The 72,089-nt window shown below is 42.3% G+C and overlaps 1 protein-coding gene and 1 long non-coding RNA gene across 8 annotated transcripts; one reads left to right on the forward strand and one right to left on the reverse strand.

The window, feature by feature from the left end:
- Nucleotides 1–11,836: 11,836 nt before the first annotated feature.
- RHOH (ras homolog family member H) lies at nt 11,837–59,190 on the reverse strand. Of its 4 annotated transcripts, XM_059163064.1 has the most exons (4): nt 52,868–53,243; nt 49,420–49,505; nt 14,632–14,744; nt 11,837–14,057 (listed from the first exon to the last, which is right to left on the reverse strand). In XM_059163064.1, the coding sequence occupies exon 4, from the start codon at nt 13,832–13,834 to the stop codon at nt 13,259–13,261; it is 576 nt and encodes a 191-aa protein (XP_059019047.1). In that variant the 5' UTR covers nt 13,835–14,057; nt 14,632–14,744; nt 49,420–49,505; nt 52,868–53,243; the 3' UTR covers nt 11,837–13,258. The 4 variants fall into 4 exon arrangements, with proteins under 4 accessions (XP_059019047.1, XP_059019057.1, XP_059019038.1 ...); XM_059163074.1 differs by lacking the exons at nt 49,420–49,505; nt 52,868–53,243 and adding an exon at nt 58,904–59,190; XM_059163055.1 differs by lacking the exon at nt 49,420–49,505.
- On the forward strand, nt 24,207–32,948 carry LOC131824697 (uncharacterized). Of its 4 annotated transcripts, none has more exons than XR_009350937.1 (5): nt 24,207–24,373; nt 25,723–26,543; nt 28,561–28,749; nt 30,338–30,719; nt 30,899–32,948. It is a non-coding gene; the product is annotated as an uncharacterized LOC131824697 (long non-coding RNA). The 4 variants fall into 4 exon arrangements; XR_009350938.1 differs by having other exon boundaries at nt 28,683–28,749; XR_009350934.1 differs by having other exon boundaries at nt 25,723–28,749.
- Nucleotides 59,191–72,089: the final 12,899 nt, after the last annotated feature.

Consider the following 72,089-nt stretch of genomic DNA (forward strand, 5'->3'; position numbering starts at 1 on the left):
AGGCTCTGGGCTAAGTCTTTGGGCTGGAATAAGCCCCAAGTTCAATCTTACCAAATTCCCTCCCCCTCCACCTTAAGAGAAGCTTTGAAAGTGTGGGAAATGTGAGTGTTACCCCACAGGCAAGCCCAGCTGACTTCCCTCGCTTCAGGCAGCCCCCTCCGCCTCCAGGGGACTAGGTTCCAGCTGCCATATATGGCTCCCCCCCGACCCCCGCAAACCCCAGGCCCGCGTGGGACTGCTCCTGCTAGTCTCATTCCTGCAAGAGCTAGTTAAGGTCCAGAGCTCGATTCGGAACCAAGCAGTAACCTGGTGCTAGAGGCTTTTTCCACCAAGCTGTGACCAGGGGCCCACAGTCCGCATCAGAATAATGCGGTACCAAGGTACCAAGCCCTTTCTGTTTCACATCTCACCAAATTTAAGGCCACCTCCTGTGGAGCTATTTTCTCCATTTCAGAGAAGAGAAAAATTGAGACTCAGAAATATTAAGTTTGAGCAAGGTCACCAGCTCCCGCACATCCCATGAACCCAGTCAAAAGGATCTCCTCCTTCCTCTTTAGATACGGACATCTGTCAAACTGTATGCAGCCTTTCTTCAAGGAAAGCAACCTCTAGGAGTCCATTTCAAAGATCCATGCTTGATAAAAACGGCCAGATAGCCATTGTTAGACTAGACACAAAAGAGAGAGAATGTCTGAGTAAAAGTCAACTAGACGGGGCACCTTAGTGGCTCAGTGGTTAGGGGTCTACCTTTGGCTCAGGTCATGATCCCAGAGTCCTGGGATTGAACCCCACATGGGGCTCCCCGCTCATCAGGAAGCCTACTCTCCCTCTCCCACTACCCCATTCCCTCTCTCACTGTCTGTCTGTCTCTCTCTCTCTCTCTCTCTCAAATAAATAAGTGAAATATTTAAAAAAAAAGTCAACTAGACATTGTCTGACAGTCAACTGGGGATGGGGTGGGGGGGGCAGTGAGGGTGACTGGTTTCTCAGAACAAGTCAATTCCATTACAGTCCCATCAGAAAATTGCATGAGTGTTTTATCAGAAGTACGGATTTTCTTCCCAAGAGAAGGTTTTGAACTACATCATGCACAGAAAAGGTCTGTCCCAGACCATCTCTGGGACAATTTTTCTCTCAATGCTGTTACGGTGACCATCACATTATACTGATATAGTCCATGACGGGAGCAATCTAATTATGCAGTAAGAACACATAATCATGGTGTCACAGTTGTCCTCAGGCAGCACCAACCTGTATGTCTGGCTTATGCCAGGTGCTTCCTAAATGTTTAATCAAAGGATGAATAAGCGAATGAACAAACTTTACCAAACAGAAGAGAAATGAGAAGATTAGATCAACATTGCTCCAAGTGCCATCCAAAGACCAGGCCGGGTAGGTCTGAAGACTTCTACCAGGCCACCGCAACATAAGCACAGAAATCAAGAGGATATATTCAAAGTCGTTTAGCAATTGGATAATGTCCATTGAATCTAGTAATAAAACAATGGGGCTTACATTGTCTAAGTCCCTTTTTCTTTCATTTTTTGTATTAATTCTGTGTATTTTCTTCTAGGAATTCGATATGCTTTTATTTTTCAGTTTCGTTTTGTTTTTGTTTTTGTTTTTTGAGAGTGAGAGAGAGCACAAGCAGAGGGAGTTGCAGGCAGGAGAAGGAAGCCTGATGCGGGGCTTGATCCCAGGACCCTGAGCTCATGACCTGAGCCAAAGGCAGAAGCTTAACCGACTGAGCCACCCAGACACCCTTCCACATGCTTTTAAACAGGATTGGTCTGCAATGTTGGAAATTAAAAAAAAAAAAAGAAATTCTTTTACTACAACAGTTTAATCAGATGATCACAGACACATTGGAAAGGCCAGATGACTCTACCACACGAGAAGTTCCATTCTGAAAAAGAAAAAAAAAAAAAAAAACCCTGGCAGAGAAAGAGATCCTGGGTCTTCCCTACTCCAACCCCCAGCCAGTGAGCTCTAACAGCAGCCGCACCTGAGAGGACTAGTCATTTTTTGGAGAGGAGAGAAATAGAAGTGCCCGTCCCACCTCTTCATCTAGAGGTTCAGCTAGAGCCGGGCGGTAGCTTAGAGGCTCGGCGCTCTCACGGTCTCCTCCCTCGCCTCCCTGCAAACTTCAGAACGAACCAGGGAGAATCAGAGATGATAGCATCAAGGCAGAGCAAAATCCGAGGCTCTGTGTTGTGGCAGGATGGGGGTTTTCTTCTCCCCCTCCCCCCCCTTTAGCTTTCTCCCCAGGCCCCCTCCCAGCCCTTCCTGGGAGGAAGTCTGGTAAAATGGAGGAACGTGACCATGACAGCCTAACGATGGGTACAAGTTCTGTCGGACAGGTGTTGACAGGAACAAAAGGAATGTTTGTCTCACAGCTGTTTTTCTCTGAATAGCTTACCCTTCCTCCAGAGAGTTTCTACATGGAGACCAACCTTGCAGGAAGAGCAGAGGAAATGGAGAGGTGGGGGAGGGGCAGAGGGGGAAGTATAGGCAGGAAAGACCAGAGAGAGAAGAACTGGACGGATGGCTGTCAAAGCCTATGATGAACTTACAGGCGGCTCATTAGGAAAGTAAAGAAATCTCTGGACTTCACATCTATCATATGTTTCTTTTTGGGTCCGGATGTTCCCATAGGCCCTCCCAGTTAGATAACCAAGGAGCTAGAGTGGGGAACCTAATACGAGGAACCACTGTTGGAAATGTCATGGTCGGGAGCAAGGGCTTGAGCCAGACTGCGGACTGAGCCCTGGCTGGCACGTGTGTGGAAGTTTCCTTACCTGTAAAATAGAGATCATAATAGTCATCCCCTTTATCTTGGGTGCTTACAAATGAATGAATCAATGTATGTAAAGCACATCAGGCAGGATATATCTATGGTCATTACTACAGCACTGAGCAAGGCCACACACACAAACACACACACACAAGCGCGTGCGCACGTGCATGCGTGCATACTCACACCCTGAGATTTCCAGTACAAGTTTCAATAGCCAGCCATAGATGCAATGAACAAGCATGTGGTTATAGGTTCCTTGGAAAAATCTGGGGTAGTTACTGTCCTTCCTTTATACACGATGGTATAGGAGGTATATGTATTCACTAATGTGCTGACATTCAAAGCTGTTCACAGTACAGTAAGTGAAAAAAAAGGCAGATTGGAAATCAGATTATACCAGGCAATCCTATTTTTATAAAAATACACACACATGTGTATAAGAAAATTCTGGAAGGATAAATAGAAAACATGATCTAACCCTGATTATCAGAGTGATTTTCACTATTGTCTTTTTGCTTTGCTGTTTTTTTCTAATCTTTTCAACAGTATACATGCTTTGCAACAAAGCATACATTTGTATAATTCAGGGAAACAGATACATAGAGAGATCGATCTGTTTATCCAAAGAATTTATTTCCTTTATGATTCCTTTAACCTGTCCCAGCCAGGCTGGCTCACAGATTTCCCCTCTGAGCGTGTGGGTGGAAGGTGGGAGACCATCCTTGAGGATCCCCCCTGGACCCTTCAAGCCCCAGCTCCAAGCTGTTCTGGGCTTGCAGCTCTGGCTGTTGAGCTCGTTAGTAACAGGCAAGGCAGAGCTGCTATCTGGCCGTGTGTCCTGTGTCTTCGGGCTTCTCTGCTGTTGCCGGTTTCATGTGGGGGCCTTTGTTTCTGACATTTTAATTTTTTTTTTTTTAATCACCTGCCAATGACCCTGACATTTTAAGTAAAGGGCAAACCTTTAAACATCCCTCACTGCAACCTGAAACAGACAGAGAGCCCATAGCTCAAAGGTAGAGGCTAGAAGGCCGGGGGCCTGAGAGAGAGAGAAGGGCACCCAGGACTGAGCACTCAAGTCCCAGCTTTGCCTAAAACCAGCTGTGTGTCCGTGGGCAACCAGGAGATTAGTCCCCTTATCTGTAAAGTGAGGAAGCCGGGCTCAGTTCTTCCTGACGTCCCAAAGTGTGAGTCTGGTAACGGAAGAATAGTAATAACATATAACATAGTATGTTATAAATATCACATAAATAGTAATACTATTATAACGATAGTTATAATAAAAATTAAAAATAATAATAATAGAGAAGCAGAAGAAAATGTTCCAGCCCCGTTGATTTAAGTATCAGACCCTCAATGGAAACATACACTAACAGAAGGGAGACAGAAATTACTGTGTTTGCATGCGGTATCCAGAAAATTAATGCAAATAGGGTTTGGGGCCTGGATTAACCGATAGTTTCCTTCTTTCAGACTTTTCCATTTGTCGAACAAAGATATAATCTATGTCTGGCTCACATCACAAGTATTTGGCAGACAGCCTCACAGTGCTGGGTCCAATTTTTTTTTTTTTTTTTTTTTAAAGATGTGTTCTGCTAATAAGGAGGCTCACAACGACAGCCAGACCTTGGAGATGGAGACCTCACTTCCGGTCAGTACCTGGGTGCGCGGCCCAGTCAAGTCACATCGGTCTTCCTGGGCCCCAGCTCTCTCACTTCTGTGGTTTTTTTTTTTTTTTTTTCAAGGAGCCAGCATTCTCTTTAATATGCTTCTGAGAGAAAATACAAATAAACAAATAAGTAAACAAAATGCATCTGTAGCAACGAATATGATATACAAGATACTGAAAGAAAACCCAAAGCAAGTACCACTGCAAAGGCAGAGTTGTGTGTCCTGACTCTGAAAAACCACACCCCATGTAGATGGGCTTCAGAAAAGAAGTGTGCAGCTTGCAGAGGAGAACCTAGGGAACTCAGACACCTCAGGTAAAGTCCAGCCCAAATTGGATACAATTCTCTGACCCTACATACTGGAGAGGTTTTCATTAGTTTAAGAGGCATGTCCCTGCTTGAGCAATCACAAGCCCCAGTCCTGCGCATGTGCCTTCCAGAACTGAGCTGCGGGACTGGATCCTTGGTTTCTACCACTGTTACAGACTAGAAGAGAAGGTGCAGACACGTGGGCATGAAGGCAGCTCGGGACTCCATGACAACCTTGCCTTTCCCATTCTTCCATCCACACAGGGTTCTGAAGACTTCCGAGGCTCATCTTGGGCAGCTGAGAGCCAAGCAGATGTCCACACCCGCCCGCCAGGATCTTGCAAATTGACCTAGAGGCTGCACTGTTTTTGGTCCCAGTATGTTGTCCCGATAGTCTCGACTTCACGCTGCGCTCTCGAGGTGGCGTCCTTGAAAGATGTAGATGCGTGTAGATGAGGCATCAGCCTTCCCGAGCCTTGGCTTCCTTGGCTGTAAGGTGATCTCAATAATCACCCACAGCATTGTTGTGAGGCCACTGGAGATAAGGACCACAGAGTCCTTGATCACGCACCCAGCGCTAAGTACATACTGGCCATCACGCATGAGACACAGAGATGCACCTGGACGTTTCTGAAGAGCTACATGGATAAACACGTGAGAGGACGACAGTGAGGAAGGAACAGAGTTCAACATCTACCCAGATGCCGGAGGAATAGGGGGTGAGGGGAATCCCAGCTGCAGAGAGAAAATGATGATGAGGAAGAGGAAGAGAGAGGGAAATTGCTTTGAGAAGGACATCTGTGCAGTGATTACTGGGGCTTTCCGAAGCTTTTTTTTTTTTTTTCTTTTAATATGTTCAGTCAAAATCCTCAGGAAATCTCCTAGTTCCCTAAGACCACAGCCCTGCCTTGGGTTAACTCTGGTGACTCACTTGTCAATTGTACCCTTGCCTGTTTCCCTCAGTGTAAAAACTCCACAGACAGGTTGGGGCACCTTATTATGGTCGATCCAAAAAGGCCAGTACAGGGCCGCCTGGGTGACTCAGTTGGTTAAGCTTCTGCATTCCGCTCAGGTCATAAGCCCAGCGTCCTGAGATCCAGTCTCGCACTGGGCTCCTTGCTCAACGGGGAGTCTCCTTCTCCCTCTGCCTGCTGCTCCCCCTACTTGTGCTCTCTTTCTCTGTGTCAGATAAATTTTGTAAATCTTTAAAAAAAAGGCAGGGGGCCAGCACGTCCAACAGGGTCAGCAGATGGGCTCCCAGACGCTGTAAACTTGCTGCCTCTCAGGCCCACAAGGCCTGTTCCACGCAGATTCTTGGAACTGTTGGGCCCAGCAGGCAAGCTCCGGGCTCTGCTTTGACTCCTCTCTAGACCCTGCGTTCTAGTCATTTCCTTCCTTGTTTTCAGAATCTGGGGGAAACCATTTGCCTGTGTCAGCCCAGCACTGCCCTCCTTCCATAAATCATGTCACTTTCTGCGCGGGCCCGTTTGCCAGTTCAGCCCGTGGAACTGTCCGAACCCAACAGGCAGAGGGGCTGGAATCCCTGCGAAGTCAGCCGCTTCTGAAGGGAACTGGGTACTGAACTCAGATCATTGTGAAAACATGGGTATCCCTCTTTCAGGGACAGCAGTGAAAAGGCTAAGCCTGCTTTCTTTTTCAGGGGCGTGGTTTATTTTTAAATGATGCGGTATGTACACCATCTAGGGTTCTTCTCAATTGAAAAAAAAATCTACTGAATATTCTCTCCCTTTTCCTAATTTATTTGCTTTATAGCACTGATCAGCCACCCATATTCATCTGATTTGTTTACGTAGTAATTATCTACACATACACACCTATCCGTACCCAGCTAGATTCTAAACTCCCTAGAAGCAGAAACTTTGGCTGTTTGCAGTGTGATCTTAAGAAGGTCATAGTCCAATGGGGGAAAGAACACATAATTAGGAAACAACACGGTAAATGCAGTGATGGAGACATGCTCAGTCATTACCTGTTAGAGTGACTGAATCTCCCCTTCTCTGATCCCCCTCCCCGGGCCCATGGAGAAGCTAGCACGTTTAGTCCATGCTGAATGAATAAATAAACGAAGAGAGGTCTATTTCCACTTACGGAAATAAGCTTCTGTCGATCCCTTCTGTAAGACACAAGATGTGTCTGCTTTGTGTTAAGAAACAATACTACAAATTATAAAGAAAGGAAATCTGGGTTGAGAAGCAGATTTATGAGACGTGAGCAAGTGAAAGAAAATATCTCTACTGGTGAGGCTTAGAGAAAAGGGTACCCAACAGGGTGGCAGGAAGAGTGAGGTTGGCCTGCGTTTGCCACCAACTCATGGAGCTTTGGGCAAGTACAAAACAGTCCCAAGATCTTAGTGTCTTCATTCATAAAGTAGGAGCCTCCTCCCAGCTGAGGGAGATAATGTGAGAGGTCAATGATACAGCTGCCATTTACTGAGCATTTACTATGTGCCAGACATTGTGCAGTTTTTACCTGTATGAATTCCTTTAATCCTCCCTGCCCTCTGTTTTTGTTTCCATTTTACAGATGAGGAAACTGAAGCACAGACAGGTTAGATAGCTTGCACAAGGCTGCAAAGCTGGTGAGAGCAGGGCTGGAATTCAAATTCAGCTTTGGCATTCAAATCCAACTTTAGAATCCAGTTTTGGAATTCAAATCCAAATTTGACTGTAGACTCTGAACTTTCAGAGAACTTTTTAAATGATGAATGATATCAGGAACACAAAAGAGTATATAATGCACATAAGAAAGTTTTTGAAGACTAACAGAAAAAAATAAAATGATCGCCCATGTGCCCACTTCTCAAATTAAGAAATGAGACATTACTAATGCCTGTGACATCCCTGGGTGACCTGTTCAGGCGTATTCCCTTCCCCACCCAGAAAAATTAACCACTTATTTCAATGCTGTGTTCATCATTCCCATGCTTTAAAACTCTCTCTCTTTTTTTTTTACTTTAAATATTATATTTTTGGAGGCTCCTGGGTGGCTCAGTCAGTTAGCCATCTGCCTCCGGCTCTAGTCATGGTCCCCGGGTCTGGGATCGAGACCCGAATTGGGCTCCATGCTCAGCGGGAAACCTGCTTCTCTCTCTTCCACTCCCTCTCCGTGTGTTCTCCCTCTTGCTGTGTGTTAAATAAATAAATAACATCTTTTAAAATGTTATTTATTTATGCATTTATTTATAAATAAATATAAATAATAAATTAATAAATAAATAAAGCTTTGCTTGCATTTGAATTTCAGCCAATGGAATCATATTGGATATATTATTTCACAACTTGGGTTTTTTTCCCCCAACATTGTCTACATTCACCAATATCGATATACACAGCTACAGCTCATCATTTTTATTGTTGTGTAGTATTCTGTGTGTGATATACCAATATTTAGTCAGCCACTTTCTGTTGATGCCATTGGACTGTTTCTAGTTTTTGTTATTACCTACAATGATGCTGAGAACATTCTCATACATGCTTCCCAGGACATCTACGCAAGTGTATTTCTAGGGCGTGGATTTTCTGGGTCAAGGATATAGGCTAGGCAGCACTATTAAGTGTTGCCGAATATTATACCAGTGGACACCCCCATGAACATCATATAAGATTTCCAATTGTTTCAATTGTTTCATATCCAAGCCTTAAGAGTGATACTTCTTAATTATTTGCCAATATAGTGTGGAGATGGTATCTCGGTGTGGATTTTGTTTTCATTTCCTGACTACTCATGAAATTGAGTGCCTTTTCTATTGTTTATTGGTCAGGCCATGCATATTTCCTCTTCTGACACTTGTCCATTTTTAGATAGGCTTTTTTTTCTTATTGATTCATAGTAGTTTTTTATATATTGTGGATAAGCGCAGAGCTTCTTAAATGTAAACATGTCATTAGAAGACACATAACTCTTGAACATCGCTATCCCAAAACTGTTCTTTTGCTTATTCAGATTAATCAACATACTCTTCCTTCCCACATAGGAAGCCACCAAAAACAAAATGCCACCACTATTTGAACAATAGTTTACAAACATAAAGCACTTCCATAATTAGTACAACTTATTGTACTAATTATATTTAAAGTAACCCAGGAATGCTTATCTTTTTTAAGACAGGGGGTCTGAGACTGAAAGACATATGATCCAGACTTTCTGAACTCCAAAATAAACCATAACTGTCTGGCCTCCTACTTCTTCCTGGTGGCTCTTTATCTACCATTAGGTATTAAGTTCCATGTCAGGGTATATTTTAGAATCAACCAAAAAAAGTTAAAGTGAACTTTTAGGCTGAATCCAGTACACTTTATGAACTACATCACAAGTAAATTCTAGGGTTCATTTTATCTTTTCTGGTGAGAAACTGCCCAAGATCTTGGCCAGTGATTCGGCTTTGCTTTAGCAGAAGAAATACAACCTGAGCAAAAATAAAGCCCTATCCTTGAGCCGTTCTGATCCTACTCAATTCATAGGATTGCCTTCTCCGCACGTTGGGAATGAATACTCACAGATGCCCCGTCCCCTGCCTATCATAACCCTACAGATCTCATGCTGGGTCAGTACCCTTCCTTGCTACCAAATCCTTTAAGGAACAGAGCCAGGTTCTTCTCTCCCTTGTCACTCCCTCATTCAGAGGAAATACTTGAAACCTGTGAGATAGAAAAGTGAGGTAAGAAAAAGAGTATTTTCCAAGCTTTATAGCATCATATCATAATGTATTTATTTCATCTCTGCCATTTCACATACAATCACCTATGAAATGATACTTAAAAGCCAAGGATTACAGCAGAAACGTTTTTCAAATGATAGTGTTCTGTTAATAAGGAAGATCTTGGGGGCACCTGGGTGGCTCAGTGGGTTAAGCCTCTGCCTTTGGCTCAGGTCATGGTCTCAGGGTCCCGGAACCAAGCCCTGCACTGGGCTTTCTGCTCAGTGGGGAGCCTGCTTCCCCTCTCTCTCTCTGCCTGCCTCTCTGCCTACTTGTGATCTCTCTCTCTGTCAAATAAATAAATAAAATCTTTTAAAAAAATAAGGGAGATTTTGTTTTCATTCCCAGAACAAAAAATAAAAAGGGAGGACTAAGATCAGATTTGGACTATTTCTATTAAAAATGATGTTCGAATGCTAAGCCACGTGACTGGTGGGGATGGGCTCTACAAGGCGATCTGAGATCGGATGTGGCCAAGCCATACATATAGTCGGGCTGCTCAGGGAGGAAGTGGGGCACAGCGGCTTGGAGCAGAGCTTTGTAGTCATAAGGACCCGCTCAAGACTCTGGTGCTGTCACTCCTCTGCTCCCCAGCCTCAGCCTTGTCACATCAACATGCCGAGCATTAGTTTCCTTGTGTAAGATGGTATTTATTAGCATGGCCGCCTAGACACCATATGATAAGGGAATGCACACTCAAGGGCTTAGCATAGAGCCTGGCACATCCAAAGTGCTCAATGAACTTGATCCATCAGGATGCCTTTGGCTTTCTTATGGCTCAGCCCAATCTCATCACACTTGATTCTGCTGCTTTATTTATTTATGTATTGAGAGAGCACAAATTGGGGGGAGGGCAGAGAAAGAAGGAGAGAGAGAGAAAATCTTAACCAGGCTCAAGGCTTAGCAGGCAGAGCCCAACACAGGGCTTGATCTCACAAGCCCGAGATCATGACCTGAGCTGAAATCAAGAGTCAGATGCTCGACCAACCGGGCCACCCGGGTGTCCCTCTGCTGCCCCATTCAGATAGTCAGTATAAGAGAAACAAAATAGGATGCATTACTAGAGCACTCTAATCAATTCTTTAACGGAAACGAGCGTATTTAACATCGTTACTTGGAATCGTTAAGGATCCGCATAGAAGAGTCTACCACATGGTACAGTGAGTTTGAAGTTCAAGGGGCATACGTCCAAGTCTAGGCAGAGCATACCCTGCGTGGACCCCAACAAAACGACTTCTTTTCACTTTCTACCCCACTGGGCTGACGAGGGTCTCCCTCCTCGTAGCCACACTGCGGCATAACAGCCCTAATCCCCTCTCTCTTTCCGAGTCAGTTCAACACAACTTTAATTAAGGTTCCTTCCCTATGCCAGGCCCTGGGGACACTAAGACACATAGGGGGGGTGCCTCTGCCTTTGAGAACCCAGGGTCTAGCAAAGGGGACAGACACTAGTCTGTCAGGTCCCTGGGGAGGACTTACACATGGATTCCTGCTCTCACATGTGAGGGTACCCAGGGGGAGCCTGTAAGCTTGGTTCCTAGCAGAGCGCTTACCTGTGTGTCTGTCTGAGTGAGGGCAAATCCGTCTGATTTTGCCCTCTCTGGCTTGCGCTTCTTCTTCCCCTTCCACCATGGAATCACCTCATCTTCCCTCACTGAGAATCAGGTACCTGGGCCCTCCCATGCTCAGACAGTCCCTTTCTCCCTTCAGCAAGAAAGAATGAAAAGCCTGAGGACAGCCAGTTTTAGTAAGGAGAAATTCATTCCTGCTAACACGTTAAATAGCCTTCTACCCTAAAGACTGGGCTCCTGAAGGAAAACCTACCTGAATGATTTAAGACTGTTTCTATGTTGGAGGAGAGGATTGGGATCAACAGGGAAATCAGAGGCGATGAGCTGTCCTCGCCTCCCCTGCCCGATCAGCTTTCAAGCCCTCCGAGCATGAAGAAAGCTGAATCACGGCTGCTCTCAAGCCAGACACAAGGGTGACACAGAGGTGAGGACAAGCCACAGGACAGGAGGGCTGGAAATGTCTGGCTGAAGGCATAGAGGTCAATCCCAGGGAACTAAGGGAACCCTGGCCCCAGAGAGAGACTAAGACCCAGGTCCCATGCCTTTTCCAGTATGTACACGAGAGAAGAGGAGAAGGAGAAAGGAGTCTGAAGACAAGCACAGAGCTAATCTTAACACGGATTATAGCTGTAAAGGACTGGGCACATAAGGAAACTAAAAAATCGTGTTGGTTATGTCAACATACATTATTCATAGTCATTCATGCCCACTCTCTTACCATTTGTACGCAACGGCCATGTTGTGCTAGAACAATGAGGGACTTCAACAAATGTGGTTCAGAGTAGTTCTAAGTTTTATTCAATTTAGGTGAGCAAATGATACACCCGGATGCCTGCCTTCACAATGTCACCCTCCCATTACACAGTCCTCTATTCTCAACTTTAACAGCTGAACAATATCATTGCTTTTAAGCTATTAGACAGAAAGAGGTTGGAGGAGGTAGAGTTGAGTCCTTCTGTATTCAGTATTTCTCCTGATAACTTTTATTATCTGAACAATTGTTATACAGTGTGCCTGTTCCCTGTGCTTGGAATTCATGAATTCTTTTTTTCACTCAGGTGTTTCATAATCATGATAAGTAAAAATGAGAAGTTCCCACCTTTTTTTCCCCCCAACACATACACACATATATATATAGGTAGATGCCTTCCCAGTGATCTGGATTCAATCCTAACCTTAATAAATTATGTTTCCATGCCAGCTCAGTTTAGCGATCAATCAGTAAATTTTCTAAATTACCATCATACAGAGATTTGAGCCGGCTCATCGTCAGAAGACCTACAACCAGCGAGGAATCACGGTGTTGGAAGAAGCAGGCAAAGGGTACTGGCTACTGAAGTGAAAGTGAGACTTCTTCTCTTCTGTTGCATTGGTTGCTTTGGAGCAGTCTGATTCTCTACCTGGAAGGTTTCCCTTCCATCTATTTTGGTGAAAGAGGGAAGAAGGCTTAGTGCGCAATTGGACTTCTCTGGGTAAAAGGTAGGATCATAAATAAGAAATGCTTTTTTTAAAAAATATATAATCGTAGAGCAATCTAGTGATGGCTGTTTAAAATTTCAATTTTTAATCAGGTAGCATTGAAGAATCTTATGTTCTTGAACAGTATATTATATACAACTCTGAATAACAGGTAGATGAGAGAGTAAATGCAAGGATCCGACCATGGTCATTTTAAAATCTGATTACCTGGTAATACCTAGCGGACAAGTGGTGTCCAGAAAATCACTACTTCAGGGGAAAACACTACAAGCCTTTGGCAGAACCCCAGAGGGTTATATCCCTCATATAGCAGTCCATGTTTGGGACCATGTAGGGAAAGACTTCCCAAATGTAAAACTAATTGTATACAAGAGCTATACACTGTGTTATCATTTAAATAAAATACGTCTTTAAATATGGAATTCTTGGAAAAACTCACTTCATTGTCCAAAATGCTGGAGACTACTTTGTTTTTTTAATTGAAGGTGAAAACCTTCATTATAGAACCTTCCAATCGGACGGGGCAAGAGGTTTTCATTTGTAGAGTATATTTCATAAAAACAGCTAGTGGCCAAGTCCCATCAGTGACAGCATCCTAAGGGAAGTGCTGTGACAGACGTACCTAGAAAGAGCATCAGTCCTTGCTGGCTTGCCTGCTCTCCCTGTCCCTGTGAGTCTTTGCAGGGAACAAATGAGTGTGGGCCGAGTCTCTGGGAGGCTAGAAAATCTTGCACTCGTTAATGGAGAAGAACCTCCTTCTGTTGCGTCTCCTGGCTTGGTTGACAGCAGTCCGGACAGCGCACTCGAACACCTGCTGAACCCCCCGGTTGCTGAGGGCTGAGCACTCCAGATAGCCCTTTGCTCTCACTTCCTGGGCCAGTTTTTTTCCATCTATGGCATTGATGCAGGAGGCCCTGTGAGGCCCCATCTCCCTCTGGTCTGTCTGGGTGGCCACCACCAGCACAGGGGTGCAGGGCAAGTTGCTCCTGATTTCGGCAATCCACTTGTTCTTGAGGTTCAAGAAAGAGTTATGGTTGGCCACAGAGTAGCACATCAGCACCACGTCGGCCTGCTGGTAGGACAGGGGGCGGATGCTTCGGAAGGCATCATTACCCGCTGTGTCCCAGAGGCCCAGGCTGATCTGGATGCCATCCATGAAGACGTCCACACCTGTGTTCTCATACACTGTGGGTTTGTAGGCCTCAGGGAAGGTCTCTGAAGTGAAGCGCACCAGGAGAGAGGTTTTCCCCACAGCTGAATCTCCCACCAACACACACTTGATGGAGCTCAGCATCTTCCCAGCCTGGAGTCCTAGCTACAAGTTCAGAACCCCAAGGGAAAGGGCCCTCAGTGGGCTGCTGAAGCAAAGGCCATTCAACGCAGCGAATGAAATCCGGAGGGGGTAGGGAGGAGGGTCGTGTTCTCAGGACCTCGGACAGCAATTCTCCCCTTCCATCCGAGGGAGATGTGCGCTCTACATGAAAAACCTCTGAAGGCCAGTCTTCAACTGCAACCAGCTGCAACAGAAAGAAACAGGGGAGGGGAGGATTGAGTCTTTCTTCTTCTTCTTCTTCATTTTTTTTTTTTTTTTTTTTTTTTTTTTAGAGAGAGAGAGAGAAAGCTCCTGCAAGTGGAGGAGGAGCGCGGAGAAGCAGAGGAAGAGAGAGAATGCCAAGGAGGAACCATGATCAGCCCAGAGCCTGATGCAGGGTCTGATCCCAGGACTCTGAGATCATGACCTTAACCAAAGTCACGAGTCAGTCGCTCAGCTAACTGAGCCACTCAGGAGCCCCTTTCCCTTTTTAAAGACGGGGCGCTTCCTCATTGGCATTCTAATTAAACACGGGCTCCCCTCAGTGTAGCCCTCCAACCCACTGTCCAATCACTCTCTCCTTTGGTCAGGAAAGCTGTGCACATACCCCAGCCCAGACACCCACAACCCCACCCAGCCAAGAAGCAGAAGCTGGTTTTTATCTCTAAATCAGCCCAGTGATTAAAAAAAAAAAAAAAAAAAAAAAAAAAAAAAAAAAAAAAAAAAAAAAACACCAGCAACTGCTCTGATATCAACATGAAAAAGACCTCAGTAGCAACCTGATGTGTGAATGCTCGCTTTCAAACAGCTCTCTGTTGGCTTCTGGTCCACGAGGTGGGGGAAGGCGCCGACAGTAGCTTCAGTTTCTAATAGATCCCAGCCACTTTGGGAACTGTGACAATGAGAAGCATAATGAGTGACCATATAAGCATGTCCCGTAATGTATTGATTAATCAGCCAGTCCTCGGTTTATGTGGGAATTTGCACTAAGGTCAGAGAAAAGAAATCACCGGAACTCTAAAAATTGGCTGTGGTTTTTCTCTTGATGTTTCACCAAAAACTGGCTATAGATGTAATATAAACGGCACTGTCCTTGGCATTTTCTGCTTCTGAAATCAAGCTCTATAACCGAGACGATGACCTCGGTTTGAGCACTTGCTTAAAAGCAACCCTACTCAGTGTGTGTCCTTAAATAGGGCTGGATAAATGACAGCAGCTGAATTTCCTGAGAGGGTCAAATAAATTCTCATTCCCTGCTGGTGTGAGAGCTCCAGACGATGAGATCAGCCTTGAAGACAGTGTCCCGTCTGCCGAAGGACGTCATCGCAGGCCAACCCAGCCTCACACATAGGAAAGGTCTTTCAGACCAAAATTCAGAATAAAGGTTATTAGGACAATCTGGGCGTATAGCCTCCCTGACTGGTGATATTCCGACTTCTCGCGTGTAAAGCAATGTATAGTCTGCCTCGAAAAACAATTTTTTAAAAGATTTTAAAATTTATTTTAGAGGGGCGGTAGGTAGGGGCAGAGGGAGAAGGAGAGAATCCTCAAGCAGACCCCCTGCTGAGCAGGGAGCCACATGCAGGGCTCGATTCCAAGACCCTGAGATCATGACCTGAGCTGAAACCAGGAGCTGGCCGCTTAATTGACTGAGCCACCCAGGCATCCCGCAAAACATAATTTTTAAAATATTATTTTAAGTTTAAAAATAGTTTAATTTTTTTAATTTTTAAAAATTTTAAATATTTTTTAAAATTTTAAATATTAAAAAAATACTTCTAAAAATGACTCTTCTAAATCCTGCCATTCTCTTCCAAGAAATCTTTATTCTTATCAACTTATAGTTTCTGTTTGTTTAATTTGAAATAATAGGCTTTGCAAATGAGTTAATCAAATACATAATTCACAGGAATTTCACGGATTCATTTTTTAATGACCCATGAGCTGGGTGGCTTTGGCTAAGTTACTTAACCTTGGGGAGCCCTGGTTTCTTCATGCAGTTATTTTAAGTATTCAGCATGTGGAGAGTCTGTCTTAGTACAGAACTTGGCACATGGGACCAACAGGGAACCATCATGTTAGGTATTTCCACTACTGTTTATTTAAAATGCTAAATTTTAGGGACAGCTGTGTGGCTCAGTTGGTAAGCATCTGCCTTCGGCTCAGGTCCTGGTCCCAAAGTCCCGGGATCGAGCCCCGCATCGGGCTCCATGCTTGGTGGGAAGCCTGCTTCTCCCTCTCCCTCTCCCCTGCTTATGTTCCCTCTCTCGCTGTGTCTCTCTCTGTCAAATAAATAAATAAAATCTTTTAAAAAATAAATAAATGATATGCTAAATTTTAAATAAAAATTTAACTGGTGGCTCAGTCAGTTAAGCATCAGACTCGATTTCAGCTCAGGTCATGATCTCAGGGTCCTGGAATAGAGCCCTGCAGGACTCCGTGCTCAGCAGGGAGTAAGGTTCTCTCTCTTGCTCTCCCTCTGTCCCTCCCCCCAACACTCTTGCACTCATGTGTGCACTCTCTCTCTCTAAAAAAATATAAAATAAAATGCCAAATATTGAATGTTGATGGCACTGGGGCTAGGATGTCAAGTGTTTGACTAGACTCTGTCTTGAGACTCACAATGGGTCACTTTCATGCACCACGGTCCTAGATATCTATCTCTTCGTCACGAGACCTCTGAGTGAGGTCTCCTTGGGGGGTTCTGTCAGGTCTCTGATTTTAGCTCTTTAGATCTACACATGGCTTAAATATACGCGTTTGTGACCCCCTCATTATTTGGTCCAGAGCCAAGACATTTTAAGACATTTTTGAGTTTCAGTTTGATGCTAATGGAGCAGGACAGGAACTAGGGGGAAATGTGCATGTGTCAGACTTTTGGTTATTAAATAAAATCTTTCTAATAGATTGATTGAGCAAAAGCCAAATTTCCTGAGTAGGTACCTGCAACAAGAAGAATACCAACTTTAAAGTTGAGTGGATCTGGAACTGAATCCTGGCTCAAAACCAACCCCTATGCGACAACCTTAGCAGAGTTTCTTATCCTCCCTAAGTCTGTTTCCTCCTCTGTAAATCAGTGTAATAACATCAACATCACCGGGTTGCTGAGACAATTAACTATGTTTAGATGTATAAAGTCCCTAGCATAGTGCATAATGTAAACATACTATATGTACACAGTCAACACATAGCAAATATAGGTAAGTCCTACTTACATAAGTAAGTAGTCCTTATTATTAATGTCATTGTTAGATAATAGTCACTAAATGCAATGCTAAATGATTAATTATAAGTGGGGAATTAGAAGTAGCCCTATAGAGTTCTCTCTGCCAAAGACTGCCTTGTAAATCTTACACTCAGCCATGATGACCAGAAAAGGGGGGATTTCTTCTTGTAGCATGAAAACAAAAATATAATGTGAACAAAGAAATTCCTATTTTGAGACTTGCCACCTACCAAGCTTCCAAAAGTCAATGACATTCATTCCCAGCCAGCTCTAGCACTAAGAGTCACATCAGGTCAGCTCTCAGGGTCTCAGTTTCTCAAACTGAAAAGCAGTTAGATAATATTAACTTTCTCTGTGGTTCTATTAAAACTGAGACCAAAGGAGAAAACTTCATTACCTGCCTCAGTGAATACAAGAAGCTAAACCCCTGTATTGTTCTGTAGCAGCAAAGACAGATGATATACCTTGCCTTGACACACGTAGCCTTCAGCAGATGGCTAAATATGGAGCTGGGAGGTGGGGGAAGGGCCTCCGGTCCAGGTTAGAGCACTACCCTATATAGACATGACAGATATCTCCAGCTGGCGTGTCACATGTACCCACAAAAAAAGCCGTATGGGTCCCATCATACGGCTTCCAGCCTGATGGGCTTGCTTTCAGTGGAATTTCTCCTACAATGAGAAATTCTCCCTAAAAGGGACTGTCGGTGAAAAACAGATGCGGTTTTTCCATGGTACTGCACAAATGGCTAACCAGCAGGAGGGCCCCCATTATATGTCTCTCAATGCAGAAAAGAGTTACTGAGAGTGATTTCAAGTGGAATCATGAGGGAGGCCACTAAAATGACCCTGTGAGGGCTTCAGTCACTTTGGAATCAATGCATCTTCAAACTCAGAAGCTCTCAGTTCTCAGTAACTTAAGTTCTGTCTCCCTTTATTCCTTTTTTCACTGTTTTCATGGAAAGTACACCTTCAATGGGGCCAGATGTGTTACACATAAAGAGAAGATGGGAGCGAGTCTTCATCCCCCCAAAGGTAACAGGGTAAGGCAGGAGCCTCCGTCCATTGCAGCAAAAGGACAGAGGTGGGCAAGAGGGAGGGCATAGGGATGAGGCGCCCTCATCCATTTCATCTCCTGGAAAGCTGAGGGCTATCTAATAGGAAGTCTAGGATTCACTCTGGCCTCTGGTCCCATGCCAACTAACAGATCCCCGTTCTTCCCTAATGATCTTTCTTTGGACATACTCTGTGCTTCTTTCATTTAAAGTATTTTTTTTTAAGATTTTATTTATTTATTTGACAGAGAGAAATCACAAGTAGATGGAGAGGCAGGCAGAGAGAGAAAGAGAGGGAAGCAGGCTCCCTGCTGAGCAGAGAGCCTGATGTGGGACTTGATCCCAGGACCCTGAGATCATGACCTGAGCCGAAGGCAGCAGCTTAACCCACTGAGCCACCCAGGCGCCCTCTGTGCTTCTTTTATTTGCCTGCAAAGACCTTTCCCTTCACTCACTGCACCCCCCCAACTCCCACCCCTTCTTGAGAATGTTTTCTAATGACCTGAGCCACGGCTAGATCAGTCACCCAACTTGTGTTGTCATAATCTGTTCCCACAGACCCATCCTGTAGCCATCATCACGCCCTGATAGAATAGTTTGCCCTCTTGGGCTTATCTCTCCTTTATAAACCTGGAATAAGAATTGCCTCGCCTTCTTTGCAGGAAGTGCATAAGGATCAGGTAGCAATCATACCAACAAAGCAACAATTATGATCATTATTGACTAATTATTATTGCAAGTTCTAGGTTATCTGGCCTTTGATTGAGGTGGCTTATTTCCAAATGCTGATGGAATCCTAAGCTATCTTTCTCAAAAAATATGAACCAAGGATGGCCTCTCGATTACAGAGGATACATCTGAAAGGCATCCTCCTCAAATGGGCTTTGGGCAGAGGACCTGCACTAGCAGCAGCCAATTCATTCATTAATAAATGGATTCTACCACGAATATAACACACTTAGATGATGAAGAAAACATCATGTACTTCAGTGACCTCATCTCCCAGCAGAACCTTCCCTCAGTGACCCCCTCCACAGCCTAGCAGTGACACCACAGCGAGACCAGACCTTGCCCCACATGGATGAGCCCATGAAGACTTCCCCATCTGGCAACGGGGTTGGGGACTTCCTTTCCTTTCTTTTCTTTGGTTGGGAGGGGGCCAGTAAGGCCCAATTCAAAAACTCTTAAGCAACTTAATAGAGAAAAATGTCATTATCTCCAAATGTTATCACTCCAGATTCCAATTCAGGTTCATTCTCTAATAAATATACACGTCTACAGATCTCAACATTTTCTCAGATTTTTAAAAAAAAATGTTGATTTTCAATAGTCTACACACTTGCCAGGTTTTAGCTAAATAACTTTCCATTGCTTCAACAATCCATAAGAGCCCGGCCGTTCTCCATGGTTAGCCAAGTCTTTGAGTTTGTACGCCAGGATTTCTCCATCATTAGCAACTGTGCTATTTTACATATTAAAAATACCTATGCAAATATATATACATATACACATATGTATGTATATATATATGTAAGTTACTTTTATATGGGATGATGATTTCTTGGGGGATATATTCACAAATGTGGCATTACTGGGTCCATGGTTGTTTTGGGACCTTTATTTACATTTTTCGGCATCTTTCAGGGTCTGTACCAAGTACTTTGTATTATTCATTAGTTGTTTTATTCATTTAAAAAAAACATTTGTTTAGCCCTTACTGTGTGGCGGGCACCATAACGTGTTCTGAGAGCATACTAGAAACACGTAGAGAAATCACTATTTCACAGCGGTAGAGACTGTAGGCTGTGGCGAGTCTTGCCTGCAGCCATACAGCAAGCAAATGGCAGAGGCAAAGTGAGCCCTACCCTGTCTGACTCCAGAGCCCCAGCAGCCCCGCATGTCCCCCTCGGCGTGTAACTCTCGCTGGCACTGGCCCCACATCTCAAATGCAACCACGCTTCCTATGCAGACCCAGTTTCAAGACACTTTAATTGGGGTTACTGCCTAGGCAGTTGCCATCTTTTTTTTTTTATATAAGATTTTATTTATTTGACAGAGAGAGATCACAAGTAGGCAGAGAGGCAGACAGAGAGAGAGGAAGGGAAGCAGGCCCCCCGCTGAGCAGAGAGCCCGATGCAGGACTCGATCTCAGGACCCTGAGATTATGACCTGAGCCGAAGGCAGTGGCTTAACCCACTGAGCCACCCAGGCACCCTTGAGTTTCATCTTAAGAGAGTTCATTTCACTAATTTTCAACCCTGCTTTAGTAATTCCCCTTAACATGTTTCTCATTACTACAAATAATGATTAAATTCCCTCTTCAAAATCAAAGAAGGAAATTCATTCCTTTTTTTTTTTTTAAAGATTTTGTTTTTAAGTGTTTACTGCACCTAATGTGGGGCTCGAACATACAACCCTGAGATCAAGAATTGCATGCTCCACCAACGGAAACAACCAGAGACCCCTCAGTTTCTTTTCATTTTTTTAAAAATTTTTTATTCAAATTCAATTTAGTTAACATATACTGTATGATTAGTTCCAAGGGTAGAATTTAGTGGTTCATCAGTTGCATATAACACCCAGTGCTCATCACATCACACATCCTCCATAATACCCATCACCCAATTCCCCCCCAGTTTATTTTATACAAAGATAATTTCTGTTTCAAATGGCTTTTGTTCTGAAACTTTGCTTGCAAGATGCTGGTTTGCAACTTTTATTTTATTTTCTATAAAGATTTTATTTATTTATTTTAAATTTTTTCTTTTTTTTTTAAGATTTTATTTATTTATTTGACAGACAGAGATCACAAGGGCAGAGAGGCAGGTAGAGGGAGAGGGGGAAACAGGCTCTCCGCTGAGCAGTGCACCCAATGCAGGGCTCCATCCCAGGATCCTGAGATTATGACCTGAGATGAAGGCAGAGGCTTAACCCACTGAGCCACCCAGCTTGACCCTATTTTACGTTTTTTCTTATATTCATTTAGCCAGCATATAGTACATCATTAGTTTTTGATGTAGTGTTCAAGGATTCATTAGTTGCTATAACAACTTTTAATACGTGTTCTCCAGAGTCAAGGTTCTAAACAATATTTACATTCCTAATTATAAACCCTATTTCATCCTGTCATAACGGAGTTAAAATGGAGCACCACCAAGGATTGAGAACTCCCATTATCTCAGTGCCCTGAGCCTCGAAGCCTCTGAGCCAGGAGCCCTGCTCCTCTAACCCATAGGTCAAACAGGAAGCATGGCACCATTCCTCTCCTCTGTTCCAGCCACCCTGCCCAGACTGGTCCCTTCCATTCCCAGGAGAACAATAATCAGATCATCACGACGGGTCTAGAGTTCCCATCTTGCTACAAGTAAGGAACAAGGCCAGTCAGCCAGCCAGCTGCCCAGAGCGCCATGAAGGAACTCCAGAACCTCATCTCAGAACTATGGTGGCTGGCAAAATGTAGCTACCACAGTGTTTCCCAGAATAATAGAAGGCATATTCTGAAAAACTGCTTGGAGCTCGGCGTGCGGTCTATGCAAGCCATGCTCAAAGGTCATGTGCTCTCTGAACTCTTCTTAAGCAACGTAAATTTCATTTACCAAAAGACTATTTTCTCAGTTGGGCACCCATGTTCAGGGCCAAGCTGAATTGTTCCAGGAAAGAGAGAGCAAAGAGGCACGCGTATCTAACCATTCTATGATAGAGCGTTGCTGTAAAACAAAGATTGTCAAACCACGGCTCACCCGCAGGCCACACCCACCATCTGTTTTTGTATGGCCATGAATTAAGCATGGTTTTTACATTTCCTCCTGATTGAAAAAAAACAAAAACAAAAGTTTATTTCACGACATGGGAAAATTACATGAAATTCAAATTGCCGTGCCCATTAATAACACTTTATTGGAACAAATCCATGCTCTTTTTTTTAGTATTGGCTATGGCTGCTTTCTTGCTACAACGTGAAGTTGCAACAGAGGTCTTACCATTCACCAGACTAAAATATTTACTATTCTGTCCTTTACAGAAAAAGTTTGACAACCCCTGCTACAAAGAAAGCAGTTCAGAGTAAGAAAAGAGAGGGCAGACTCTGGGCTCGGGCAAGCTTGGGCTGGGTGGGCTCCAACATCTGACACTTACTGTGTGGCCTGGGGCAGAGTACCTAACCTCTCTGAACTTCAGTTCTGTTGTCAATAGAGGCAATATAGCCTAATGGTTAAGAATATGGATTCCGGAATTGTAGTGCCTTCTGACTCTACTAACGACTGGCTGTGTGACCTCATGAAAGGTCTTTAACCCCTCTAAGCCTTTGTTTCTTCAAATTAAATAAACAACAATGATCATGCTTTCTTTGCAAAGGTTATGGTACGGAATTTAATGGGATAGTGAATGTAAAGTACATAAAATGTATGGGGCACAGAGTGACGATTACAGAAGTATCTCCTTTTATTATTATTTACCTAGAGAGTGGATGTAAGATCATTATAAACTAGTTATAAGTTTGACAAAGAGCTACTGCTGTGAGGATGTTGATATGAAACCGTCCTCTAAACCGCAGGAAAGGGAGCAATTAATTCTCTGGTGACGAGGAAACTGCTACATTCAAAAGGTAACATTGGGTGTGCAGGATGAACAACATTTTGACAAACAAAGGAGGGAGGGAAACATGTGCAAAGGCCCAGCAGCATTAAAGTACAGGTTTGGGGGGGCGCCTGGGTGGCTCAGTCCTTAAGCGCGTCTGCCTTCCGCTGGGGTCATGATCTCAGGGTCCTGGGATCCAGCCCCACATTGGGCTCCATGCTCAGCGGGAAGACTGCTTCTCCCTCTCCCACTCCCCCTGCTTGTGTTCCCTCTCTTGCTGTCTCTCTCTCTCCCTCTGTCAAATAGATAGATAGATAGATAGATAGATAGATAGATAGATAGATGTATGTATGTACAGGTTTGGTTTGAGAAGTGCAAAGTGGTTCCGGGAGTCTGCAGCGGGGTTGCTGGGTGGCGAGAGAGAAGACAGCAGAGGGAATTATGGGAAATGCGCCTGTATGTGTTTTCTTATAATCCAAAATGGCTTCCCGCCTGTCAGCATCGACAGCGTATACTATGAGCACCGCGGCCAGCTCAAATCCCCCGGCCTTTTTGCACGTTGAGTCCTACAAGTCCGTTCTCTTTTTACTCAAATAGCTCCTATTCACTAGACGTTCTGAGCACCTACTACGTGCCGGGCATCGTGCCACAAAACGGAGCAGAGTCCAGGTTCAAGGAGACACAGCCCCCGCCCTCAGGACACTTAAAATCCAAAAGCAACACAAACCATCCATCTCAACCATGTCTGAAGAGGGAACAAGCAAAGCGCTAACGAAGGGAAAAAGTGCAGTGGGCAGGAACCAAGAAAGGTTTTATAGAGCGCGGGATATTGTTGAGAAGCACAGAGAGGAAAGGGAAAGAGAAACTTGGGGCCCGTGTAACCAGGCTGGCAAGCAGCTCCGCGGGGCTGGCGGGGAGAGTCCAGAGTGGGAGACCAGGCGGGGCTCCAGCAAGTTCATGCCTGTGGCATGTGCGGAGGGTTCACAAGGGGGAAAGCCCAGAGGGGTGCGTCTGGGGGCTCCTGCAGTAATACAGAGGTGGGAACAAGGAGGCCTTTATCTGGAGCGCGCGCGACAGGGCTACAAAGGGGGAGACGGACCCAGCAACATCCCTCAAGTAGAACTAACACCCAGCCCTTCCGTGAGACGGTTCTGAGGCCCCAGTGGCCTGGGAGGAAGCCATTGGCAAACAGGAAACGCTGATGGAGACCAGGCCGAGTTTGGTGTTTCAGATTGGGCTGCCTGCTTGATGAGCCGGAAAGGTTTCCAGAGAGCCGTGGAGGGGCTGTGGCCCCAGCACAAGGGATTAGAATGGGAGGGAAGGGAAGAAGTGGCGGCAGAAGGATAGTTCTTATATACTTCCACGAACTTTGACGTGAAATCTTTAGTTAGACACATGCTCTGTCTACATTGTTTATAACGGGGAGAGAATTATGTAAGAACTGGTGGTTCTTGGATAAATTCATTAGTTTATTCTTCTGATCAATATCCTTTTAAAGTTACAGTGTACAAGGATGTTAACTGACCAGGGGCAAGTCTCGCCAAGCTGCATGGGGGCAAAAGCAGGTTTCAAAGGGATAGGTACAGTATGATTCCACAGGATTGAAAAAGCCCAGAGCACTACATACCAACAGTAACCTGGATTGTCTACAGCCCTACGATTGTAGGTGATTCTCATTTTTTGCTCCTTGCTTACATGCTCTTTAAAATATTTCTCTGCATGCACTGAGCCGTTTTTAAGTGCTTTGTATGTGTTGTCGTTGTGTTAAAATGTATTTAGAGAGAGAGCTCAGGGGGCAAAGGGGCAGAGGAAGAGGGAGAGAGAATCTCAGGAAGGCTCCCCACTGAGCACAGAGCCCAACATGGCGCTCCATCTCATGACCCTGAGATCATGACCTGAGTCAAAATCAGATGTTCAACGGACTGAGCTACCCAGGTGTCATTTTGTTTTTTTAAGTTTGCATGGAAAGGAAAGAAAAGGTTGATCTGGGTTCCTTTGGGGCTATAGAGAATTTCTGTGAATTGCCAACAGTGTCCAAAGACAAAACTTTTCTTGATCTAGACAGCTAAAATTGTTTAAAATTCCTAGAAGCGCTCTCTCTAGCTTCTGGTTCCTTTGCGGAGTGAAGACAAGCAAAACTGAGTAATTCGCCCTCCTCCCATAAATGTCTCAAGCTCATCTCTCTTCTTGCTCATGAGAGTTTTTTAAGTCTTTTTTTCTGTTTTTTAGATATTCAAGAGAGTTTGCATATGGGCTGGATATTAGATGACATTAAGAAACTGTTGTCAATTTTGTTAGGCAATAATCATATTGGGTCATACATATTGTTTTAAGTCCTGATAGGAGAATTGAATATGTTGCCTGGGATTTTAGATTATTCCAGAGAAGACAGCAAAAACAAGAAGTAAGGATAATAACAAAAGAAAAGTGGGAAAATGTTGAGAACTGCTGCTGTCATGTTGAGTGACAGTTCCATGGGGGGTATATTAGTCTGTTCTCTCTGCTTTTTGCAGGTTAAAAATTCTTTTATGATGAAAGTTTTAAAAGGTATGGGTCTTTGGTTTTCTGTAGCATTTTGGGCAAGCTGTGGTTTTTATTCTCATCTTTAGTTATACAGAAAATGCAAAAAGGGATTACTAAAAGATAAGTATAGTTCATGCTACGATGACTTTTTCAAGTATTTGAAAAAATGCTGGTGTATGGAATAAGTGACATAGGGCAGACAGTTCAATGGCTTGGAGACTACCTCCTTTTGGGTTGGATCTGGGGAAAGAAAAGTCATGGTTCTGGGTTAGGATTCCCAGCCAAGTCATAAAAAGAGAAACATGAGCTTCAAGTACAATCTTTACCTGCATCTCAACAGGACATCATCATCTGTCCTGGGAAAGTAAGGGAAACTTCTAGAAAATACTCCAGTCAAAGGATACTCGAAGGTACTTTGAGATTATCTGAGCACTTTACCAGTATAATTACATTCACTGACTTCCCTTCTCCCTTTTTGCCCCAATTCTGCAGAATTAGCTTTTTGCAAAAGAGCAAAAAAAGTCATAATGAAAATAGAAAGAAAGAAAGAAGAAACTCAAGAGTGAAACTGTATTCAACAAAACCAGATCCCAAATCAAAGCAACTCTGAGAATAAGGGAGACGTTCCGCCCTAGGGGTCTTTTTTGTCTGCAAAGGTGAGGGGGCAATGGGAAGTTTGCTTTAGGATTTTATGTTTTCCCCTCTGACCTAAAGTAGCCCCCTACCTAATGATGTTTACTCACTGTGAAACTGTATCTGCCCGACATCTGCGTAGACCTCCACCAAGCCCAGCTCCCAGTTCTAAAGCACCATCACACCCCAGGGTTTCCCCAGCCCCCCATGCCCATACCACCACCACCAACACTCAACACACATACCCAAGCATGGGTGGTGAACAGCAGTCCCCCCCCTTTTTTTAAGGATTTATTTATTTATTTGAGAGAGAGAGAGTGCCTGCAAGTGGGGAGAGGAGCAGACAGAGAGGGGGAAGCTGACTCTCCACTGAGCAAGGAGCCTACACAGGGCAGGGCTCAATCTCACAACCCTGAGATCATGACCTGAGCCAAAATCAAGAGACGGACTCTCAGTGACTGAGCCACCCAGGCGCCCCAGCAGTTCCCTTTTTTTTTGCTGATCCAATCAGACTAGAGATGCCCCCCCACCACGTTGGCTGACTTCTCGTGTTCTCTGGATCGTTTTTTATATATCCTTTTTTTTTCAGATTATGAAAGTAATATATGCACATTCTACAACATTTCAAAATACCAAATGATCTAAAGGAGAAAGCTAACTGCCACCTTAAACAAAAAGCTGTAAGATATTAGTGTACCTTTTCCTGTTTCTTTTTTTCAGTACATCTTTTTTTTTCCTGAAACTAATACCATATTTTATATGTAGTTTGATTTCTTGCTTTTTTTTAACACCTACATCATTAATATTTCCTGTATCATTAAGATTCTTCAAACATAGTTTTAATAACTACATAATGTTTTATTATGTGAGTGTAACATTATTTATTTAATCAATTGCCTATTATTGGATATTTGAATTGTTTCTGATTTTTACTCTAATAACAGTGGGTGAACATTCTAAAAATAAATTTGTATAAACATACAATTATTTCTTTAGTATAAATAGATCTGAGCGCAATTACTGGAACAAAAGAGATATAAAATTAGACCAACTTCTACTTCATAAGCTGTGTATGAGAGTATTTACTTTATCACACTATCAGCAGTCACTGGGTTTAGTATTTGCCAATTTGATTTATTCTCATTTGCATTTCATTGATGACTGATGAAAATTAACATTCTCTCATCTGTTTCCTAACCAGCTATATTTTTCTTCTGTAAGTCATCTGTTTTATCAACTTCTCTAGCATTATTTCTTCATTTCTTAAAATCTCTTTAAAGATTAAAATGCTAATCCTTTTTGTTTAAATAAATGTGTCATAAAGTTTTAAAAATATATTTTTTGCCCATGTATTCTGGGAATTCCCCCAAATTCCAGGTACTCCCCCACCATTGAGCAACCACTAAACAAAATGTAAAATAGCTTGTTCCCTGATGGGTAAAGAAACTTAGCACTTAGATTTGATGCCCTGAAAGGTCATCTAGTTCAACCTATTCATTTCCCCCATGAGGAAGCCAAGGCTCAGAACAGTGGTTTAGCTACTGGGAGCTGACTTGAGGCCCAGAAACTGGATCAGCTGAGTCAGCACTCTTTCCATCTACCCAGGAGTTTTTCAAATATCTATGATATCTACATTCTACATCCCATATTTAATTTCCTTAATATTTTAAATGCAAAATGCATAGAGATAACTTATAGATAGATGTTCCGAACTGGTGACTTTTTACTCAACGTTTTGAGCTCCCAGTTTTAATATAAAAATAATTTTCAAACAGATGTTCCCTTTCTCATAACTTCCTTTGAGATAGATCCTGTCTCTTTAGGGGCAATCCTTAAGATTTTCAACATCCTCTAGAATTAGGATAAACTCTTACCACACAAATTGCTCAGATTATCAAAGAAGTCAAGGTAGTCTGTTCTGGATATATAACCAAGGACACAGAATGAAGTGAGAGGATGTAGTTTCAGGTTCAACAGAAGAAATGGCAAATTTTTGATTGTTTGCAGAGGGGTAAGACTGTGGAGTCAGGGTCTCAGATTCTCATGCCCATCACTGATTAGCAGTATAACCTTAGGCCAATCATATAACCAGGACAACAAAATGTGGGTAATGATGCATAGTTTGTAGGATTTTTAAGGCAATGAAAAAGAATCTATCTCCCATGCTTAATAGGGTGTCTGACCCTTTGTAGAAAAGCATACAAATAAATATTCACTGTGGTACTTACTAAGCCAGATGCTGTTTGATGTGTTTTATGAAAATTAGCCCATCAATCATTAAATGATAGTATATGGTCAATACCACTGCTGTCATATTTTACAGCTGGGGAAACTAAGGCACAGAGAAATAAAGGAACTTTCCCAAGATGACAAGCTAGTCAGGAGAGCTGCAGGGGTTTGAACCCAGCAGTCTGGCCTCTGAGCCCATTCATAGTGCTGTGTCGACCTCCCCTCCCACTGTCTCATGTAGGGGAAGCCTATCTAGCTTTGCAACTTTGATGAAACAAAGCAATCTGCTATGATCTGAATATTCTGTCCCCCTGAAATCCATACATTGAAATCTAACCCCCAAAGCAATGGTTTTAGGAAGTAGGGACTTTGAGGGTAATAGGTCATGAGGGTGGGGCCTTCACAATTGAGATTTGTGCCCTTACAAAAGAGACCCCGGAAAGCTCCCTCACCCCTTCCACCATGTAGGACACAATGAGGAGGCACCATCTGTGAGCCAGGAAGCCGGACCTCCCCAGACACCTGCTACCACCAGGATCTTAGACTTTCCAGAACTGAGAGAAATAAAATACGATGGTATATCATTACAGCCAATTAAACAGATGAAGATAAAGGTGGGCGAGGAGGAGGAATTGTTGGAAAGATATTTTTCAGCAGGTAGGTGACTTCTGTCTTAGGACATTCGTGATTTCTAACAACATTTGAAAGTTTTCTCCCTGAAGCAGGCACTCTCGCCCTTGGGACATGTGCCAAAGAGTGACATCTTTGTAGAGGGCAACATGCCAGAATCCAGTGCCTACTTCCTGTATGTGACACCTGGCGCTAGGCGCTTGGTAACCGCTCCAGTCTGCCTGACATCATTAGTTTCAGTAATCAGGGGTTAAGAGTTAGGAACCAGCATTTTCTCAACCCATTGTTTAGCTTTAAAACACATAACAATGCAAAGAAAAACATGTTGCAATTTTCAAATTATTCAAATGTCGCAAAAGGTCTCATGTAAGAACTAATACTTGGATTCATTGATCAAAAACATTATACTCTGCTGCACTGCTTGAAACTTCAACACAAAACTCTGAGAGGCCACATCAAATGACACAACTGAAGCAAATCAAGTGCTGTTTCATAGTCTCCATGATCATGGGCGATTGTTCTTTATTTCTAAGCTACTATTTAAACTCAGGAATACAGAGTTCTTACCTTTGGTATGCCCCCCTCCCCAACTAGCTTTCAAAACTGTAAATACATCTACCTTTCCACCTGGCAATTCCAATTCTTTAAATACATTATCCTGCTGTACTTACACCCATAGTCAAGATATATATGCAAGAACTTGCATTGCTGCATTATCCATAACAGCAAGAAAAGAACTGGGAATGACCGCACGGTCCATCAAAAGGCAGTGGTTAAAGTAATTCTGCCATATCCATGCAGCACAATCCAATACAACATTGAAAAGAATTCGGTCAGCCCCTATGTAAGATGGCCCAAGAAGGAGTGTACTTCCTAAGAAGGATGCCCATGATATATTAGCAACTGAAAAAAAATGAGCAGTTGAACAGTTTGGTCAAGGGTCCCACTGATGCTGGAGAATAAAGATACAAGCTTGTTCTGGGGCTCCTGAATACCCAGAAGGCTCAGAAGGGCCTTGGTCTGGGCAGAGACAAGGTTCTGTGTCTTATGCACATCCCTCTGTAGATAAAGCTGTCATGGGGGGACCACAGCTATTCCCTTAATGTCTAAAAGAAAGAGGATCAGAGAGGAATAACCTAAGAACACACATTTGTACAGCTTTTCCTAAGGGGTTGAAATCCCCTTTTGGAATACAGATGTCTGTACTTTTATATGGATTATATTGCAGACAAAATACATACTAGTAAGGACAATATCTCCCTCGATGCTCAAGTTCTCATCAAGGACTTATAGACACTGGGAGAAAAAAAGCCTATAATGACCCTGAACCTGTCAGGATACTCCAGAACAAAATTCTTTTCGTTTAATTCATCATGTATGCATATAAAATGTTCTATTGACATTAAGTTCTAAATTCATAGAAGTCTGAAAAAAACGACAGGCTAGCTGCCTTTAACTGGCTTTAAACTAAGCTATTTTAAAAGAGCCTATTGGGGACAAAGATAATAAAGAAAATGTTAATATAGTTTAGAAGAGGCCTAGAGGTTTTTTTAAAAAACCATTTTTCTTACTTAGTTAATAATGTCTCTGGCCCTCACTTTTTTTTCCTCTATAGGAGAAATGACTTCATGGAGAGGTAATGGGATAGCCATGCAAAAACAGAAAGCTATGACTCCGCTTCATCATAATAAGGTTCCATAAAGCTGGGACCTTAGAGAATAAAATCCTAAATTAGAGAGAAAAGGAACAACTTTCTGCATACCAATGACCTCGTGCTCGGCTTCAGCCCCCAGAAAAATTAAAATTTAAGTGGACAAGTGCTGTAGTAAATGTAAATTCCAAATGCCAAGAGAACACTGAGGACAGAGCGCTTACATCCTCTGGGGTGCTGGCGGTGGAGAGAGTGGAGAGGAGTGACATTTGAAATGGTCTTGAAGGAGGCCAAGAAAATGGGATTGGAAGACCGCAACCACACAGAGGAAGTGGCCAGTGCCCAGGTACACGAGTGGGAAAGGTCTGCGCATTTGAAACAGACAGGGCTGGCTTTTTTGGCTGAAGTACAGCAGGGGAGGAGGGGTGAGGTGGGAAAGGAACACTGGGGCCAATTTACTCCATGTTAGATATAAAATGACCTCCATCCAGCCATCTCTCTCATTACCTTTCTCACTGTCCCCAGGTCCCTGGCCGTTGCGGCAATTTCTCCAGACTACATAGCATTCCCCCCAAACTCCGTCTGCGTTTCCTGCTTCAATAACCTTAAGCATCCTGTTCTCGTGTCCTGAAATATGATCTTTCCTGCTCTGACTTTTCCTGGCAAAATTCTGCCTGACCAAGAGGCCAGCTCAAATGCCACGTCCCCATGAGGCCTTTGAGAAACTTCCAGGAAGCATTAGTTTTACCCTTCATTTGAGCTCACATGTCATCTTGAAATGTGTATATATTTACTTTTTTTAAAAATAGCTAACACATACCGATAGTAAGATTCAAGGAGTACAAGAGTGGGTTGCCTGGGTGGCTCTGTCAACTCTTGATTTCAGCTCAGGTCATGATCTCAGTGTCGTAAGATCAAACCCAGCATCAGGGTCTGCACTGGGCGTGGAGTCTGCTTTTCCCTCTCCTCCTGCTCACACCCTCTCTCAGTCTCTCTCTATCAAATAAATAAATAAATTTCTTTTTAAAATAAAACAAAGAGTATAAGAGTGAAAAATATGTCTTCCTCTTATGCCTGCCGTCCATGGTTCCCGGCCATTTTCCTGGAGGCAACCAATGTATTAAGTTCCTCATGGCATTTTTCCGAAGCTATTACATTACGATAGGTATTCACCTGTGTACATGCATGAGCATGTATTTGTAATTATCCTATACACAGACATTCTTTTTTTAACATGCAAATTATAGCCTGCTATATTCCCTGCTGCTTTTCTTACCTGATAATATATCATGAAACTTTTTCCTTACCAATAGATTTTTGAGTTGCCTCACTCCAAATTCCTTTAGTAGAGGACTAAGGAGTTCCTTCTCAGTTATGGATAAATCTGAGAATATAAGACTAAATATAAATGGAGACTCGGTGTGGTACCTTAGGCTTTTTCTCACTGTATTGTAGGGAAAGGCAGTTTACAGTGTACAGAGCCCCGGACTATGAGTCAGACTCAAATCCTGGCTCTACCACCAATCGCAGGACTTGCTCACAGCAGTTGGCTTCTCCAGACTTCAGGTGCCTCATCTGTAAAATTAAGCACTGAACTCCAAGGGGCCTCTCCAGTACTGATAATTCATGTTTCTACAAAAACACTGATAACACACATGACTTTGAGAGCAGATGTTAACAGAGAAGAAAGTATGGAGCGTAGCTCAAAGTTCTTGCCATGATAATATTTCCCTCCTCCCAGGATTTCCTTTTTGTCTTTCCTTGCTTGTCCTTCCCCTTCTACCCTCCAAACTTGACTCAGAGGCATGCATGTTGAAAAGGCCTGAGCAAGGGCACATCAGCCAAGCTAAGCATAAAGGGCCCCAGGCCTCTGATTTCAGGACTGTGTTCAGCACTAGCTGTCTTAGATTGCCACAAAATACAAACAAAATTTGGACCTCTTTTCCTTGAAACATGTCCCAGTACAATGGGGAGTTCGCTGGCCTAATAATCTGTAACAGAGAGAACTTATAAAATGAGTGCCTAAGAGAGTTTTCTGAGAGTGATAGGAGAAAACACCCAGTCCATTTACAGACCTCAGAAGCAGAGCAACTATGTGGCCAAGGGCCCAAAGGTGATTATCAGGGAGGCCCTGGAAGTTCTCTGAGTTATCCTTGGGGCTTTCCTGAACAAAACAAAAACACATCACTCTCCCTCCCAAATGTCCACATCAAGGGCAAAAGTTCTCAAGTCTTTTAAGAACATTCCCCACAACAACCTTAAAACTACAAATTGAGGATCAGATATCCACAGAGAAGCAATTAGTACAGGTCCTAGAGCAGGGAGAGAGATGCTGGAAATCCATCGGCTCTTGGCAAGGGCCTTGGAGCTCTCTTTACATTATCCACAGCTCCTACCTGGACTTCGATGTTCACCTTTGATGCCAACTCTCGTACCTTCACACAGCTGTCATTAGTGTGTTTGAACCACAAGGCATAATCCCGAATCTTTTTCTAGCAGCATGGACTTTCAGAAAACACACTCCCTGTGAATTGACTTGCCCTTTCTGTTCATTTTTGCCCTCATTTGTCTCTACTCTTTATTTTTTTTTAATTATTTTTTTATTTTTTATCTACTCTTTAAATATAAGACAATTTGCCACACAGGATAACTTGTCAAAGGGGAAAAGGGGCACATCTTCTTATTGTTGAATTCCTTACTAGTTTTTTTTTTTTAAAGATTTTATTTATTTGACAGAGACATAGCAAGAAAGAGAAGACAAGCAGGGAGAGCAGAGAGGGAGAAGCAGGCTTCCCTTCAAAGAGGGAGCCTGATGTGGGGGTCGATCCCAGGACCCTAGGATCATGACCTGAGCAGAAGACAGATGCTTAACCAACTGTGCCACCCAGGCACCCCGAATTCCTTATTAGTTTAGAAAAATACTTAATAATCTGGAAAACGGCATATGACAACATTGTTACATTAAACAAAAAAGGCAACTTCAAAACACTATTTGCAACATGACCCTGATTTTTCAATAAAAATAGAAAGAGGGTAAGTAACTATATCAAGATGTTAACAATATTGTTATTGGTACAATTATAGATTTTTTTTCTTTTGTGTGCTTATCCACAGTTTCCAAATTTCCTTTATAAGCATATACTGCCTCTGTAACCAAAAAAGAAAGAAAAGAAAAGTGCAAAAAATAGCTCATGATCGTGTGTAAAAGAAAATATAAATGTGTCCTACCGCTCCTTCCTGGGGAGAAGTAGCATTTGTTAGTATCCCTGGATAGTTAACTTTTAATAAAGTGTGACACAGGAGGCCTGCATCCTGGGTCAGGATCAACCTTGGACAAAAGAAATGACCCTGAAAACTCTTAGACTCCCCTCCCCCCACCCCTACCCTGTCACCTTACTTGTCAGATGAGCAAGTCTCTCTGGGTCTGTAAGTCCTTTTCTTATTCAGTCTAGAACATCACTCAGGTTAAAACAAACAAACCTGAAGTAATCTAGGGATTTGAACTGTGCCTAGACCAGCCTGCTCAACATGCTAGAAAAATTCCTAAGGAAACTAAGATCATAAGAAAAGAAGTTTCTTGTGTCATAGAGATGGGTACCGCTATTAGGATTTATGGGAATTTCTTTCCTTTTATCACAGAGTACCAGAATAGTCAAGAACAGGCTTAGCCTAAGGTTCACTTCCTTCTTATGGTCTTGTGACTGGGATCAAAATACAGGAAGTCCATTAGCCAGGGTTCTCTATTGACAATGTATGTATGGTCACTGCCAAAGTACAATTCTCAGACTTGTTATGTTTCCATGGATGATCAGCCGTTTTCTTGCTTTTTTTTTAAATTTTTTATAAACATATAATATATTTTTATCCCCAGGGGTACAGGTCAGTGAATCGCCAGGTTTATACACTTCACAGCACTCACCATAGCACATACCCTCCCCAATGTCCATAACCCCACCCCCTTCTCCCAAACCCCCTCCCCACCCCATCCCCCCCGCAACCCTCAGTTTGTTTTGTGAGATTAAGAGTCACTTATGGTTTGTCTCCCTCCCAATCCCATCTTGTTTCATTTATTCTTCTCCTACCCCCTTAACCCCCCATGTTGCATCTTCACTTCCTCATATCAGGGAGATCATATGATAGTTGTCTTTCTCCAATTGACTTATTTTGCTAAGCATGATACCCTCTTGTTCCATCCACATCGTCGCAAATAGCCATTTTCTTTCTGATCAATATCTCTTCATATAAATTCAGCTTCTTTGGAGATGATTCTCTAGTCACCTTAATGTACTAGGGGATGCTGGTCTTGTCTTAGTGGTGCAAACCCACCTGAAATTACTTTCAAAAGACAATAATTAAGACTCTGAAAAGAGCCATTCTGAACATTACCATTGGCCAACCTTCTTAAATCCACAATCCCAAAGTGAACTGAAATGCCTCAGGTGATAATCCCCTAATCACATGAAAAGTCTGTTATCCAATCTTCGCTCTTTAATGATATTCTCCTGACTGAATTCCAGTGTCACTGTTAATACATGCACAGAACTGAGTATTCTAGACTCCCTATTTTGAAGAAGGACTATAGTTCAGAAGCATCAGGTAGGACCCCACAGCACCCTTCTTGATTTGGGAGAATCAAGAAACCCAGTTCTGGGGAATCTTTCCACAGGAAGATGGCAAAGAAAGTAGCTTCCTAATCTACCAGGAGCGGCTGTCATCCCTACTGGTAAGAATCCCCTGCAAGAAAGTCTTGAACCTCAAGGTTTCCAACCAGCTGGCACAGGAGGCATCCAGCATGTTTCCTTCAGGGAACAGTCTTACCCAAATGTACCCATCTATATGGGGTGACATCAAGGGTGATGAGAATTTTCTTCTTACTGAACATTTCTCCCACCATTGGAGCAGCTCTTTCTCCAGAGGCTCGGTGCTTTGCTTTGCTTTGCTTTGCTTTTTAAGATTAATTTAGAGAGAGAGAGATGCACATAGGGAGAAGGGAAAGGGCAGACAGAAAGAATATCAAGCAGAATTCCCGAGTGATCGGGAAGCCTGATATGGGGCTTGATTCCATAACCCTGAGATCATGACCCGAGCCAAAATCAAGACTTGGACATTTAACCAACTGAGCCATCCAGGCATTCCTAGAGGTTTAGTGCTTTTTTCAAATGTGAGTCTCCTTGAAAGGTAAAGGCCTTGTTACCATTGCCACATTTATATGAATGTGCTTCCTGTCATTATTTCCTCAAAGTCCGTTTTGATCGGATGAGGAGGAAGTTTTACAAAACACAAAATGTATATAAAAAGAGGTGGGACACCGGAAGATATATATTATTGGGCATCAATCCCATTCTCCAGGCCATTCCCAACTAAGTCTGGACCCCTCCTAAAGTCAGATTAGCCCTGGTGGCCTGCCAGTTCTTCGTATCGTCTGTGGATGGATAATTTGAAATGTCACTGATCTGAATTCTCAGTAATATCATTCATGTATTTATTTTTCCAATACATACTACACTCCAGCTATGTGCTGGGTACCATACTAGATGGTACACAGGGGAAAATGTAAGCTGAAGGATTCCAATCCATCCCAAAGTCAAGTGTCCAGCATCTGGACAAGAGTCACCTGGACTCACAATCCTGATCATAACCAAGGTGTTAAGGAGGCATTAGCCCTGAGAGGTATCATTATTCACAATTTACCAATAAAGCGATCAAATTGCAAGGAGGGCAAAGTCAGTGATCTCCATATTTGATCATCATCACGATTCCCCTAAGAGGCTGTTTCCAATGTTTTCTGTCTTGGGGACATTTGCACTCAGTAGGTCTGGGAAGAACCAGAGAAATGATTTGTAATGAATTACATGACACAGAAGCAGTCAGATTGGAGAAACACTGCTCCACAGCCCAGCTCCGCTTCCCCAGACACCTGGCTTCTCATCTGACCTTATGGTCTAGAAAGGAAGGGTTATCATGCTGTTCTCCCCATATTACATGTGAATCAGCTTCAACACACAAAAAGCAATTAACCCAAAAGACAAGACAAAATGAAATCTCTCTCCTTTTTCTTCCTTTTTCATCTACTCTAAACAAAACAATAGAGCCATCAGAACTGATCACCTTATGCACAATCATTTGTAACATCCCTGTTTGCAAAACCTCTTTCGGTTTTGCCATCTGCAGAAGAGCAATCGAGCAACTTGTTCTGAGCCTAAGAAAATTACCCCAACACATCAACCAGGGTCTCTCTTCATCCGTTCATTTTGTCACTAAAAATAAGAAATATCAAAGATATTTAAGAGACATAACACCTACATAATGGATGGACTCTGTGTGGATATCAAATTAAATAAACCAATTGTGAGAAGATATTTTTGAGACAGTCAGTGAAATATGATTATAGAATGGGTATTTGAAAATTCGAAAGGATCACGGCTGATTTTATTGGGTGGGATAATGACAGCATGGTAGTGTAAGAAATATTCTTGGTTTTAGAGATGTAGAGCATGGAGGGTAAAATGACATGATGTCTGGGGTTTACTTCAAACTACTTCAGCAAAAGGAAAAAAGAGGATGAAACAAATACCGCAATATCTTGATAATTGCTGAATTTGGGGGATTGGCATGGGGACTTTTAGATATATTTAATTTTTTTTAAGATTTTATTTATTTATTTGAGAGAGCAGACACAAGCAGAGGCAGCAGCAGAGAGAGGGGGAGAAGCAGACTCCCCGCTGAGCAGGGAGCCCAACACGGGGCTCCAACCAAGACCCCAAGATCATGACCGGAGGCAGATGCTTAACCAACTGAGCCACCCAGGTGCCCCAGATGTATTTGAATTTTTATAATAAAACAACTTTTTTTTTTTTTCAGAGATAGAGATCACAAGTAGGCAGAGAGGCAGGCAGAGACGGAGGGGGAAGCAGGCTCCCTGCTGAGCAGAGGGCCCGATGCGGGGCTCGATCCCAGGACACTGAGATCATGACCTGAGCCGAAGGCAGCGGCTTAATCCACTGAGCCACCCAGGCACCCCAATAATAAAACAACTTTTTAAAAAGACCAACACTCTCACTTCCCCAAGGTGCCATTTTTCCCTTGCAAAGGCAAAGCCTCCCTTTTAAAAATCTTGGCAAGAAACATAACTATGTACCAGATACTCCCTGTACATCTATTCTTTTCTCATTTGTTCTCCAAATAGGTGTGGTTTGTTGGTCTGGTGTTTGTTTGTTTGTTTGTTTGTTTTTAAATTTAACTGATGGTCATGGAATATAACTTATCATAAAAAGGTCTTTATCTGTCATTCAAAATCTAACTGGCATTCCGGTCTTTTTTGTTTGTCAGATTGGCAACCCTAGACAAGGAAAAAAAGCTTCAAACATGATCAGAATATCTGGGTTCGATTTCATCTCTGCCACTTGGCCTTGTAAGGAGAAGCAAGCTGCTCACTGTCTTGAAGTGTTTCTTTCATCATCCATAACACAAGAGGGTTTTGTTCCGGCTCAAAATGCTATGAAATGTGACTATGGCTCTTATGCCCATTCCTCAGATAGAAATACCGTTTTAAAAAGTACACCTCTTTTCAAGGGAATATCGAGAGGGAAATTCAGTGAAGCAAAACACATTCCCTCCCTCACCCCCCGCAAAAAAAAAAAAAAAAAAAAAAAAAAAAAAAAAACAGGCTGCCAAGCCAAACTATCCACGGCACCATTCATTCAGTGCCTACAGGGGATCAGTTCCTGAAGCCAAGCGCATTCATGTATGACCTCGTTTTATCCTCACAACAATCCCACTTGGGAAATCATATTAGCCCCATTTCATAGATATGATGACTGAGGTCCAGAGAAATTAAATAACTTGTGTCTGGTTAACTTCAAAGCCCTGAGCTTTACCCCACATTTCCACACCTCTGATTCTCTTATGCAGAGAGCATCTGGAAAGGGAAGGCAGAGCAGAGCGAGCGCCATCTTCTAGCTCCTCAGTAAGACCATTAGAGATTTTTCCCTTGCAAATGCATCCTGAGGATGCCAGATGCGTTCATGTTGAAACACAAATACAGTGGGGTTTGGAACTGGGGAAAACAGAATCACCAGGTACTCGTTGGCTTTCATTTTATTTATTGTTATTTATCCATCATATCTATCATTTAACCAAGTCTGACTGACTGTTTCCGGGATAGGCAGCACACCACCAGGGATTGTAGGGGCTGCTTTTGTTCTTGGAATTTAGCCTATTGTGGAGACTAGATACAGATGCCTGAGTCGGGCCACAAGACTTTACCTACACTGGGTTATCTAATGAGGCACATCCAAGAATGACACAGAGCAGAAACACAGTAGGGTTTAAAGAGGAGGGGGACGCATGCGGGCTTGGGCACTGTCAAGAACTCCAGGAGGAAGCCGGACTTAAACCAGACTGTGCAGGGAAGCGTTTAAGAGCTGGAGAGGAAGGAAAAAGACTCCCAGGCAAGTGGAACCACTTCAGGACTCCCATAGGAAGGACTTGGAAAAGACTCTCGAGGGAAAAGGAGTCTGATTAACAAGGGAGCAAAGTGCATGGGCAAAAGCACCGATGGCCCAGACCAAGGACATGTTTAGGGACCAAGCAGATCAGTGTGTGGAGACCCCAGCTCTCAGGCACAGAAGTGGCAGGAAACGAGAATAAGAAAGTAGACCTTGTTCCTGGAGGGAATCAAATTAATGTTCGGGGGTAACTAATCCAGCTGTGAAACATACATTAGGCTCCATTCAATCCAAAAAATATATATATAATATGCATATATTATATACATAGAGAGAGAGAGGGCCTGGTGTACTAAGATACAAAGATGACTCAGACACAGTTCCTATGCTTGAGAATTTCATAGTTCAATAAGAGAAGATCACCTATTACAAGATCATGTAAGTTGCTCATTAATTTAATTTATGACATTGTGACAGGCACTGTTAGTTTCCTATTCAGTATCTATGCCTCCCTTTGTCATTAGTAATAGAATCCAATTTTACTTGTAAGACTATGTGCAAAGCCTCAGGAATGGGTCACGCGAGGCATGGGCAAGTATTTCTCAGAAAAAAAATATATTTTTTTAAGATTTTATTATTTATTTGAGAGAGAGAGAGAGCACGTAAGCGGGGTGGAGGGGCAGAGGGAGGGGCAGGGCTGGGGTGGGCCCTCCCTCTGCAGGGCTGAGAGAAGCAGGCTTCCCTCTGAGCAAGGAGCCCGCTGTTGAGTTCAGTCCAAGAACCCTGGCATCATGACCTGTGCCAAAGTCAGACACTTCACCAACTGAGCCACCCAGGTGCCCCTCAACTTTTTCTCATGATCATCCCCAAGGGCGTTTTTAGACATTTTTCCCCTAATTGCCCCACCCATGAAATTTTAATACAGTATATATGTCCATTTATATATTATATGTATATCTGTATGTATCTGTGTATCTTCGCACATAAAAAGAGTAAGATTTTTTTTTCTGCCTCTTTTCTCCACTAAAAAACTCTATCTTCCCTCGGGGATGATATCAAAGCATCACACTAGCCCTAGCCCACCCCAGCCCTGCCCCTCCCTCCCCATCATGAGCGCCTAACCCAAGGCAATTATAACAACTCTATCTTCTATCTCTCCACGGGCCTCGAAGCTGGGCTGCAATGTAACCCAGATCTTGCAGCAACATCGAAGCTGCTGCCTGTTTGAGAGGTGTCTGGGGGAACGTTCTGCTTTCCTAGGACAAGAGAGAGCCCCAGTCAACTTCGCCTCCTTCCGTATCCACCCAGCCCTACGCCTCTGGGTAGATGATGAATCCACAGGCCTCAAGGTTGCAACCACCATCTTGCCACCACGATGAAAGACCAGAGAACTGCACAGACAGTATCTCGAGCCAATGAGCCATTGAACCGGTGACAGAGACAGAGACAGAGACGTCTTGTTAGACAGGAGAAATTAATCAGAATTTTTGTAAGTTACTGTTAATCAGGTATGGTATAACTTGCAGCTGAAATCATCACGAACCTGTATGATATGTCTCACAGATCAGAGCTGTCCTGACGAGATCGTGAGCTATTGTTAAACCAAAGCCAGAGACAATCACACACAAAAACAAAACATGTAACCAAGAATACTACACAAGTCAAACACGAAATCACACTCATGCTTACAAGGAAAACTCTCTGATTTGCTAAACTAACCAACTTTTAAATAGTTTAAAAGATTCCAACTAATATTCAGCATTTAAAACTAATAGACTTTTGTCACAGACCTGTACCCTTGGGGATTTTTTATGTTTATAAAAAATTAAAAAATTAAAACTAATAGACTTTTGGATTTATTATTGTGTAGAAAAATGGCTGTGGAAGGCTACAAGGTAATTTTCTTACATTACGCCAGAATGAATTCACTTGGGATTTGCCTAGTGGGTATTATCTTTCAAAATATTTAAAAGTCAATTATTTCTAAGTTAAATATTTAGATGCATCAGGAAAATGTGCCTCTTAACAGATACTTTTGGGAAACTCTTCGCATAAAAATTTTTAAATTGTCATCTATATTCTTCAGTTGCGTGTTCTATACTTTGCTTAAATTCTTATTACAGCTAAAGCTAATTCTCTCTTATTTTAAAAACATACACCACTCACAAACCTATTTAATAACTTAACATCTCCCATTAGAAGTGATTTTCGAAGGCTTATCAGGTTTCAAAATATAAGAGACTTGAGATCCCTTTAAATCTTGAAAGATAAAATTTAATTATAGGTTCAGGGCTCTCAAAGCAACCTCTCAAAGGGTTGCCATCAAAATGTCAAAATAATTCTCATATCAAAATCATTTTACTAGTTTCATTGTTAGCACAACACCACAAACTGACTTAATTTTAATAAGGAGTTTTGGCCTTTTTATAAATAATATATGCTAATTATAGGAACTACAAGAAAAGTCAAAAACATTTTAAAATTATATGTAATCTTACCACACACGAGATGATAATTTGTAATATATTCATTTACTTTCACATTCTGAAGTCATATATAAAAAAAACCTAAGTAGGCCTTTTTAAGCAAAAATATGTAATTCTACACTGTAACTTTTTTTTTTTAAAGATTATATTTATTTGTCAGAGAGAGAGAGGGAGAGAGAGTGAGCACGGGCAGACAGAATGGCAGGCAGAGACAGAGGAAGAAGCAGGCTCCCTGCCGAGCAAGGAGCCCAATGTGGGACTCAATCCCCAGATGCTTGGGATCATGATCTGAGCTGAAGGCAGCTGCTTAACCAACTGAGCCACCCAGGCGTGCCTACACTGTAACTTTTTATTTGTCATTAAACATCCCTCAAAAAAACATTTTAATAAATATTTAATAGGCTTAAAGATCATTTATTTAATTGTACATTTTGTTGGACATTTTGGTTGATTTTTAGGTTTCTTTATTATAAAAAAAATTTTGTGCTAAAAGCTTTATATTACAATAAAATACTTCTTGTTTTCTTATGAATAACTGTTAGAAAGAGTCAAAGGCTATAAACATCTCAAGGTTATTCATTCCTACTGCCCAGTTCCTTGCAATTTTTTCTAAAAAGAGGCCTTTCTACAGCCATCTCAAATAACTCAAAATCATAATTTAGAACAGCTTACTAAGTAGTGAGAAGAAAGGATCATTCAACTCTTTCCCTGACTGGCTGGTGATATTGTTTATAAATCATACTTTGGCCAATATTTTATAGGAAAAGGAAAAACCTGATAATAATTTAAAAGTTCCTGATCAAACTCTGAAAGACTGTGAAGGCAACTGGATTCATTTTGTTATTCATCCTGCATTTTAATCCTAGTAATTAATTTGTTAAATACCTAGTATTTAAGAATTGTTAAGCACTCTCAAAATTGGCAGAAAAAAGAGAAGTAATTACGACTGACAGATTAAAATGAGCTACATGCCTGTTGAGAAACAAAACCAATCATCACCAGGTATGTAACGGGAGGAACACTAACATTTAAATTCCAAGGACTGTGAATGAATATAGGAAAAATTTTAAATTATGATCAGTACAAGCTCTAAAGGAAGGACCAGCTAAGGCAGAGGAAGCTTTAAAATCGTATAACTTTGTACATTCAGCTGATCCCAGGTCGAAAACAAAATTGAACATAAGCTAAAGCTGAAAGTGCTGGTGATCTTTTCTCATGAGTACAATTGCACAATCTAGTTTCTATGCTGAAAACCCCGAGGGTCTAGCCCTGTTGGAAGAGAAACTTTTATTTTTCTTTCCACATATCTGGGTGTTGGGTCTTTCCTGGATGACATGTCAAATGGGTTGCCCTGGGGGAAATCCAGAACTACTGGTTTAGATTTTGAAATTTTGATCCAGATCTCCAATAGAACTCCCTCCCCTGCTCTCCATGTGTTCTTAGGGCTCTAGAATTGAGTAGAAACATTGCTTCCATCCACGTTTAGAAGCTGCTCTTCCTGACACAGAGAGGATGAAAAGAAAGAAAAGGTAGCGATAGGACTCAACAAAGACACCTTAGTTTCCAGCCCTTCATTAATTCAACTGATCCATTAAAACACCACCTGTACCCACCCCCCAATTCCATTAGGAAACAATGTATCCTCTGAGCTTCTTTCTATACATTCTGGGCATTTTGGAGGGAAAGCACTAGCACGATGATGCTTTAAATATGTAAAAACTTCATTAAATACTTAGGAACAAAATATATACACCTATATTTAAATTAAAAATTATGTGCCACATTTGCTATGGTGAACATGTATTACTATTACATTGTGAAAGTCCACATTATTACAGATATTTTTCTGATATTACCAGATCATCTGTGTAGAAGAATATAGTGACAATATTATTTCAGCAGATGTAGGAAATTGTGGTATTGTCAAGAAGTGAGATTTTTCTGCCTTTCCCCTCCTATTTCCTGTCTGTATGTCCAACATCTTCCTCTACTCCCTTCCTTATCACAACCAGAGGGAGAGAGAGAGAGAGACTTCTGATACAAATTTTGGCAAGTTACTGCCCAAAGTTATTGGAGCTTAAGGAAAACCAAGTTGTATCCTAAGAAAGTATACCAAAGGGGAGGTCTAAATCCTTTAAGGGTTTTTGTAGTTGATGGCAGTGGCTTTACATCATTTAAATTTGACTTGAAATATATGGCTTTCTTTTTCCTTGTTGGAAGGAATCATCTTAGGCATTCTTACACTTCTCAATCATGGCTGAGATCATTTTCAATTGGAACAAGTTTGAACATTTCAGTTGGAACAACAGGAAAAAATTTTTGTGGCAATTGAGAAGAAGGTTCAGGTTCAGATTTGTGTGTTCAGAAGAGCTTAAGAAGGCATCAGCTGGAAGGGCAGTGGGGAAAGGAAAGGAAAGGAAAAGTAGGGTCGTGTTTCAAAGAAAGGATCTTCTGAAAGAATGTAAAACATTAAGGAAGAGATACATGCAGTCAGTTCCCCCCATTGGCAAGTAGGTGGCCCGGAGTTAAGGACACAGCAGGGAGGGCAAAGTCTAGGAGACAAGAGGGGTGGACCCTTCGCTATTGGCCTTCAGTATACATAGACTATTTCTGTTTTGTGGGCTGTAACTGAGTATTCTGTGATGCATTATTATTATTAAAATGCATTGAACATATTAAAACAAATTGAGTGTATTGAATACATTGAATTGAAATTGGCAGGAGACTCAATCATGGGCGTACCATAATGAAACTGGTTGTAGAAGATGAGCTGCACTAATTACTTGAATATATTTGTCATAGATTTTCTTTTTCTACCTTGAAAAAAATGTGTAATCCTGGGGCGCCCCAGTGGCTCAGTCAGTTAAGCCTCCACCTTTGGCTTGGGTCATGATCTCAGAGTCACGCAATCAAGCCCTGCTTCAGGCTCTCTGCACAGTGGAGTCCGCCTCCCCCTCTCCCTCTGTGCGTTCCTCTCTCTCTCAAATAAATAAACAGATCTTTAAAAAAGAAAAAAAATGTATAATCCTTATGCTATGCAAGACCAAGAAAAATCTGACTCTTATTTCACAATTCATTTAGCCAAATGCACATATTTTTTTCTCTGGACGGTTGAAGACGCAGTGCATTTTCAGTCCCCATCCTGTATCTATCTGCCCACTCTGCTAACATGACACGATAACATGGTCTTATCACTTTTAACAGAATTGGCTAATTTACACAGTTGGGTTTCGGGTAAATCTCCAGACCCTGCCCGAGCCCCTATCACAGTCCAAGCAGATAGGAGATTAACAAAGACGTGACCTTCCTACCCCAAAAACACCCAGTTCTCCAAACTGCAAGTCAGGTACCCACTCACAAAAGATGACCCAACTGGGCTTCTGTGGTTTAAGGCTACCGAGGAAAAAGACTTATCTCTAAAGTTATCAGGGCCTAAACAGATGTTCAGCTTCAGATAGGAAAACCTACGTTTTACACGCAGACCCAAGCACGTTATGCAGAAGCTGTGGCCTTTTACCCCCAAAAGCAGCCTGAATGAGTGTCCAGTATTCACTGAGGGGTGACAGTTGGCCCCACACCTGTCACTATACTCTGGAGTTGGCCGTATCAGAGTATTACAACCTGCCTGCATTTCCAAAGCGATCATACGAAATGTCCGTAAATCAGACGTTAAAGTAGAATTTTGAAAGATTGCATTCCCAGATGGGAACTATCTCTGGCTTCACAGAAGAGAATTCAGAATCAAGGACTCAGAGCATGAGTCATCGATACTCTGAAAACCAACTCCGCCCCACACGTCCACTTTTGTGTTTACTCAAGTTAAGGATCCAGTACAAGAAAACTATACATACATCTGCCATCTTGTCCTCATTTTAAACTCCCCCCTGGAAAGTCAGCATTTCTCTTTAGCAGCTAAATCCAGCCTCAGCAAAAATCAGACCATTTTTGTGCAGACAGCCTCTGAGCAGGGGTTTTTAATATAAAGACTGAACTCGTGGGAAGTCGTGGATGGGCTTCAGAGGGCCCCAAGGTCCCCTAAAGTTGTGTGGCTAATGTGCATGTTCCTAAAATCCTGTGCTTTTTCTCAAGAATAGTTTTGGTTCTCAACAGATTCTTACAGGAATTTATGAGCCCCCCCCAAAAAAAAAGTGATTAGGAAACACTGCTCTGAAGTGTAAGCCAATCAGTCCACAAAAAACCCTTTTTTTTTTTTTAAGATTTTTATTTTTATTTGACACACAGAGATCACAAGTAGGCAGAGAGGCAGGCAGATAGAGAGTGAGAGAAGGAAGCAGGCTCCCTGCTGAGCAGAGAGCCCGATGTGGGACTCCATCCCAGGACCCTGAGATCATGACCTGAGCCGAAGGCAGCGGCTCAACCCACTGAGCCACCCAGGTGCCCCACAAAAAACCCTTTTAAGTGGGTATTTCATAATGAGGATAGTCAAGATGTGTATCCTTAAACACCCACCATGCCCTGAGTGGTGCCTCTGATGCTAAGGGTTGTGATTTCTTCTGGATTTATCACGCCATGTCTCAAGAGACTAGTGACCCTGATGATAGCGAATGGGAAATTTTTTTAAAGTCAAAGATTCATCTTCAGGATAAACCTGGAAGAACCCAAGATATGAAAGGCTATTTGAGAGCTTTTTACGATCACCAAATTTCTTCTAAAGCCAGGTGAAGCAAAGAATCTCGATGTCATGGTTCTTGTTACCGCAAGATCATTTACTTTCATATGTTCATATTGTGATATGTTGCTGTTATGGCATATTTCTGGTGGTATTACTATTTTGAGTGCTACAATTCTATATAGAAAGTACTGTATTTCACTGAAAAATTGATTTTGTTTGCTACTTTAATGTAATGTTATCAAACACAGAGGCCCGAAGTGTTTTCTGGACATAGCACCCCTTATTCTACTCACATTTCTTCTCAATGGCCACCTCCCAGGGGTCAGAGATAGAATGTTGATGGGTCCTAGACTCCCCCTCCGACCTCCTCTCTGTGCTACCTCCTTGTAGTTCCCTCCTTCACAGCTGCTTCCAGTTGGTCCAAATGCCTCACAAAAGTCACTTCCCGGTGGAAGGGAATTTGGTGGTACAAACTCTAGTTAAGGAGTGCCATAAGGACGGCCTCCTGTTTTTAGTTGGTCTCAACAGACTCCACATAGTGACTTGTCCCTTCTCGGCTTCTCTGTTGTCATACCCCTTTACATCATAAGCCCTTAGATCCTAAGACTTGAGGTAACAGCCTCACCTCCAACACACACACACACACACACACACACACACACACACACACACACTGATATACATGCCCTCGGCCCATCCAAACCATTACCCTTAATCTGGCACTGTTTCTCAAAGTATCAAAGTATGCAGATCATTTGTATCAAAAAACTTTATGGAGTAGGAAGACTTGTTAAAAATGCATATTCCTGCCAAGCAACCCCCGCCCCCCGACAACTGAAACAGAATCCACAAAGATGAGCCTAGAAGTCTGCATTTGTTAACATGACCCCCATCCATCCAGATGACCCTTAAATGCACGAAAATTTGAGAACCCCTGATTTGGAAGAATCGTTTCCCCTCTTATTTGAGACCTGCTGTTCTCAGATCTAGATTCAACTTCTTTTACATCCATTTTACTTATCTCTGAGGTCAGCATTTCCCTGTCTTTTCCCAAGAAATGTTGTCTCCTCTCTCTGGGCCTTGCCAGTTGATTATCTCTGGGCTCTTTCCCAGCTTCTGCAGTCTACGTTAGCAAATCTTCAATACCCAGCCAGTCACTCCTTTCTCCTTCCTGAGCTGTCCTAAAGAAACCCCCTTGTGGGGCACCTGGATGGTTTAGTCGGTTAAACTTTGGACTCTTTGGTTTCAGCTCAGGTCATGATCTCAGACCCTGAGATCTCTCCTAGGATCCCTCCTAGGATGGAGCCCCCCACTGGGCTCCCCGTTCAGCAGGGAGTCTGCTTGTCTCCCTCTGCCCCTCCCCCTTCCTTCCCCATTCTCCTCCCCCTCTCCCTGCTCATGGGTGTGCATGCTTGCTTGCTGTCTCTCTCTCAATCAGTCAATCCATATTGAGAAAGAAAGAAAGAGGAAGAGAGAAAGAAAGAAAGAAGGAAAGAAAGAAAGAAGAGAAGGAAAGAGGAAAGGAAGGAAAAGAAAAGAACGAAAGGGACCCTCTTATTATCCACCACTCCAGACTGCCTGGGTATAAACTCCCTTTATAACATTTAGCCCAGAGAGTCCCATACCTGCATGTCAAAGGCAAACCACATCTGGACCACAAAACTCATAGTCTTCCCAGTCAAATGTTAAAACTGCTTAAGATCACTTATTTACAGGCCCTCTCCATATTTTTTAAATGCACACATACTACTCCAATAAATGAAGTAAAAACAAAATTCTATCATTTCACCATACTAACCCACTAAATGCCTGCATTGTTTCACCCCACATTTAATCTTCCTTCATAACAAAATCAGAATATAAGTTAAAATTTTAAACCTGTTTTTCTAATCGAACACCATATCAAATATGTTTTCATAACTACCACAAAGTCCTTACCTTGAATGATTACAAAGTAGTCCACGGAATTAATGCTCAGAACCATTATTCCTTAGTCAGGTTATGAGTGACTACGTTCCTGCATGTTATCGCTTCCTTCTTTGAATTATTTATTTAGAATAAATTCCCAGGGATAGAATTAAGGGATCAAAATGTATGAGCATTGTAACAGTTCTTTTTAAGAATTAAGGGATCAAAATGTCTGAGCATTTTAACAGTTCTTAACACATATTGCCAAGTTGCCATATTTGTGTTTTCCACAGTTCATTGATGGTATACTGATAAGATGTTTAACCGCCTCCCCTCAAAACAAGTGCGGGGAGCCTGATTTATGGTGTTTGCCAATTTCCGTGGTGTAAACACTCCTACCATGTCCAGGTTCAAGCTACAAACTTGGATACAGAGTTGGAAAGAGACGTTCAGTAGCATATTATTATATGATATTTCTATCAAACAGGTAAGTTGAAATAAGTTCAAGAGCATCGATAATAGTACAGTGTAGTAAATAACTAGGATCAAATGTGTTCTGAGCATTTCCTACCTTTATTTATTATAGAACTTATTGAACTGTAAGCTACAGAATTTCATCTTTAACGGCAGCTGTGCTTAACAAAATTGCAAAATTTCTGAAAATATTACAATCGGCTTTTGCAAACAAGCACAGGCAGGCTCCCTCACCCACTGCAAATACCTCACATGAATATTTTGCAAGAGCACGTCTTTTTTTTTTTTTTTTTAACTGAAGCCATTGAAAAGTCACCCTATTCCCATCTGCTGTCACAAACAATAACCATGCTTTTAGGTTAGCAAGTTATGCAAATATATAATGAATAAGGAATAATGAAAAAAATAGAGCAGGAGGTCTATCTGGGCCAGTTAATTCCACCCACCCTCTCCCAATTTGGACAGTAGTCTCTTCGTGCACTTACCCACTAGGGTCTTTTTCATGGGGTCACCTATAATAACTACCCAATTATTAATTAACTCAAGCAATGACTGAGTGCCAGTTCACGCGCAGTTCTCACGGCAAATGTGATTAGAAACCATACTGCCTGTTACTTAACCACTCTCTTCTTTTCTACGAAATGGGGAAGAGGTCACTGCTGACTACAGTATTACAAGAATCTAAGCGTGGAGATAAGAAGGCTCCAACTTGGGCTCTAAGAAGCAGTTGAGTGTTCTATAATGTTTTGAAATTTTCTTCCAAAGGTAATTCATTAGTATTCTGTTTTACTGGAAAAGAGAAATGGAAGGGTGATTTGGCACTTTCTCCCCTGAAAGCAAATTCCATTCTATGGGCTTTCCCTGAGTAACAACAAACAGCCTCTCCGTGTATATATGGTCTTTTTAAAGCGGCGCCTTAGCACTCGAGTGTTAAAATGTAAATATGGTTGATGAAAACTCTAAACTCAAGTCATCCCACCCCCAAGGAATTCACCTAAGAAATCAATTCAAAACAAAGGAAAATACTTTTATATGTCGACATGAATCACAACAAAGAGAAGACCATTTGACCTCATTTCAGCGCTTAACTCAACTTACCATCTTGGTGCTTGGGGCCCCGTTCTAAGAGTTCTGGATTAATGGCTCTCAGATGCTCATCTATAGATCAACTGCCTCCAAGCCATCTGGGGGCGAGGGTTTGCACTGATTATCACACAGATTCCTGGATCAAACCCCAGGGCTGTGAGGCGATTCATGAGAAATTCTAGTTTCTTTAATTCCCCAAGTGGTCTTGATGTCCAGCCAACTTTAGGAATTATGATTCCAGGCCAAAACTGAACAAATCAAATCATCTTTGAGCAACTGTCCACATCCAGGGAACAGTACATCTTCATACACAAAGCAACAAGAGGTTGCTTGGGGCCTCAAGCAGCTGCTTGAGTCAAAGGACCAAACAGCCACAGAGAAGGCGACTGTTTCCAGTGCCCAGCCCCCTGCCTCCATCCACCCTCTCCATCTTGGACACCCTCCTTGCCTGCACTGCCCACCCCAGCACCCACTACTGTTGTTCTGTCTTCTGTTACGCCCCAGTTTGGCACCCTATCCTGACTTGGGCTCACCCCTTCGCATACACAAAGCCCCAAACTTCTTGCCTCCCTCCTGTTATGAGTGGGGTTATAGAAGAAAAATGATATTACTATTTGACTAAGGTGATCTGCACATAAAATTGAGCCATCCCTGTATAATGAACACAATGGCCATATTTACATTTTTTTCCAAAGGGTGCTTACTATCCCCCCCACACACACACCCCCCAACACACACAAAAATCTCTAGTTTGGAGAATGGAACAGGAAAACAGAACGTTTTTCAATTTTGGCTCATCCAAGACCCCAGCATCTAGAACCTAGATAGGCACTTTGGGCACTCCTCATCAACACGGTCAATGAATAGAAATGGATTTTTGGCTATGCCTCGCTACTAATATTACTAATATTAAAATACCATAAAATTACTAATATTAAAATACCATAAAATAAAATAATTTAATTTCAGCTGGCCAGGGAAAAAGAGTCACCCTCTGCCTCTTCCTCTAATGCCAAAAACACCTCTAAAATCCTACCCGAAGCATTCAGAGGGCAACATCAGCCCCAGATAAATAACAATAACATGATATATAACACAGCAGTCCCTCGGAGAGTTCTTTTCTGAGTCTGACAATCAGATATGGAGAGGCTCCAAAAAATCCATTTCTAATCTTGTTTTCCTTTTTTCACATATATTATTGCTATAAAATACCTAACCCTGTGCCTATCCCATACTTGGTGCTCAAAAAAAACTACTGTTTTTCACCCACTAGCCCCCTTTTTCCTTTGAAAGGAACCCTGGCATTAAGAGAGTTACTTACAGATACTTGTTCCCAACCGGGGACCATACAGGCTTCACTCTCGTGTCCCCACCAAGTCCTTAACAACAACTGTAATAGCTACATTTCTTGACAGTTTATTTTATGCCAAGCACTAGGCTAAATGCTTTACATACTTTTTATCTCAATAGGTATTTTCAGTTATTAGAGCTACTTTACAGATACATGTTCTTATTCGGAGGATTGAAGAATGTGTGTCCGAGGATCCCACAGCTCAGAAGCAAAAGCACCAGATTCAACACAAGGTAATCTGGCTCCAAGCACCAGATTCTTGTTCACCATACTATATTTTTGTTATTAGGTGGATGCAAATTTTTCACAGTTCAGAAAAAAGAAAAGTGCTCTGAATCACTGGGGGAAAAGTACCAGCTAATCAATAACATCTCATTCAGATATGCAAAGGAAGCAACAGATTTCATGGAATTTTTGGACTGGTTGTTGAAGACTAGAGGCTCACTCAGTCAAACAAATCATCCTTCCAAGAGGAATGCCACTTTAATACTGGATGCTGGACATGTAAGGCCCAGCGATGGAAGTCTTACAGGAACCCCCAGCCACACAAGCCTTTCTCGGCATCAATGGTGTAGTAAGGGAAGCCAGCAGAAGGAAGGCAAGTGGAAGGTCACACACGTGGGGACACATAAAGTAGCCCCCAAAATGAGGAGGACAGGATCTCTGGGCTCCCTGTCACCTGGAATTCTGTGAGACCTGTGAGACCTGAGAAGAGGAGCCTGATGGCCTAAGAAGACCAGAACACTATTGAAAGGCATCTGTTCTGCCCAGCAGCCTCTCAGGGTCCTCTGCAACCTGTCTACACCCGAGTTTTTCAAGCTTATTTCCTGACAATGTATAAAACAATCTTTGCCTCTTTGGGGGGCCCAGTCTCCTCCACTGAACCGCTCATCTCATCAGTCTCACCTGTGGCTCTTTGTTCACACGGTGCTCCCATGCTAATTAACCTCCCCTTTCCCACCTACTCAAATCTCACATCTTTCCAAGGCCATGTCTTCCAAACCTGCTTTAGCTTACCCTCAGACCCCCTTCTTGGAACTCCTTTAACTCACAGCCCACATCACCCCAGGATTCACACAATTCCCACCTTGCACTGCTTCCTGAATTTCACATCTCACCACGACTACTAGATTATAAGTTCCTTGGGGTGGAGGATTCCTTATATGTGTCTTATATCCTCCACACCAGCTTGGAATCATTAAGTGATTTTGACTATTCATTCCTTGCGTGAATATTTTACTGGCAGTTCTAGTTTAGGGAAACACCTAAAACTAGCGATTTTCCTAGTTTTATTTAGCTACAACCCAGGCTATTGATGGTACCTCACAGCACATCTTCAAATCCAACCACCTCAAAAACTAAATTTAATTTAATTCAATTTAAAAATAAATACTTGGACATCATATGCCGCTTGTAGAAAGAGGACTTGAGCATTGACAATAGGTGAAATCAACAAGCTGGGAATTCCAGATCCAAATCCTTATCATCGGGATCTTGGTTGGTTTCTTTTCTGATTTAGAAAAGTTTAAAACTCTTATTTGTACAGGGACACCTGGGTGACTCAGTCAGTTAAACATCTGCCTTCAGCTCAGCTCATGATCCTGGGGTCGTGGGGTCAAGTCCCATATTGGGCTCCCTGCTCAACAGGGAGCCTGCTTCTCCCTCTGCCTGCTGCCACTCCCCCAGTTCGTGTTCTCTCTCTCTCTCTCTCTGACAAATAAATAAATCTTTAAAAAAATTCTTATTTGTACAACTGAGAGGATCTTTATATTTACTTATCAAACATAGGGTGATATTTCAACTACCCAAATATTTGAACTCAGTCACAGTCAATCACAAGGGCTTGAATTCTCTAGGAAAATATCTGAAAAAAACAAAAGCCAACTATTATAACTTGTAACATTTCAAAAACTACACGCATCTTGTCAGGATGGTGGGGGGGTGGAGTTGGATACCAGAACAACTGCCCTTTCCCCCATAAAACGGTTTCACACTTTACAACAGGTAGGGCAAGATCATTATTGTGTCTAGCCTAAAGTAAAAGCTACTTAAATTGGAGAGATTTCTTGTGACACCGAGGAAATATTTTTAAAGAAGCCAGAGTCTTACCTGTTGTAGATGCCGAAGAAATTTCTTGACACCAAAATGACTGACTCCGGAAGTTAATCTGTTCAGGGCAGGTAAGCAGAAACAAAATCTGCCCGAGCCCTTTCACCGTTCCGATTTCCTTCTGGGATCATCGTTTCCTTCCTCCCCAAGAATATAACTGATTCGCATTGGAAGAACAAAGATGTAAAAGTTGAGCTGGTAGAGAATCCAACCCCAGACGGTCGGGTTTCATATGCGCGGTGACTGAGGTGGCAGGAACAATCGGAATGTGACGATAGAGATTAGCAAGTTCCTGTGTATAAGTCAATTTCCTGTAGCTGGCTTCTCTGAAGAGGGGATCTCATTTGTGTGGGTTTACCCATGTGTGTGTGTGTATGTGTGTGTGTGTGTGTGTGTACGCACACGTGCATTTCTCTCCGTGACAATATGAAAACTTCCCCAGAGAAGAGGCCTCTCCATTTCCCACCAACAAATTGCCTATGTAAAACTGAGGAAAGGAAGAGTGAAAAACACAGATGATTCCTTAAGGAAGTGAAATAAAACAGAAAAAAAAAAAAAAAAAAAAAGAGGGGCGCCTAGGTGGTTCAGTGGGTTAAAGCCTCTGCCTTCGGCTCGGGTCATGATCCCAGGGTCCTGGGATCATGCCCCGCATCAGGCTCTCTGCTCAGCGGGGAGCCTGCTTGCCTCTCTCTCTCTGCCTGCTTGTGATCTCTGTCTGTCAAATAAATAAATAAAATATTAAAAAAAAAAAAAAGAAGAAAAGAAAAGAAAGAAAGAAAAAATGTCCACTCCTCTAACTGGTCTTAGTTAATTTAAGTTTAGGGGAGAAAAAAACACCTTAGAACATACATGTCAACTTGGTGAACATACTAACTATGGAAGGAAAACAGTAGGTCGGTGGTTTGTTTTTCTTTGATTTATTAATAACTCTCACATAATAATTTAGAAAGAACTGACTCAGCCAGAGCGAGAGCTCAAGCAGCCCCACCATGAATTCACCCTTTTTTGGACCAGCACCTGTGTTGTGAGGTAGTTGACTGAGTTGTTTTCAGACTCCTCACAGTTTCATTATTTGCCTCCAAACACAAGTTACTCTTTTTTTTTCCTTCTGTGCAATCCAGGTGTAGAGACCATCTGTATCTAGGTTACGGTGAGGTTGCCTAGACCAACAAATTGAACTTTTATGACGTGTTCACAGTTCCCCGTGCCTCCAAGCCCTGAATAATGACAAATGCTACTGTCCAGGGTGAAAACTTTGTCAAAATATCTATGTGCCAGAGAGACAAAAGAAACTCCATTCAAGTCAACAATCATCTCTAGAGGCCCTACTATGTGTAAGATTCTGTGCGGGGTGCCGGAGTAGGGTAGGAACACGAAGATCAACAAGATGGACTCCCTCACTCAGAATGGCTAAAATCAAGTGAAGGAGAAGGACATGCACATAAAAGAGATACTCTGAATCAGGATTCATTACAGATCTCACTGGAAAAATCCTGGGACCCCGGAGTCAGGTAAAATTTTACCAATTTACCAGTTAAAATAGCCACTGAGCCTTGACATGGATTCTCTTGGATTATTTCAGGGAGACTCACTGGCTTCCCGGAGGCCCCACAGAGCAGTAGCATCGTTTGAGGACCATCCTCATCATTGTAGACTCAGAATCCTGTTACGCACCTCACACTGTGTACTGAAGAGAAGCACAAAGACCGAGACAGATAGATTTCCTGTTGTCACATCACCTATGTCTTAGTTGGGTGGGGGGAGGGGGGAACAAACAGAACCATTCAAATGAATGCACTAATTACAAATGGTAGTGATTATTACAAAGGAACCAGAGGAGAAGCTGAGGTGGACAGCAAGAGGGTATCTGTGTCCTAGAGGTGGCCCAAGGAGGCCTCTTAAGAAGCTAACATTTAAGCTGAGATCTGTGACTCTCAGCCCTGGCTAAAAATTAGAATCATTTGGGAAGCTTTAAAAAAAAAAAAAAAATACCGGTACTAAGGCTCTGCCCCTAGTTTAATCTGTCTGGGTTGGAGCCTGGGTATTAATACACTCTTCTCCCCCCCAACCCCACAACCCAATCATTCTAATGTGCCCCTACAGCCACTGCTCTAATAATGAGAAAGAGAGGCCTGGAGAGAGCTGGAGGAAGGGCCCTCCAAGCAGGGGCAGTTGTATGTGCAAAATCCCTGAGTCAGAAAGGAGTTTGCCATATTCAAGGGATTGGAAGAGGATTACTATATCTAGAGTGCAGCTATGGCAGGCCTAAAGGGCGGAAGAACAGCCTTCTCAGGGAGGGGCACACACTCACTAAGCCCACAAGAGACTCTTACAGGAACCCAAGTGTCAAATTGTTAATGGGCAGGAAGAATTCAAACTGCCAGGTGAAATCCTTGAGCTCTCAGACTAATACATTATCCCCTTCTAGAAAATTCCCTGTGGAAATCCAGATCACCATCATGATATTATTAGATAAGCTGAACACAGGGCTTGTGGATCCTTTAGTTATTTACTTCTGGCTTTGTTCATCAAAAGATTTAGGGCGGCTTATAAAAATATACACGCCTTGGGGTGCCTGGGTGGCTCAGTGGGTTAAAGCCTCTACCTTCCGCTCAGGTCATGATCCCAGGGTCCTGGATCGAGCCCCGCGTCGGGCTCTCTGCTCAGTGGGGAGCCTGCTTCCTCCTCTCTCTCTCTGCCTGCCTCTCTGCCTACTTGTGATCTCTGTCAAATAAATAAATAAAATCTTAAAAAAATATATATATATATACACGCCTTAGTGAGAGCAAACCAATTAAAAATGCGAAATGAAAAGATGACATCTAGAGAAATGAAGACAGAAATTCTAAAACCAGGGGTAAGGTTGATACAGAAAAGATGTGTCATGTGGTGCTAAGCCTTTAAGCCACCATATAAAACATCAAAAGTTAAATGCCCCCTCAGTAAAATAACTGTATCATTGCTCCGGATGCCAAGACTAGAAAGGAACTTGGCCCCTGGCTTCTCAAAGAGAGGACATCATGGCTGAAATGAAACACTGTCCTTACCCAGCCAGCGACAAGTTTTGTGCAGTGGTCCGTTGCCTTGTTTCTCAGTGTAAGCTGATTTCATCTCCCGAAAGAGTTGACTAAAAGCTACCCCGGGGGGTGGGGGGGCAGGAGGCAAGTAGGAGACGGTGTGCTGGAGGTGGTAGTTAATACAAGGAGTGTTACCCCTCATGCTGCTGTGAGGGACCAATTTAATGGAGAGATGAAGATCAAGTTCAGATTTTCTTCAGAAAATGGGGGCTGGAAGAGTTTTCTCATCCATGCTTCTGAAAGATTGGGGGCAGCAAAGGGTTCAAAATTGGTCATACTTCCAGCAAAAGACTCGGGGGTTTTCTGTGTCCCAGCATCCCTTGAGAGAGCAGGGGAGGCATCAGGGCCGGCGGCCTGTGTGGACAGACCCCTCCACCTGCCGTAGAAGGTGAGGCAAGGCTCTGTCCTTTGTGACACAAAGTAAGAGGGGCTACAAGGAGAAGGCCTCAGGCCTTGTGGCTTGTCTCCACAAAAGGGCACATGTACTGCTTGGGTCAGGCTAGGTGGGGTGTGTCCAGAGGTCTAAGCACTCCCAACATTCCCCTTTGCCTCATGGCTGCTGGCTGACCCCTCTTCTTCTGGCGGCCTGGCTCACTCTGTGTACATGAGTATCGTTTCTGGTGTTCTCCTGTAGACTTCGTGCTTCCTCTTGCTCCTGACTTGAGAATGTCTCTCCTATTGCCTCTTCCACACATCTAGCTTCCATACACAGTTTAATCCCAGAGGGGGTTTTCTTGCTGGGTGGTGGGAGCAGGTTGGGGACAGCAACCTAACTTCCTTCCTTTTCTCTCTTTTTGGTTCTCTCCCAATCTCTCTCTCTCTCTCCCTCTCTCTCTCTGTTGCCATCTCTCTCTCTCTTGCTTTTGCCCCCTCATTCTGTTAATAGACAGGGGTTGTGTTGAGGGACGAAAGCAAATGCCTTAAAATACACGTACATATCACACACTCACACACACACACACACACACACCCAAACCTCTCAGGGTGTCGTTCTTAGGCCACATAAACTGGCTTTGAGACCGAGGTGGGGGGAAATCCTGGGGAATTCAGAGTGACAGCCGGGAAGGAAGCTACGGGTATGAGGTTCCTAATAGGGAACTGACCCTTGTTAAAAGTCACATTCTGGGAACTCATCTTCCATGAGCTCCCACACTAGCCTTGTTGACCCTGCCACAGACACACACCACCCCCCAAATAGCCTCGTGAAGCCCAGTTCCAAGGCCCATGAGCCCCAGGCCTAGCCCTGCTCACTGGCGTCTCTTAGGCATTGACTAGTCAGTCACGCGAGAACCATTTGCTGAACGACAGATTGGTTCTCTCGTCTAAGTCTGGCCATAGCTCTATGTGCTAAACATTTTAAAACATGCTCTACAACCAACGAGACCTCAGCGGGTTGACTGAAACTCTATGACCTATGGAAAGCAGAACTAAGATTTACCCCATCCACTGTCCTGGTTCTTCACACCACTGTCTCCCAATGGGGCGAGCTGGGGTGCGGCCAGAGCTCCCCCCCCCGGGGGGCCACCAGTCCATTTTCTGTGTCCAGGGTGCCCCTCCTCTGAGATTCCCAGGCAAATACAATCCAAACACAAAGCCAGGATTTGCTGTCTAAAAACACCTTCGTTTGAAATGCCCTTTGCTATGGCGAAATGTGGTTTATTTTCTCTTTAACAGTCTCCTAAGAACAAGGACCTTCTTTACTGAGGATTTTTATTTAAATAATAAGAAAGCGGTCTGTGCACCCGGGACTTGTGCAGAAGTGGTATTCTCGTCCATTGCAAAAACATCTTGCCATTTATTCCAAAGAGAACTCTTAATAACTGGTAATCATAACCAACAGTAAGGTCTTGGGAACCTTGCGATTAATATCAATCATTTGCTAAATTATTTCTCCCCTGGGTTAGTCAGATGCCTCCCCCTTCTTCTTACTATTAACATATTAACTGAAACGATTTAGATTTAGTGGGTAGCTTTTAAAGTTTACACAGACCCCCCTCTGGGATATACCACCTAATAAGATAAAATATTGCGGTGGGTTCTGAAGATGGAAAATATGTACTAAAACCTTGTCTGAATGCTTCGAAACCCAGGGCATTAGTCATACTGTAATTATGCTTACCCAGCTCCCCACTGCGTGATAACCGTATTCAGCCAAAACACACATTCCTTCTGAGCGAGAGATTTCATGACGGGGATTGTAAAATGTTAGCCCTTTGTAAGAGAAAGAGCTTAATCCTTCTATATGATACGTCGGGGCAAAATACATTCATGTAAAACGCCATTTAAAATTCTGAATATTAAGCCATCTTAGAAATGTCGTGGGGCTAGACATCCCATGCCCAATTTCTTCCTGACGTGTTTTAACTTATTATAAACAACAGCCGCCCTCAGCCGATAAGAATATCATTTCAAACATCTCCTTGCCTCCCGCTTATTGCCAGAACCATCACTTCCCCTGCCGCTCCGCTCCTCATCTATCTTCTCTTCGACTGTTTTAATGCAACACGCTGCCTTTTGTTTGAGCGACTGGGAGGTTCTCAGAATTCTCAACTGCCATTTTTATCCGGGTTTGTGTGCTCTGTGTAAACTGTGTGTCTCTAGCAAACATTGACATCCTGGTTCTTTTTATTGCAGAACCACTGTTCACAGCAACGCAGGGCCTCAGAAGATGAGAGCACCCAAAGTCGTCCTACAAGCGGTGGCTCGAAAGTTACGGGTTTTTTCTTTTTTTAACCATCAGAATAGAGTTCATTTGTTCAGATGACCATTGCCCTTCAAGGCAGTCCCTTAGCAGCTGGACCATTTGTCCGCCCCTGCAGGCATTAGCCACAGCGCTTCGAGAACCTTTGTAGAATATCCCTCTGACCCGGTTTAGTGCACCACAGAAGAAACCCAGAATCACTACGCTCTGTTTGCAACGTGTTCTTGACTCCAAACATCAGCTGGCTTGGTCACCCACCTTGGTCACTGGATGAAGTTCCGAAGGGCTGTCTCTCCAAATCACATCCTCCTGAAAAGGACAAAGATGGGCTATCCTCGAAGAGAGGTCAAAGAATGCGCCTCGGGCTCAAAGTAAAGCCAGAAGAAGAGCATGAGACATGAGGTCAGAGCAGCGTCTTGGGGTCAAGTGCATTAAACTCCCAGGGAAGCCCTGCGAAAGGTGCAACCTTCACTCTGATGCAGAAACGCTGGGTTGTTGAGAAAAGAGGAAGAAGGAGAAGGCCATCACGGCTTCTTCTCACATTCATATTTGCCTTGATAGGGATCTTCAGTTCGGGCGCAAACATCACAGCGTCTAACTGCAGCTCAGCACACCTGCCCAGCGCGGGGGTTGCAAACGTTTCAGTTATAAAGCAGAAAACGGAGAGTGCTAACTTGCCCTCTCTTCAAAATAACAGATCTCCTGCCCAGTTCTGGAGGGAATGGGTTGAGGCCTCTACCCAAAAGCAATCTGAAATTTTGGAGAAAGTGTCAATTTGAACTAAGACAAAGAAGGATTGAAATCCCATCTCCATTTAATTCAAAGGATGTGGCCCTGATCTTCCTTTCCGGAAGATGGGTATAGTAATATCTATCTTGGAAGGATTTTGTTTAAAAAAAAAAGAAAAAAAGCTGTAAAGTCCTTGAAATATAGTAGATGGCTCATTACATAGCGACTATTAATAGTCAGACCTCTTTTGGACTTTTGCCTTCTGGAGTTTTTTTCCTCCACCACTATTGTCTCTTTGAATAACAAGTGTTAAATTTCATAATTTGAGAAGCTCTGTCAGTGCCCAAATTCTGACTGAATAAAGTCATACAAGTTTATACATCATACATAGGATTCTAATGTCATGTGTTTATGGTCTCAACAGTTTAAAAAGGTTCTAAAATTTCTTAAAAGTAATCTCTACCCCCACCATGGGCTCGAACCCACAACCCTGAGATCGAGAGTCACATGCTCTACCAACTGAGCCAGCCAGTCATCCGAAAGATATAGAAATTTTAAAATCAATTTCCTCCTTTTTTTTTTTTTAAGATTTTATTTCTTTATTTGTCAGAGAAAAAGAGAGAGAGAGAGAGAGCATGAGCAGGGGAAGCAGAAGGCAGAGCGAGAAGCGGGCTCCGACTCAACAGGGAGCCTGATGCAGGATTTGATCCTGGACCCTGGGAACATGACCTGAGCCGAAAACAGACACTTAACCGGCTGAGCCATCTGGGTGTCCCCAAAATCGAGTTGGTTTTTTTTTTTTTAAAGATTTTATTTATTTATTTGACAGAGATCACAACTAGGCAGAAAGGCAGGCAGAGAGAGAGGAAGAAGCAGGCTCCCTGCCGAGCAGTGGCTCGATCCCAGGACCCTGGGATCATGACCTGAGCCGAAGGCAGAGGCTTAACCCACTGAGCCACCCAGGCGCCTCCTAAAATCAAGTTCTTAATGGTACTTTATTTCTTATGCATAATCAGACAATCACAGAATCTTCCAACATGCTTCCTGAGGTCATCTGTTCGTACACTATGAACACCTTAAGATAAGTGAAATTTGTCCTTTCTCTTCTCATCCAACAAATATTTATTGAACTCCTGCTGTGATATTTATCAAGCACTGTGCTTGGCCTTGGAGAGATAGCAGTGAACAATCACAACCGCAAAAATAAAACAGCCTGCTCTCTCCTGTGAGTTTGCGTCTGCGGGAGAGCTATGCAATGAACATGATAATCTAGTAATAAAAGTACGTCACAGTGTGCTAATTGCTAAGAAGAAAAAGCAGAAAAGAGGGATACAAAGCTCGGGCGAGATGCATATCCACATATGAAACTGGAGAAAATCCTCACTGAGAAGAAGAGGGAGTTAAATGATGTTTCTTTTTTTTTTTTTTCCCTGTAAAGATTTTATTTATTTATTTATTTATTCGACAGACAGAGATCACAAGTAGGCAGAGAGGCAGGCAGAGAGAGAGGAAGGGAAGCAGGCTCCCCGCTGAGCAGAGAGCCTGATGTGGGGCTTGATCCCAGGACCCTGGGATCATGACCTGAGCTGAAGGCAGAGGGTTTAACCCACTGAGCCACCCAGGTACCCCTAAATTCTGTTTCTAAAACACCCAATAGCTATTTCAATGTTCAATGGTCCTTCACATTGGCAACCCCAGGTTTAATGAGCCCTTGCCTTCTGCTCGATGCTGAAATTTCGCCTTCCTAGTGTGTCCCCCATGGGACAGGGGAGCTGATTGCCCATCTCTGGGAGGCAGTTCTCTCCAGCCAGAAGAGGGGGTTCTTGTAGGTGCTCCCCTCGGCCCCAGACCTCCACTCTGCTTCTTTCGCCACCTTTCTGCCCTTTCTGAGTCTCTTTGCTAAATCCTTGTAAGTCATTTCTCGAAAGACTGCTGACATCTAGCGAGAACTACGACCGAAGCTAAATACCTAATGGAAAATTCCAGGGTGGTGGGTAGGAGCTTTTCAAGAAAGTGCCACCAAGCTGCCTTGTCCTCTGCTTCCCTGTTTGTTTTAACCAGTTCATGATAGTAACTAAATAATATTATTCACACACTGGCCTACCATTTATTGAACATTTAACATGTTCTGGTTAAACACTTTATATGCTTTTTTTTTTTTTTTTTACTTAATCATCCTAACAAGCATGAGGTAGGTACCATTGTTCTCTCCATTTACAGAGGAGGACACTGAGGCATTGACAACTTGAGTATCTGGTTCAAGATTGCAGAGGCAGTAGATGGCAGGACCTGACTCCATAAACCATTTTTGCAATGGGAGCGGGTGAAATTTTGCAGGTATCTTCAGTACCCTTAACCGCAGGATATAGTTATATCATTTAACTGTTAGTTATCGGGACGGTCGCTCGCAACACGTGGGTGGCCCAGGCTGGTATCCGGCCTGTTTGGCTGAATTTCACACAGCTTATTGAAGAAGAGTGATTCTTCAAGAGCTGTCATTATTCTCATCCAAAAAACCAGAAATATTTTCCTCTGCCCTCTCCCTATTCCTGGTGCTTTTAAAGAATGGTTCTTTGCTCCTTTTGTCTTTTTCCAAGACATCTCTCATTTCTTGCTTCTGTGAATAGGCATGAATTTTAGACACGTGCATTTTTAGATCCTGTTTTTATTAACTATTGCCACTATCCAAATAGGCCAGAGGAATTTCAGCCACTACTGAACAGTGGTGCTGACAATGTGAGTGTAAAAATGCCTTCACATACGCTCCAGAATAAAGTTCTGGAAGCCATTGCTGATACACACTGATTTATAGAAGCAGCATGGTCCTGTCTTCTGAAAATCACACAGACTGGAATTGATATGGCTTGTCAATTCATAATTCGAACAGGTGGTTCTCTTAAATGAATAAAATGCATCTTATAGGAACAAATAACGAACACAAGGAATTTGGGATATATTATGGGGTGGAAATAAAACAACCAGTGGTGTTTTAATTACATAGAGCAGTTTAAAAATTTTTTGCGCAAATGCCCAGTTTGTAAGTAGATTTTGACTTTGGATAAATGTAGTTTCATGTTTTTGTTTTCAGATTCCATCCTCTCATTAAAACGGGCAGGGTTGGGTGGCTTCAGTCAGTTAAGCATCTACCTTCGGCTCAGGTCATGTCCCAGGGTCCTAGGATCAAGCCCCATGTAGGGCTCCCTACTCAGCAGAGAGTCTACTTCTTCCTCTGCCTCTGAACCTTCCCCAGCTTGTGCTCTCTCTCAAATGAATAAAGAATCTTAAAAAAAAAAAAAAGAAAGAAAGAAAGAAAGAAAGAAAGAAAGAAAGAAAGAAAGAAAGAAGAAAAAAAGAAAGGTTGAAGTCTGCCTGGGTGGCTCAGATGGTTAAGAAGCTGCCTTTGGCTCAGGTCATGATCTCCAGATCCTGGGATCGAGCCCCACCTAGGGCTCCTGGCTCAGCGGGGAGTCTGCTTCTCCCTCTCCCCCTTCTCTCTCTCTCTCTGTCTCAAATGAATTAAAAAAAAAAAAAATCTTAAAAAAAAAAAAAAAACCTGGTTGTAAAAACCAGCTGGGGAACTCTAACCTTACCAGAAAGTAATACATTCCTTAAGCTGGTATTTACGTCAGTGAAAAATTTTATATTTGATCTGTGAGCAAATCTGGAATAATTTGGCCCTCGCTTTGGGAAGCCAGATTCAGATTAACATATTCCCTCTTCCTTACCAATTAACTTCTTGTCTTAGAAATAGCCACTGTTCAAATGATAAATGTTGAGTCACCTCAACATAAGTGAAAATATGAATTCCATTCCCTTTATTACTGATGGAACATTCATGGAGGGAACGAGCTTGAAATATCTGTGTGAAAGTTTGTACTCATTTATAATAAGTGCAATTAGTTCCATAGATTTAAAAAAAAAAAAAAAAAAAGTCATCCAGCCAAGACTTGATGCCAGTTGGCCTGGCTTATCAGGAAAAGTAGTCATGGACACAATGACAGAGAGACAGGTATGGGCAGCAGAGGCAATGACTTTCTTCTAGAAGGGACTGATTTCATTTCTTTGCTACTAGTGGCTCAGTCTGAAGAAGCAGGCAATTTCAGGTCATTATAAATCAAAAAATATTTAATGACATGGGAAGGTGCTCACAGTACTCGGCTCAACGAAAGAAGCACAATACAAACCTTGAATTTGAACTCAACTTATAATACAAACCTTGAATTTGAACTCAACTTATTATACGCACATATGCAAGTGTTAATTAGAGCTAACCTCTGAGGGACAAGACACCAGGGATTTTTCTGTTTTCCTTTTCGGTATAGCCCAAATTCTCTATAATAAGCATTAATGATTTATATGGGGCACCTGGGTGGCTCAGAGGGTTAAGCCTCTGCCTTCAGCTCAGGTCATGATCTCAGAGTCTTGGGATCGAGCCCCACATCGGGCTCTTTGCTCTGCAGGGGGCCTGCTTCCTCCTCCTCTCTCTGTCTGCCTCTCTGCCTACTTGTGATCTATCAAATAAATAAATAAAATCTTTAAAAAAAAAAAAAAAAGCATTAACGATTTATGTAAACCGGCAGGAAAAATCATTGTTGGTTTTATCTGCTTTGGGCAAATCTACCTAAGTTTTCTCCATAAACCCTCGGCACTGCTTCAGCCGTGTTTTGCAAGATAACCAGTGATTTTAGAGCAGGTAATTCTCAAGCCAACTACTGAACCGCAGCGGAACCTTGCAAAGTCATCTTCCTCAGCACTCGGTCTCTCCAGGGTCTCTTTCCAACCAGATGCAAATTCCGCTCCCCTGCCGCCTCCAAAAACAAGGGATCCCAGAGACTTGGGCGCTAACCCCCTTCGAAGTCCCATCTTAAACTTCCTTTAAAATGCAAATCATGGCTAGGAAAGACTTCCTAAACTATCTAAGAGCTTGATCTTCTCCTGGGAAAGATAAAGGACTACTCAGAAATAAAAGAGGGAGGTTTCCGGAAACTTCGGCTGTCTGAGCTCAAAAAGAAAGAGGTAGTGGGAAATGCTTGATGCTTTATTAGAGGAAAACATGTTTGTGACAAGTGCAGTCAACGATTGCAACATTTGGTTTCAAACTAAACCCTCCGCTTTCTTCTTATTAGTAGTAGTATTACCTAAATTATCATAGTTTTGCTGTTTTTTAAGCATTTAGGAGAAAAGGAAGTATTTTTGTAAATTCTCCTTAATGAACACTCTCTGTAAAAATGACACTGAAAAGGACACATAATATTTCAAGATTAATCATAAATATCTATTCTTTTTACTTTTTTAGCCACATAAACCTTTTAAAAAGCGACACTTCTATTAAAAACACTTCCCAGTAAAAATGTTGAGTTTTCATGTTTATCAAAACATATGTTGGGGCGCCTGGGTGGCTCAGTGGGTTAATGCCTCTGCCTTCTGCTCAGGTCATGGTCTCAGGGTCCTGGGATCGAGCCCCGCATCGGGCTCTCTGCTCAGCGGGGAGCCTGCTTCCCCCTCTCTGCCTGCCTCTCTGCCTACTTGGGATCTCTGTCTCAAATAAATTAAAATGTATATATATGTTTATCATATGTTATCAAAAAGAAAAAAATTAAGATTTATTGATTTATTTGAGAGAGAGAAAGCACGCACGTGCACCCATGTGCCTGGGAGGGGGCCTGGGAGTGGGGACGGGCAGAGTGAGAACAAGAGAAGCAGACTCCCCACCAAACCGGGTGCCCAACTCCGGGCTCAGTATCAGGACCCTGAGATCACGACCTGAGCCAGAATCAGAAGTCAGTCACCCAACAGACTAAGCCAGCCCGGTGCCCCCAAAGCAAGATGGTTTACACTAAAATGTTAACTTAATTTCTTCTAATGATTGGATCATAAGGGATTTTCTTCTCCTTTTTTACCTATCTACATATTTTTTAAATTTTATCATAAGAATATTTATTGATTTTATTATAAGAATCAAATAGATATTATTATAAAAGTGAAAAAAACAGGGCACCTAGGTGGCTCAGTCACTTGTGCGCCTGACTCCAGCTCAAGTCGTCATCTCAGGGTCCTGGGATGGAGTCCCTCAGGGGACTCTGCTCTCAGTCGGGAGGCTGCTTCTCCCTCCCCTTCTGCCTCTCCTCCTGCTCGTGTACGTGCACTCACTCTCTCTTTCATATAAGTAAGTAAAATATTTTTAAAAAGAAAGATTAAAAATGGTTTTTATAATTGTGAGCAAACCTATCTCTATGGTATTTTTATTTTTTCCTATGGTGTTATTATTTGAAGTATAAAATAAGATTTTTTCATTCTCTGTAATTCCTTTCTTTTAAATTAATCTTCTAAATATAAAATAATGAGGTTTTTTTTAATGCTTTGGAAGAAAAACGTTAAGTTACTAAGGTCTCTTTTAACTTTGGATTTTTGTTCTCCAGATTAATTTATAATTTACAAAATACTTTTTTGTATATTGTATTTGATCATCAAAAGATCACTGTAAAATAGCAAAAAACAGCATTATTATTATTCTCAGCAACCTCTATAAATAAGAAAACTGAAGTTCAGAAAGGTTAAGTAACTTATGGAAGGCCTCACAGCTTGTGAGTGAGAGAACTCTCTAGATCAAGTAAATTCTACAGCATTTCCCCAACAGTTGGGGAAACAAATTACATTTCCCAACTGATTCATAAACACAGTAAAAGGTATACGTTAGGGAAGCCTGGGTGGCTCAGTTGGTTAAGCGGCTGCCTTCGGCTCAGGTCATGATCCCAGTGTGCTGGGATCGAGTCCCACATCAGGCTCCTTGCTCAGCAAGAAGCCTGCTTCTCCCTCTCCCTCTGTCTGCCACTCTGCCTGCCTGTGCACACTTTCTCTCTCTCTGACAAATAAGTAAATAAAATCTTTAAAAAAAAAGAATAAAAAGGTACACATTGGAAAGAGACAAGCAAAAAAATTAAGAAAAACTGTTATTTTAAAAGAATCATAGATTTATTAATATAGAAAATACAAAACTAAAGTATCTGTACAATAAAATCCTAATTTTATATATAAATGTATTTGTATGTCTAAAAGGATCAAAATAATCAGATCAAATAATAACAATGATTGTCTCTGGTGAAATTAAAGATAATCTTTTCACTTATTTTTCTTTAATCTTTTGTACTCTAAATTTTAACAGGATTAATTCTATAATCAGAAAAGTAAACATTACAAGCTGTTGTTAATAAAGTACTATAAAGGGCCACCTGGGTGGCTCTGTCGGTTAAGCATCTGCCTTTGACTCATGTCACCATCCTGGGGTCCTGGGATCAAGTCCCATATCAGGGCTCTCTGCTCAGCAGGGAGCCTGTTTCTGCCTGCTTCTCCCTCTGCCTGCCACTCCCCCTGCTTGTGCTTATACACTCTCTCTGCCAAATAAATAGTAAAAATAAAAAATGTTTTTAAAAAAAGTACTAAAAATATAGTTTACTTTCTTTAGTGACACTATAATGTAATTGGTTTCACTTCAGTTTCTTGGTTTTGCTGCAAATTTTCAATTAAAAAAAAAAAAGGCAGATGTGGTTTCAGTGTAAAAAAAAAGTAATGAGAAATCACAGCACTGTATTTTGAGGACTTGGCTCTCTATTGTAACTTGTTTAAGGATTCAGTTTTGAATTCTAGTTTTGAAAATATGACCAAAAAACTGTTTCTATGGTTTTCTTTGTCTCTACTTTCTTTGTCTCTAGTAAGTCCCAATGTCAACTGTTAATTTGGATGACTACCTGCCCTGTAGCCATTTCTTCTTCCTTGCTAAAAGAACCCATATTTCAGGGGCATCTGGGTGGCTCAGTGGGTTAAAGCCTCTGCCTTCAGCTCAGGTCATGATCCCAGGGTCCTGGGATCAAGACCCGCATCTCATTGGGCTCTCTGCTCAGTGGGGAGCCTGCTTCCCCTTCTCTCTCTGCCTGCCTCTCTGCCTACTTGTGATCTCGGTCTGTCAAATAAATAAATAAAACTTAGGGGAAAAAAAAAACATATTTCAGGATGGACAGAGAGTTCCAAATCAGGGGACGAATGATGATGTCCAGTCCAGAACAGTGAAAGAGGATCTTCTGGTTCCTGGCTTCCCAGCTTCCTTGCAGCTCTGGGTAGCCACGTACCCAGTTCTACTCAATAAAATATTTGGAAAAGTCTTCTTGAGCATTCCTGGGGAAGATGTTCCTCACCAGTTAGATCAGGGAGACATGGTCAGAAAGCACCTGCCCTCCTTCCTGTTTTGGGTGTTGGCATAAGAGAATGCTTTGCTCTGAGAGCTATAGCGGCCATCTTGGGACAAGTGGGAAAGCCAAGAAAACGACAGAGACACAGAACCAGAACACTGTTGACTCATGACTACCTCTTAATTTTTATTATGTGAGAAGGTGATCTGCCTGCATTACCTAAGCCATAGTTTGTTATTCTAATACTTGGAACCGAATATTCTCTAACGGAGCAATAACACATTCAAAAATTTGAAGTTGAAGATATCAACACCTCACAAAATGTAAATAAATTTAGCCAGTAACCAGTATTACTGGCCAACAGTATGGAGTGTCATATTTAAATGGTTAGATATACACAATATTATATGTCAATTATATCTCAATAAAGCTGAAAAATAAAAAGAAATTGTTGCTTTACTGGGATAGTATACAGTCATTTAAAAATAATATTTAGGAGGACAGTGTGGCCACATGAGGAGATGCTCATAGTCTAAGATTATATGAAAATAAAAGGAAAAAGAAAACCTGAGATTATAAATACCCTATGATTACAACGTTTTCAAAGACTGTGAGGAGACATACCCAAGCCATTAACAGGAATTGTCTTGGGGGAGATTGGATTGACAATAAATTGTTTTTATCCATTTCCTCTATTTCCTAAATATCAGACTTCACAGGTTACAATTTTTACATTAGAAAATATTAAATAAAGGAACTCGTATAATCAGGTGATATAAATCCCTGGAAGAATTAATATCAGATATAAGACTATGGTTAGCACCCTATTGGCGGACTCCAACTTCCCAATCTGATTGTCCGAACGGTTCCTAACACCGTGCCTGGGTTTCTGCCTGCCCTCTAGCCCCGTCTCCCAGCGCACGTCCGTTCCAGCACAACGAACACTCCTGCATCCTGCGTATGTGTTCTCGCCTTTGCCGGAAGAGCCTTTCCTTGTGTGCAAGCTAAGCATTGCTAGTCATGCTAAGACTGATGGTTATTCTCCAAAATCTCTTTCCTCAGTAATAGAAAATAATATTCAGCTGAGCACGCTGCAACCCCGGTTAAAGGCTACATTACAGTCCAGCCTTCCTTTTGGCTGGATGTAGTCATATGGCTTTGCTAAGGCTACTGCAGTGTGGGCAAACCTTCAGGCAACCTCCAAGAATGTCCTTAGTAGGAAGAGGTGCTCTATTTTCTTTGCCGTTTCCTTCTTAGATGTTCAAGCTTGAACAGCCCACGTGGAGCATGAGATGAAAGCCATGAGCTGAGCGTGAGGAACATGCTAGAAGGAGGCTGGGTCCCTGATGCTCATGTTGCTGCCACACTACTGGCCTTGGAGCGTCTGTCTGTGGGTTTCATCTCCATGGAACAGAGAGATGGATAACTATCTTGCCCACCCCAATGTTGTTTTGGGGTTTTCTGTCATACACAAACCAAATGCTAGTTGATGAATTAATTTATGAGCTAAGCTAGTAGTAAAAATGGCTTTTAGAAGCCAAATGACCACAGTATCACTGAATTGTTGTCCAGAAGAAATGAAAAGAAAGTTGTCTGTGTGGGGCTGGCATGCAAAGGAAAACAGAAAGGCGGAAGAAGAGAAAGGGCTAGAAATGTGGTGAGAAGTCAGGACTCCCAATGACTATTTGGCGAGAAGATGGGGGCTAAGATTTGACCAAAGAAGTTTTAAGAATAAAGATGACTAGTATGAAATATTACATCACTTATACTTGGCTACAGTGTAATTCCCTGAGGTTAGCAAATTCTTGGTTAAAAATCTAATAATATACACAATAGCTTGGCATGAGCAGGTTTTTTGGAAAATCAAGAAGAAAGGGTCAAGACAGAGTAAAACAACAGGTTAAGTGAAACACTAAAAGCTGTACATTCAGGGGAAGCCAAAAAGAGAGCTTATAATAAGCAAAAGCTTCCCCAAGCCCCCAGAAAGTGGGTGGAAATGCTGTATTTCCAAAATGCAACCACTTTTAGAACCAATATTGTACATATATTAGCATGTTTTAATGCTATTTATGTATGTTTTGCATTATCATTTTTCTTTATACCAGAAATAGAGTCATGTCAGACATATTCTTTTGCAACTTACTTTTGCTTTGTTTTAACCAATCAATATGCCCAGGACATCTTTCCAAATAGATTAACCTCATTCTGGTAAGAACAGCATAGTATTCCTTCATATGGAAACAGCATAATTAATTTAACTAGTCCATATGATGTAAATTCACTTTTTTTGCTCTTGCAAACAGTACTAGACTTGTGCAAAACAGTGTAACACCTGAATGCAATTGTGCATTAACAAATATTCCTAGAATAAATGACAGGAAGGGACTTTCCAAGGTTTCAGAGTAGATATATTTTTATCATAGCAGCTGTTACCAAACTACATTCCAAAGAAGTCTACCAGTGATGTACAGGAGTGCCTGTTTGCCTGCACTCTTACTGCACTAGATATTATAAATCTTACTTTTTGTCAGATGTAAAGCAGTCTCAAGCTGATCAATTAGAGCGATTTAACATATCTTCATATATTTACTGGTCACTTATAATTTTTTTCTGAAATACATATTTATATCTTGTGTCTGATTTTTTTCTATTAAATTGTTTCTTTTGGGGGAATGCTCATGTGGCTCAGTTGGTTAAGCATCTGCCTTTGGCTCAGGTCATGATCCTGGGGTCCTGGGATCGAGTCCCACATTGGGCTCCCTGCTCAGCGAGGAACCTGCTTCTCCCTCTACCTGCCCCCCACCCCAGTGTGTGCCTTCCCTTGATCTCTCTCTCTCTCTCTCTCTGATAAATAAATTCTTTTTTCACACTGATTTAGGAAAAAATGTTTATATCTAAAAGATATCAATAATTGTTCTATATATACTTAACGAAGATATCTCTTAGTCTGTCGTTGGTCTTTTAATTTTGTCTATGGTGTCTTTTGCCATGCTCAAGACCTTAATTTTAGAAATGACTTTGAAAGATTTTGCCACTCCAAAATGTAAATAAAATTTTCTTTTATTTTATGATTTATGATTCTATCAAAATGACATGGCACTAATGTAATAATTAAGAATACAGTCTCTAGCCCCAAGCTGCCCAAGTTCAAATCTTGGTGATTCTGTGTTACCTCGGGAAAATTATTTAACTTCTAAGCACCTTGGTTTCCTCATAAGGTGCTTGTGAGGATTAAATGAGTCAGTACCTACTAGGGGTTCAGAACACTCTTTGCAACACAGAAAGTTTCAGGAAACATTAGTTACTATTACTTTGCTGTGTCTTAATGACAGGAGTTTTCCAAAGTGTTTTTAATATCTGAAATAGCCCACAAATAAACACTCCAGAAATGCCTCCGATCCTTATAATGGTCTTAAACTTTCTGCCACCTGCCTCTATCAGAAAAATGAAACTTGGCACCTGCAGACAGTTAGAAAACTGAAGACAGCAAGTAAGAAGGGCTAAGTGCCACACGGCAAATGAAACAGAAGTACTAGCGAGAAAACTCGACCAGCCCCAGGGAAACAGAAGGACGTAAGGTCGGAATTACGTTTCAACCGTGAGTCTTGCCCTGATGGGTCTCTCACACAGCGGCTGTGCATACTTGTCTCATCCTAACTGGGGCCAATGCACCCTTCCTAGCCAGGGGAAGCTCATTTCCTACACATTGAACCTATACCTTTTTTTTTAGCTCATCTCAGGGACTACGTTGTGTTCAGTCCTTTCCAAAATTTTGTTTAGTCCCGGGCAACTTATGTTGTTATTTAGAGAGCCTGATCGTCGTCCTGGTTAGCATTGTGGCTGGAAGACTAAGATGGTTCATTGTCTTCACGATGACAAAGTGTGCCCCTGTTTTGTTAATAATTACTGGAATCTCCAGAAAGGCACAGGCTTGCCCACATACCGCTAGTGCATCTTCTAATTCCTGAATCTCTTTCATCTCCTCTCCTCCTTTTTTGTGCCTGAAGCTGAATGGTTTTTTTCCTTTTCTCTTACAGAGAAGCAAGAATCTTCTCTGTAACACTTATATATCATGAGGAACAGATTTGGATTTACTTACCAACTCTTGTTATATTTTTATTTTCTAATTTATTTCTGATTTTATCTGCTTCATTTGCTGATACACAGGCAACAGAAAGGTAATGACAGCTTTTTTTTTTTTTTTTTTTTTTTGAGAGAGAGAGAGGGAGAGAGCATGTGCATGTGTGGGTCGAGGGCGGTGGGATGGGGCAGAGGGAGAGGGAGAGAGAGAATCTCAAGCAGACTCCATACCCAGCCCAGAGTCCCCTACAGGGCTCCATCTCACAACCCTGAGATCATGACCTGAGCCTAAATCAAGAGTCGGTCACTTAACCGACTGAGCCACCCAGGTGTCCCAAGACAGCTTTTGAATTGTGCTAATTTCTTTTTTTTTTTTTTTTTAAAGATTTTATTTATTTATTTGACAGAGAGAAATCACAAGTAGATGGAGAGGCAGGCAGAGAGAGAGAGAG

Source organism: Mustela lutreola, chromosome 1 (assembly GCF_030435805.1).
Source record: "Mustela lutreola isolate mMusLut2 chromosome 1, mMusLut2.pri, whole genome shotgun sequence".
In the NCBI taxonomy this organism is placed as follows: domain Eukaryota; kingdom Metazoa; phylum Chordata; class Mammalia; order Carnivora; family Mustelidae; genus Mustela; species Mustela lutreola.

Excerpts from the sequence above, each read along its gene's own strand:
- RHOH (XM_059163074.1), bottom strand. The coding sequence starts at position 13,834 with ATGCTGAGCTCCATCAAGTGTGTGTTGGTGGGAGATTCAGCTGTGGGG.